This window comes from Alnus glutinosa, chromosome 6 (genome assembly GCF_958979055.1).
Source record: "Alnus glutinosa chromosome 6, dhAlnGlut1.1, whole genome shotgun sequence".
Taxonomy (NCBI): Eukaryota; Viridiplantae; Streptophyta; class Magnoliopsida; order Fagales; family Betulaceae; genus Alnus; species Alnus glutinosa.
This window is the reverse complement of record NC_084891.1, coordinates 27,056,664-27,121,642: the sequence shown is the minus strand read 5'-3', so window position 1 is coordinate 27,121,642 and position 64,979 is coordinate 27,056,664. Positions and strand designations below refer to the sequence as shown.

The 64,979-nt window shown below is 34.7% G+C and overlaps 5 protein-coding genes across 9 annotated transcripts; 3 read left to right on the top strand and 2 right to left on the bottom strand.

Moving 5' to 3' along the window:
- On the bottom strand, positions 1 to 1,145 carry LOC133870461 (uncharacterized). The gene has a single exon (XM_062307591.1). It carries the CDS (start codon positions 1,021 to 1,023, stop codon positions 172 to 174), a length of 852 nt encoding a protein of 283 aa, XP_062163575.1. The 5' UTR covers positions 1,024 to 1,145; the 3' UTR covers positions 1 to 171.
- A 4,013-nt stretch (positions 1,146 to 5,158) lies between these two features.
- On the top strand, positions 5,159 to 6,651 carry LOC133871054 (thioredoxin H1-like). The gene is made up of 3 exons (XM_062308406.1): positions 5,159 to 5,318; positions 5,802 to 5,924; positions 6,291 to 6,651. The coding sequence occupies exons 1-3, from the start codon at positions 5,232 to 5,234 to the stop codon at positions 6,435 to 6,437; spliced, it is 357 nt and encodes a 118-aa protein (XP_062164390.1). The 5' UTR covers positions 5,159 to 5,231; the 3' UTR covers positions 6,438 to 6,651.
- A 2,337-nt stretch (positions 6,652 to 8,988) lies between these two features.
- LOC133871053 (beta-galactosidase 5-like) lies at positions 8,989 to 15,073 on the bottom strand. Its single transcript, XM_062308405.1, has 19 exons — positions 14,688 to 15,073; positions 14,495 to 14,590; positions 14,287 to 14,399; positions 14,078 to 14,144; positions 13,840 to 13,932; positions 13,477 to 13,620; positions 13,181 to 13,269; positions 12,987 to 13,092; positions 12,799 to 12,886; positions 12,276 to 12,394; positions 12,008 to 12,172; positions 11,708 to 11,883; positions 11,198 to 11,307; positions 10,950 to 11,059; positions 10,688 to 10,798; positions 10,462 to 10,575; positions 10,162 to 10,364; positions 9,670 to 10,006; positions 8,989 to 9,581 (listed from the first exon to the last, which is right to left on the bottom strand). The coding sequence occupies exons 1-19, from the start codon at positions 14,856 to 14,858 to the stop codon at positions 9,435 to 9,437; spliced, it is 2,559 nt and encodes an 852-aa protein (XP_062164389.1). The 5' UTR covers positions 14,859 to 15,073; the 3' UTR covers positions 8,989 to 9,434.
- A 13,144-nt stretch (positions 15,074 to 28,217) lies between these two features.
- LOC133871030 (uncharacterized) lies at positions 28,218 to 30,888 on the top strand. The gene is made up of 2 exons (XM_062308370.1): positions 28,218 to 28,540; positions 29,281 to 30,888. The coding sequence occupies exon 2, from the start codon at positions 29,290 to 29,292 to the stop codon at positions 30,637 to 30,639; it is 1,350 nt and encodes a 449-aa protein (XP_062164354.1). The 5' UTR covers positions 28,218 to 28,540; positions 29,281 to 29,289; the 3' UTR covers positions 30,640 to 30,888.
- Positions 30,889 to 38,648: 7,760 nt separating this feature from the next.
- LOC133870436 (jacalin-related lectin 3-like) lies at positions 38,649 to 52,155 on the top strand. Of its 5 annotated transcripts, none has more exons than XM_062307562.1 (7): positions 38,667 to 40,750; positions 44,111 to 44,302; positions 44,987 to 45,454; positions 45,546 to 45,776; positions 45,893 to 46,273; positions 46,365 to 46,586; positions 51,671 to 52,155. In XM_062307562.1, exons 1-7 carry the CDS (start codon positions 38,831 to 38,833, stop codon positions 51,968 to 51,970), a joined length of 3,714 nt encoding a protein of 1,237 aa, XP_062163546.1. In that variant the 5' UTR covers positions 38,667 to 38,830; the 3' UTR covers positions 51,971 to 52,155. The 5 variants fall into 5 exon arrangements, 2 of the variants coding, with proteins under 2 accessions (XP_062163546.1, XP_062163544.1); XM_062307560.1 differs by lacking the exon at positions 38,667 to 40,750 and adding an exon at positions 43,935 to 43,997 and having other exon boundaries at positions 44,090 to 44,302; XR_009900731.1 differs by lacking the exons at positions 44,111 to 44,302; positions 44,987 to 45,454; positions 45,546 to 45,776; ... (1 more) ...; positions 46,365 to 46,586; positions 51,671 to 52,155 and adding exons at positions 41,739 to 41,818; positions 42,239 to 42,442; positions 42,580 to 43,001 and having other exon boundaries at positions 38,649 to 41,583.
- Positions 52,156 to 64,979: the final 12,824 nt, after the last annotated feature.

Below are 64,979 nucleotides of genomic sequence, written 5' to 3'. Positions count from 1 at the left end.
TTACCAAACTTTTAACCAGCATATATAAAACCTTTCAGTATCGGAACTATCTAATAGCTAAACAAAAAATTACAATTCGAATTACACATCAAAATTTACAACTTTCGCTAAAATCCTTAAACACGGTGTACAAAAATAAGCAGTAATCGATCAGTACAGTACCTCCGAGCATCAAGAAGACGGAAACACGTCCTTGACGGCCGAGGCGGCCGTCAAGTAATTGAGCGTGTTCCGCAAGGTCTCCTTCTCCCTCTTCAGCCTCGCCGCCGTGTCCTCCAACTCCAGCAGCGCCTGCTGCTCTCTCGGCGCGCCCTCGAATGTGCTCCCGACGAAGAACGAAAACGGCGTCGGAAAGAGGTTCCGGCGAAGGTCCTGTGCCTCCTTCTCCGGCTTCCCACCGAGCCGGTTCGAGAGCCGAATCACGTCCTTCATGTGCCCCTCCACCTCGCTCGCCAACTCCTCTAGATCCTCTTCCCCGTCGCCGGACGGCCGGTCCTCCAGCCAAGTCACCTCGGCGACCAGGTAGGGCTTGGTCCGCACCAGATTGGTCACTCGGAACCGTTCCTGGCCCTTGCAGATGAGGAAGAACCGGTCGTCGACGAGGCGCTCGTGCTTCACCACCTCCCCGACGCAGCCGACCTCCGCGGTGCCCGAAACGGAGTCGGAGTAGATAACGCCAAACCGGAGATCGGTCTGGAGGAGCGTGTGCATCATCATCCGGTATCGGAGCTCGAAGATCTGGAGCGGGAGGATCGCGCCGGGGAAGAGCACGAGCGGGAGAGGGAAGAGCGGGAGCTCCACCACGTCGTTCGACTTGGGTGGATTCGTGTGGTGCTTCTCAGAGAAAGACGAGGCCGAGCACCGAAGCAGGGAGCTGCGTTTTCTTCGCAAAGAACTGCGTTTCGAAGAGAGCAATACAGGGTTTGGGTTTAAGGGGGACGACGGAATACTGTTAGCGTTTAGAGTGGGCTTGTGAGAGAGCGATGAAGAGGAAGACGAGGGAATGAGGTGAAGAAGCGCCATTTTCTTAATCTCTGTATGTTTAAGAGATAGAGAGGGAGGATTTGTTAATTGCCATTACGCTGCTTCCCTTTGCATTGGGTTTGGAAAATCTAGTGGTTTTGAGAGGGAGAGGGAGAGGGGGTGTGGATAACGTGAAGAGGGGGGGGATATTTGGATGTGGTTTTGGATTTCCCACGTGGGAGAGATTGAGTTGGTGGCACGTGCACTTACTTGCTGCACACGTGGTGGTGCTGGTGCCTCTTGTTTGCTGCATCACTTTCACGTTTCAATCAGGGAGAACGATCTTCGACTCGGGATTATTCGGATCGTTTCGGTTTATACGGAAGAATGGTAATGGAATTTCTGGTCCTCAAAATATTTATAAGGAAAATAATTGCTAAATTGGTTTGTCTGGTTTCGAATTCTGATAGAAGAAATGATTCATTTCTTTTCATTTCCATGGTCCTTCTCCGTCCTTAAAATTTTATTATTCTTTCATCATTCTTTGTTGATGTGGCATCGTCAATTTATCACTGAATTCTTTTTTTTTTTAAATTAAAATTAATCTAAAGATAAATTGACAATATCACGTCAACAGAAAATGATAGGAGAATGACCGGAGAATAATGTATAGCACATCTCATCTCACATATTCACATATTCAACGATGATTTTGAAAAATAAGAGAAGGACCACACTGTCTCTTCTGATAAATAGTTCTTTGGTGCCCTCCTCCCGATGATCTTATCAAAGTCAATTGGGATGCTTCTATTAACATTACAAAAGAGTGGATTGGTATTGGTGTTGTGGCAAGAGATCATTATGAAAATGTCCTTTGAGCAAAGTCCCTCACTAAAATGGTTGTAGCTGCTCTAAAGTTAGCGGAGGCTATGGCAGCTTATGAGGCAATGGTATTTTGTAAAGAAGTGGGATTTTTTGAGATTATGCTGGAAGGGGATGCAAAACAAGTTGTAGATGATGTGAACTCAAGATCCCAAAAATATGACGGGTCTGGACGTTTTGTGGAAGGTATAATCATGGAAATGCAAAGACAACAACGAGTTTCTATCTCTCATGTAAGTAGAGAAGTTAACAATATTGCTCATCTATTAGCAAAAGAGGCCTCTACAAAAGAGATGGACTGTTTTTGGCTTGAAGAATGTCCTACTTTTATTTTGAATGCTGTACTTAGGGAGACTTTGTCTTCCTAGATCCCCCTCTTTTTTTTTGGGTCAATTTGTTTACATTAATGAAGATTGGCTACTTTATTCAAAAAAAAAAAAAAGTAACTAAACGCATTTTTAGGGGAAAAATAAATAAATAAATAAATTTCCTTATAAAAGTTGACATAATTTGTTAATATGTTACATCATCGTCAATCATATATTGTGACATGTGTCAATTATAATAAGAAAAAAAAAATTATTAAAATGTATATATCAAGACAATAATATATTTGGCTTTACCATTTTGCAAGTTTTAAATGCATATTTTGAAACAAAATTGTGTAAAGTGTCATTTTTTAAAACTGTGGTTGAAAAAATGACGATTTAAAAGATACTTAACAACACTATTTTCTTTTTCTTTTTTTTTTTTTTTAAAATGTAAATTTTATCAAAATTTATAAAAATCACATTTTTATTAATTGTGTCTTTTCAAATTCCATGATTTGCTACCACTAAACAAAACTGGCACTTATTAAAATGATTATCGGTATCCAAAGAAATGATTGATATTAACATCAGGAATTCCTAGAGAAATACAATAACCCATTTTAAAAAGAAATCATTCTAAAAACTTCACTAATTATTTTACCATCATAAAACCCACATGTTTGACGGAAAATTAAAAGAGAAATATAATATAATACACATTCATTATATTCTTAGTTTATTGGTATAATGTGACCGTGTCTATTAATTATCGACTTTTTTTTTTTTAATAAGGGTCGATCCAAAGATAACAAACACTATCACATCAACCCATTAAAATAAGGCTGTAGTATATAGCATTACTCAAAAGAAAATCTCAATGAACCGTGTTAATCCAATTTAAAGAAACAATACAATCCTATACAATTTATTGTGGTTTGATTATAGAAATTTTCATGGTATAAGTGGACGGAATACTTCTTGTTAGATTGTCAGAACCTTTGTAAAATTCGGGCAGTGTAAAAGATGAGCTGCGAGAATTATGATTCTTTATAATTATTTGTTCGAATTTGAGAAAAATTGGACAAGTGATTGTGAGAAATCACTTATAGAACCCATCTGATTGGATAAGTGATTGGACAGCTTAATTTTTATTAGGTCAAATAAATTTTATAAGTGGTATCTCACAACCGCATGTTCAAATTCTCTTAAATTCATACAAATAATTATAAAGACTTAAAATCCTGAGGTGCTGGCCTCCTTGTTCGGATAAATTGATAACGAGGAATCCCAATTCTTTATAAGCAAACAAATAGGCACAGTTCAATCAGCAAATTTCGTACATTATTTGTCGATAGACGAAACAGGCCCATAATTTCTCTAAAGGCCCATTCATTTTCTGAATATGTAGAAGCCTTGGTCAGTTCTGGATTCAATGGGTCGCCTATCTTCACACATATTACTACTATTACTTTTAACCTTTTTTTTTTAATAAAAAAAAAAAAAAAAAAAAAAAGAGAAGAAAGAAAAACACATAATTTTGAAAAATACATTTGAAAATGTTGAAAAATAAGACCAACCCATTCCAAAATGATGGCTGATCACGTCTACGCATGCCCATGAAGACTTCTTAACCGCCTGAGACTCGCGAAGACACAATTATTACAAATATCTTTAGCTCGGTACACACCAGCCTCATATATAAAGTATTTCAAGATTGCCATAACTTGAGAACGCACCGAATAATACTTGTACAAAATCATCCCAGAGGTAGATACGCCTCGGGAGACCATGATCGATGAGCATATGGCGAGTTGGTCAAGGGACAAGTGCATAATAGGACTATCGAGTGACCAAGACATAATGTATGCGGGATATTTTATCCCAATATGCTATGAGGAACTCGCAGGGAGAATAGGCCCTAAGATCTCCCGAAGGGTTGCAACGAGGTCCTAATTCCGAATTCTCCTGGATAAGCTCTTATCCTACACGATTTGAGATAAGAGTTCCATTTGCATTCAGATAGAGAGCAATCCAATTTGATTCCTACTTCAAGTCAAGAAGAAATTCCACTCCAAGTTGAATAGGCTTGCTTAGAAATAGGCTCATACCCAAGTATGAAAACAATTCTATTCTATTGTTATTGTTTAGATAAACTGATTTAAGCATCGGAGTGTAACTGACTTAGCTAAAATATTCACCAAATTTTTTTAAAAAAATGTTATTTTGTTTGATTTTATTATTTTTCTAACATACTATGCTAACGTAACATGCTTAATCTACCCTGAATGATTGTCGGTCCATTGTTTCAAAGTTTTCTTTAAAATTTTAATTTGTTTTTAAAATTTATGTGGTGGCCATTATCTATTCACCATTTCACCTTTCCTGGTCTTTATGCTTTATATGTATATATATTTAGAGTCTTGTTACACAGGGGACGGATGACCGTCCCCGATGAGCCTTTTATAATATAATAATAATTTTTTATTAAAAAATAAGTTTTGATGTCACATCAAAATTTACTTTTTAATAAAAAATTATTATTATATTATAAATGAATAACGGGAGACGAATAAGTGTCCCATCAAGCATTTTTCATATATTTATTGTGTTATGAGACTCCCTTGTTTGAGGAGCCACTCCCATAAATATAATAATGTCAATTAAATGTCAATAGGAGTGTACATTTTTCCTATTGTCATAGGAGCTACAAGATTGGGCGGTGGGGATAAGAACACGTTTCTCCCTTACCGTTTCATCCTCTCAAATTGTCGCGTCATCGCCTGCGCCTCGCGCAGCTTTCGACTGCATGCCATTACTTTTACCAGAAAAAAATTGCAACCCAATGACATGCGCACGTGCGTCACACGATCGATACGCGGTAGGCGTTAACGCGGCATTCACATTCATAAAAATGGCACTTTAGCAATTCAGCTTCAAATGGATGACTTTATGGTAAATCTAGAATTAAGGTCAGCTCTATATATATATACGCGGCCTGGGTTACGTTTTATCCATCGGTCAAATATCAAATTGTTTTGAGAATCACAGCTTTGAAAGAAAGGAATCAGAGAAAAAATGGCGGAAGAGGGTCAAGTGATTAGCTGCCACACCGTTGAAGCTTGGAACGAGCATCTCCAGAAGGAAAACGAGTCCAAGAAACTGGTATGTTTAACCACAATTTATTCTCTTTTTATTTTTTGGTGTGTTATTTTCTTTTCATATTCCACCCTCAATTTTATTTTATTTTTTCCTTCTAAATTTTGGATTTTGGGTTTTCAAGGTGTTGGGAGTGACTATTACGTGATTTGAATATAAGGGTCTTGTTGGGTTTGGTTTGGTTATTGGATTGGCTCAAAAAGTTTTGGTCTTTGTTTAGAAAAGCATATGCAGCTCTATTAGGGTTTCAGAGACAAGTGAGAGCCACTGAATTGATTTTTCTTTTTCTCTCTTAATTGTTGCTTCATTACAAATATAATATCTGCTCAAACCAAACAATGTATTTGGTTAATCATGGTTTTGTCTGATTTGCTTTTGTTGTTTCAGCCTTAAATGTTCGGAATCAATGCATTTGTTTTTTGCTTTTGTTCTTTTTATAATCTCTTGAATTTTTTTTTGATTGCATAACAAAGAAAGCTGTTTTGATAGGTGGTGGTGGATTTCACGGCTTCATGGTGTGGACCATGCCGTTTCATTGCCCCAATTCTGGCAGATTTTGCTAAGAGGATGCCCAATGTCACATTCCTGAAGGTTGATGTGGATGAATTGAAGGTAAGCAAATCTTGTCCTAATCTGTCTCAAATCATTAAACCCAATATTTTTTGGGTAAATTTGTTAGAATAATATTTAAGTGATTAATTTCTCAATTTTTTATAGCTTGGGCTTTTGGGTAAGTGATATAACCCTTAACTTCAGTTTACCAAAGTTAATTCAACTTGCTAGGTCCCCCTCATTGAGGGGAGTGTTAGAATAATGATTAATTGATTAAATTCACCAGATGCTATTAGCTTAAGCTTTTTGTATGAGGGGTAATTTATCAAAATTCTACATTATATTAGGATCATCTCATTAAATGGCATGAACTTCCTTTGTAGTTCAACAAAATCCAACCTATGTTTGTGTGATTGTTATCTGCAGTCTGTGGCTGAGGATTGGGCTGTGGAGGCCATGCCAACCTTTGTGTTCCTCAAAGAAGGCAAATTAGTGGACAAGGTTGTGGGTGCAAAGAAAGAGGAGTTGGAGCGGACTATAGCAAAGCATGCCATTGCTTCTGCTTCTGCTTGATTTGTAATGTAGAGGATATATGAACCTCAATACTAATTTGTAGTTTGTTCTTGTTGGGCGAACAAAGTGTGGTTATGGGTCTTGTGGAAGATCCGCAGTATGTGTGCGTAGGCTGCGTAGCTCACATATATGTGCTTGTCTGTTGGGCTACATGTTACTCATTTCCCTTATTGGTTTAAGAGATTTGAAGTAATCTAGGATGCTTTTGGTGCAATGTTCATATCTTAAGCTCTTTTTTTTTTGTCCTCATTCGGTTGGTTGGGCCTTCAAATGAGTAGCTAAATATAAATATAATGGTTGAACACCATAGCTTGCACAGTTGTTATGACAAAGATGTAGGAGTAGAACCATATTTCAGTCTGATCAAGATTTCCAGCAATTTGTTGTTCGAATTGCTAGTAATCCGAGCAGCAAGTGTGAGAATTCTTATAAGGCCTACCTATCCAAACAAATGGGGGGAAAATCCAAAATTTGCTTGGATTCTCTCACATTTGTTGCCCTGGAGATCTCTATCCAGACCTCTTTCGGCCAGCTTTAGGCATAGAAGCTGTGTTCTAATCCTGTCATCTATAAAATCAATCTCAACGCCATTGTATATTTGTATCTCATTTTACCATATAGCTGGCTGGAAAATGTCACCCTTGGAGCAGAGATCTCTTGGGGCCTCAAGCACTGTAAAATGACAGAACATCTTATTTCTCAGAAACTGGAAGTTAATAATGATTGCCCCCACTTCTTTTTTCTCTTTCCATCACAAGTCTTTGTTAAGTGGATAGCTAATATTCTAATGTCATCCAAAAGAGGTGGAAATGAATGAAAAGAAGAAAAGGCTTCGAGGAAGGGATGGCAAGGGCCAGCAAATCGAAAGCTTTCATAACCCTACTGGCACCAATTTTTTTCGTCTCTTTGGGTGTCAGAGGATAAATGTTAAGGAACCTTACTTGATCGGCACAATCACTTTACCAAAATGTTAAGCATCCATTAGTCTGCTTATCTTGCTACCATTTGGCCATAACTTTGTCGAAGCTTTAGGGTAGGACCGTAGGCCTTCATATCCTGGTGCGCCCACCTTCTTTTTCTTCCCCAATCCTTGAAGATGATTAAAAAACACAACTTTCCCCCCCCAAAGGAAGGAGCCTCTCCTTGGAAACCCCACCTCGTCCTTTGTCATCCTCCAAGTTTGTGAGATGCTGGACCACGTAATTCCGTTTTCTTGGGCGGTGGGTAATATATTAGGCCAAAACCTGCCAAGAAAAAAAGTGAAAGATATGGGACAAGAAAGTGACTCCCCTTACCCCATAGGTTTGCACGCTATAAAATGGAACAAGCGCTAGAAATGGCCTGCCACCACTATTTGGCCAAAGGACCACCTTCAAATTTTTCTCTTTCTATCTTTTTTTTTTAATTATTATTTTTATTATTTTTTTATTTTTCTACTCCAAATCCTAACAAGAAAGGTGATATTACAAATTTTTTAAAGTTGGATGCACTAAATTTGGAGTTTTTTTTGCCTTTGAGAGTGATTGCAAAAGTGAAAGAAAGTTCAAGAGAGTTAAATAAAATTTCCCTCATTTTTTTTTAGTTTTTCTAACACTATGACATTTTTGAGAGTTTCGGGGCCAAAAAATAGACTTATATTCCATCCAAACATATGGGTTAAATTGTCATAATTCAATGGTTTGTGAGGTTCGAGTTTCACTTTTTAAATTTTGAAGGCTAAAATGCCAAAATAATGATACTTTGGAGGGGTAAATTGTGTTTCCCCCTTTATTTTATTAGAAAACATACTTCCAATTTCACAAATTGTTAGATCAGGGACCTATTCTAAAATCAATTGTTAGTTCATAGAACTTTTTTATATTTTTCTCATTAATATTTTAACAATATTAGTTTAAGAGAACATGTTAGATGAGAGGTTGTTGTAGAAGCTAACTGTCAAATGAGCAATGAGCAATTTTCCCACTTTGCATTGAAGTAGGGAGGAGCAAATAAAAAGGGAATGTTTTACTAACAAGTAGAAGATAGTGTCGACCAGTTTTTGGATTCTAGCACTGAGAATCTTGTAAAGTAGAATAATATTCATAATCTGATCACGGATTTTAAGGCAATGAAAATGTGTTTGGATGTTGAATATAATTTAGATTCTTTTGAATATGTGTTTGGGTGTTGAATTTGGAAGATTGGAAAAAAGTGTTTTATAATAGTATAAAGTGATTGGAAATGATTGGATTGTATGAAAAGTTGTGTATAATGATTGGTATGGTAAAAAATAATAATAAAAAATATATGATGGGTTTTAAAAAAGTGTTTTATAATAGTATAAAATGATTAGAAATGATTGGATTGTATGAAAAGTTGTGTATAATGATTGGTATGGTAAAAAATAATTAAAAAATATATATAATGGGTTTATTCAAACTATTCAAACTTTATTCAAGTGACCCATGGGTTTTATTCAACTTTGATCCGGGTATGGGTTTTTGAATAAAAACCCGGTTCGAATATTGAATATCACTACGAACCAAACGCACCATTAGTATCACACATTAAGTGAACACGTCAATACGGCAATGACGGTAATTTAGAATGTAGCTTCAGTTCAATCTTTACACAATTATAACTCTACAAGCACCTATTTTCCCATTAAGCAGTGCCACCTGTGCTTAACTAGTTCTTTCTTCAGCCCTTCAGTAATTTTTATATTGAATCATTTTTGGAGCTCAACCCCTTATTGAACCTTCAAGCAAAGAGCACTTGCCATCCACTAGAAATCACTTGCAGAAGCATATTTTCCAGGAAAGGAGAACATTGTAATTGCCTAGATGAGATACCCTTAACTACACGTTCTAAAACTTGACGACGAGCAATCTATTGACGATGCTGAATGTTCTTTCGTTCTTTCTTTTCATCACTTGCTTCACATACAGTTCACACCATGCCATCACATGCAGTTAATGATGATTACATCCGGAAGTTTCTACCTCCTTTTACAGTGTCTCATTTCCTTGAGTTGGTTTGGGTGGTTGTACCCGCTGAAGAACAAGTAGCTTCAACTGATAATCGCTTCAACATGTTAGGACATGGATCCGTCCCAAAGTTAGTGTTTGATATGGTAACCAAGCAGCTCTCCCGCCCAATGCATTTCTGTGAAACATGAAATGTAAAAGAGACGTTAATATAATAGTTTTAACGGATGAAATCCATATTTGCAAGTTTGTAGTTGAGGAAGTGCCTTCTCTACAACTTCAAGAGAGTTTGGTGCATGGCAAGTTCCCTTTTGGAAACTTCCACAAGTTCCGGAAGGAGTTCCGAAACTTGCAAACTCAATAGTTGATATTGACTGCCCTGCTGCACACCGCAGATGAACGTTGGACTGCTGAAGTATATTTGATTCACCATGGCCCTCAACACTGAAGTTCGCAACTGTCGGGTGGTTCTCATATGCATCAGCACAAACACTTTTCACGGATCTCCGCACAAGAGAAATCTTTGATACATCCCCACCAAGTTCCTCAAAAACTACCAACAAATTTCTTGTTGGCGTTAACCAGGACCTTGGAACATGATACCTGAAAGATACATAATGTAAGATAAACAAGTACGATGGAATGTTGATAAACCAAAGCTCAGCTTGCCTTTTGCCTCAATTGCCATCTTTGATGGAATGTCTAAAAATATAATTGCTATGCTAAAATTTGTCTTTTAGAGAGTAACATTATAATACCATCTTTGGGTTGGTTGCCCACAACCAAATTGGCACTTTCCAGGCCTGAATGTCCCAGAGTAGCTACAAGTATTGCAACTGCCCTTTGCATAGGCCATCCAATATCTTCCTATGCTCTGTCCATTGATCCACACTTGACCCTTTCCCATACTCCGCATGTCTAAAGCCAATGGCTCATCTCCTATAGGTGCATTGATATAAGCCTGCAGGTATCAAGCAATTTAGCCTCTAAAGCCTGAACTTGTCTTTGATACTAATATCTGACTTCCTCTATCTTTTGTTTTCTCGAAGTTTCCTTACCTTATACCATGTCAAAGGACGCTGGCTTTGAGTAGCTGCAGATACTCGGATCCAATCAACAGATGAGGCTCCATTAGGAGAGACCAAATTCATCGCCTCTCCTTTTAGGCCAACCTATGTACAGAAGATACTGTGAGAAAAAACTTTTGGGATGTATGACAATGATGAAACATACAGAAATAAGATGATCTTGTGTGAGTGTGTATACATAAGTGCTTTGCCTGACCTGGTAGGACCATTTCTGCCATGATACGTCTTTTATTCCCTTGTCAAGGCCATTGAGCAAAACTGGACCAAGGATTCCCGTCTTCCATGTCTCATAACGGAATCCAACGTTCTTCAACACAAATTTTTAGTAGTCAGTACCTGAATAACTTAATGGCTTATGCTAGAGGACCCATAGCATAGGAGTATGGGCCAGTTACAGTTGCAGTTTCACAAATGACTTAACTGCCAGAGTTGCATTCAGACAAAGTCATGGCACTAACCGGTAATCCCACAGCTATACTGAGTAGTGCAATTCTGTTTGTTCCGGCATGCAGGTTGACTGGTCCAGTAAATGTGAATTGCCGCTGCTCCCTGGTTCCAAAGGCAGACCCTATAATAACAAGTTTATAACTATTATTGGATCTCAGTTTTCTGGTGTGAGACGCAAGAGGTACTAAATTTCACATGATAATCCACAAGCAAATGACAATTTCTACTCAATTACTAAGGAAAGTTAAATTCAACATACCTGAATATTGCCCATTGATGAAGATGTGAACACCATGGCCGGTTGACTGCACACTAAGAGTGGGCTTTTGTCCTCCTCGCAGAAATGATTCCAATGGATTAATGTCAACACTGAAATGACATCCAAACCAGAAAGTCACAAAAACATTTCCAAATATTTTAATACAAAAAAAAAAAAAATTCCAAAATAGATCTATCATGGGTGAGAACACGTCCCCTCCAGATGTATCTCTTTCCAGTGTACAAGTTAATGGAGTTTTTACGTTATTAGTGCAGAAAGATTCAGGAAGCATTTAACATAAAGATGGGTTCTGCAAGCCCCACAATGATTGAGCCATCTTCCATTTCTCCTCTCTCCCCAATCTAACCCTCTATTTCCCAGAAGATTCCTTGCTCATTGCGTTACACTACCAATCTATAGTAATGAAAGTGAACAATTTGAGACCCATTAATCTACTAATTGACAAATTAGGAGATAGCCATTCAAGAATTACACAATCTAGCAGCTCACCTGGTCATGTACCATAGATAGTCAGTAGTATCTCTGGTAACATTTATTTGCTCCAAGAGTCCAACTGTCATTGTTGAACGATCATCCAGAGAAGAAATATCTTCATTGTAGGTCTCCCACGAGAACAATTGGGAATCGGTAGGCAACATTTGCATCTGTGAAGTTTGAATTCCCACCTTTTTGTGGACAGGAGATTTGTATCAGTACTTGGTCCAAAAGAACAATGCATAAACAAGCTACTTGGCCATGAGTTGCTTTTCCTTCTGACATGGATTGGGATGAAACTAGAACAGTACTTACCCTAGCAGTGTTAAATACAACGTTTCTGCAGTCAGGAAGGATGCTAATTGACCAAGGAGGCAGATTGTAGTGCATGTTATTGAATATCACCCTAGCAGCAGATTTTGCGTGGTAGTTTGCAAGGAAAGCTGCACACCGTCCTGGTCCTGAAGAGAATACATGAGCCTGGAAGATGGCCATAATTGAGTAAAGCAATCCCATTGTCAAAATTAGTCTTGATTTGTGTTGTTTAACTAAGAAAACAAGGATCAATAAAGAAAAGGCTAACCTGCTCATAGGTTCCTAATGACGTAACAACAGGATCTGAAGAAACTAAAGAATGTTCACACAGCTTAATAGCTCGATGAAGCTCCTTCAAGTGACCATATTTAGGTTGCCTGATCAGACCTAAACAGTGTGAAGTGGTTAGCTGTGACTAGGAGTTCAAAATATAAACTAATATTGCGAAAATGCTATTCTTTTAGAGACAAAATCAGGATCTATAGTATTGAACTCAAAGCAGGATAAAATCGGGAAGTATTGTCAGAAGGTTTGGCAAGAGGTGGCAATATATTCACCTGGAAGTTTAGAATGAATTTGAGTGCAGAAAACATTTGTGTATTAGGGAGAATATGAAAAGAATTACTCCATTAGGAGCAATTCTAGAACTCCACAAATCACTAACAAAATTCATAGATCGGTGAATCATAACTTAAAGTTTCTGGTTAGGCATGCCTAAATGGTGAATACATTAGAGCATCCCAAAATCTTGAGAATTTTTGTGGCAATGAGTATGAGCTTAGCTTTCTCACCATATTCATCAATTGGAGCATCATAGTCATAACTTGTTGTAACAAACGGACCGCCAGCAGTGCGTCCAAAGTTGGTTCCTCCATGATACTGTCAGAGGTCAAATGCCATAAATTGAAACCTCAAATTCAATGACAGGCAAAGTAAGACCTTTTTGAAACAAATAACTGGATCATGCAAGATAACAAACCATGTAGTAATTAATATATGAGCCACCCTTTTGTATGAAGCGAGCCACTGAAAATGCCAAATCTTGAACTGGTCGCTGATAAAGTGTGCCACCAAATTCTGTGAACCTAATCATTATGGTGGGGAGATAGCCAAATCAGAGGAGTATCGTTCATATAATCATCTTCAAAGGTACTGGTGAAGAGACATACTTACCAGCCACTCCAAGCCTCGGTCCACATGGTAGGCTTGTAAGGCTTGTTGGGAGAGAAACCATCACAGTAAAAACCGTTACATGTGTTTATCTGTTTTCAAGATATGGAGAGACATAACTCATAATTTCCAAATGAAGCTAAAAGAAATCTATTAAGCAAGAACATTAACTGAAAGTTAAAATTCAAGAAAGGGTTCTTATCTTGACACCATTATAATATCTAAAACTAAAGCCAAATTTTAAGTATCATGGAAGACCAAGGTAAGTCTCGTACTTAAAAGAGAATGAGATAACTCACCACAGGGTCTGGAGCATCGTCTTCCTTGCACATCACCCATGGGACTCCGGTATTCAATCCAACAGCCATTTTTGCAGCCCAATTTATGTATGTGTGACCAGCAGCTCCAAATCCTTTACTCTCCGGGCCATATTCATTCTCAATCTAAGCAATCAAGGAAACAAATATAACGTGAATCAGTTCATACAAGAACCATCCACTGTCATGACTTATGAGAGCCAAATCCATTCTTGGCATATAATTTTCTTTCTCAATTTATAAAAAACTCAAAAATTGCTACTGCCTACCACACATACCTCGATCTCCAGCAAAACATAATTACAGGACCATAACTTTACAAGGTCATGCATCAAGGACCAATACCTGAGAAAGGATGATGGGACCGCCTTGTGATGCAAATAGTCTTTCATTCTTCATCATCTGGACAATCTTCTGGGTGAAACCTTGCATAGCCACCTTCGAGACAAAACATTGATAGTGTTAACTATTAAACCAACATCAGCATTATAATTATTACTTCCTACCATTTTTCCCATCAAATTGACAGATCACATAACACCTCAATATTCATGAAACAAAAGGCAAGTAGAGGAAGAAAAACCTTGAAAGGCTCATTGTCTGTTCTGAAGCTGATACCAGGAACATACTTCAACCAAACAGGAAATCCCCTGTCACAGTCAAATCCAACACTCACACAAACTGAATAGAGAGAAAGATTTAAAATTCTCATACCAAGCATTTACTCTGCCATAAAACAGAAGACATGTAGATCTAGCCAAAAAAAAAAAATGTATGGAAGTTAATAGGTACCCGAAGTTCCACTCTGCACAAACATACGGTCCAATGCGGAGATGAGCATAGAGCCCTACTTTCTGCACTGTCTTGATGAACCGCACCAGATCGTACCTCCCCTCAAAATTATACTAAAAACCAGTTTTCAGAAAAAGGCAAAATAAGCTTAGAACTACGAAATAAGTGTAAAAGAGAAGCAAGGAACCAAAATAAAATAGAATAGTACATTGCCACGAGAAGGTTCATGAGCATTCCAAAACACATAGGTGTCAATGACATCCAAGCCTCCATCTTTGGCCTTCTGAATAAGGTCCTCCCACATCTACACCAAAACCCAGTTCACAAAAACACCCAAATGTCACAAATATCCACAAATTAACCACCTTTTTTAGATGAAAGTCAAAGAAAAGATTACATACTTCAGGAGTGCTTCTGGGATAGTGAATGGAGCCGGAGATGAGGATTCTCCTTTGGCCATTGATGATGATAGCCTTCTTATCGTAGGTGACACTGCACTGGATCAGCTCAGAACCAAGAAACAAGGCCGTGAAGAGCAAGATTAGGAGCTTGGAAACCGAGCAAGTTCCCATGTCTTTCTCTCCCCCTCTCTCTCTCCAACAGTGAGGAGGGAAATTCGAAAATGCAGCTCCTTAACGGCGAAATGTTTGTGGGGACTAGAGTTGGAGAGAAGCTCTGAGCTTCTGATCTACTACTATCACTGCTACTCTGCAGACTGCAGCAGAGGCAATCGTTGTACTTCTCTGCTTCCTGCTATTTTAAATTTCATATTGTCAGCTCACAACAAGTACACTTCTGTTATTTTAAACTCTTTTTTTAAAAAAAAAATAAAAATCATTTTATTTTATAATATTAAAAATAAAAAAGAAAGACTATGGCCTCTTGTTGTCGTGAGTTGTCCCATTTTTCCCCAATGGAAATGCTATATATAACATTTCTACCCCACATTTTTAGTGGAGTTCAGCGGTCTCCAGACGTGGCTTTTTCAAGACCTGATTTGTAAATAGGGGCGGAACAAGATACTTTTAATGGTGGGGTACAAAATTTTAAAAAATAAAAATTTGATGGGCAATTTTAAAATATTCGAGAGACATTAACCCCCCCAAAAGCAACACACAGTTACGCCCCTTGTAAACCTCTATTAGACTTGGTTTGACACTTTAGTTCTCGAGAAATGAGTTGGGTCATTTTTATTTTACCCATTCCTGTTTTGTATTTTGTTATTTATCCCGCTGTAATTTTTCTTTTTCCCCCTCTCATATTGATAAAAAAAAATTAAAATTAAAATTAAACTTTAAAAAAACTTCACGTTTTTAAGTTCATAATCTCTTATGTGACATTAAAAATCATCATTAGATTTTGAATAACTTATTATTGAGTTTTAAATTTAATGATAATTTTCATTGCCACCTCATGAAATATATATGCACTTGAAAGCATGAAATTGAGAACTTGCAACAATTCTCTTTTTTAAAGTAACTTATTAAAAACTTAAAATTGAATAATGGAGATTTTGTCCAATACCTAGTGAGGTGCAAATGCAATGCATTTTATTTGGGATTTCATTTCAAATAAGCTGTGCAAATCATGACATCAAATTTTTTTAAAAAAAATAATAAAGAGAGAAGAAAAGAAAAGAAAAGAAAAGAAATAAATAATGGTATCTTGGGGTAACCAAACTACTCATTTTGGGTGATTAAGTCAGCTCTAATGGGTAGTTTTGGGTCGGCCGAATCAATCATTTGGTTACGGGAGTGATTTAGCCAATACTCAATGGTCGGTTTGGAGTAATCAAATCGCACTTAATGTCTATTTAAAGGTAGTCTAACCACTCGGTGGCTAATACACAAAGGGTTAGTTCGACCAGCTCGATAGCTACATTTTTTTCTTTTTTTGTTATTATTTGTTTGTTACGATTCGAATAAAAATGTATTGTACCGAATCTCAATCTAAAATTTGAACTTTACCAAACAAGTCTTAATATTCTAAAAGCTTAGTAGTTGAAGAATTAGGTAATGATTTCAATAATCATATTAAGGGAACAATCTAAAGTCAGAAGCTATTAGGGTCTCTTATATATAAGAAAAGCTTAACCTAATCGGGCACCCACTATGCATATTGTACCCTTTCGCTTTGTTTGCATCTGTGATTCCTCCCATGGCATCAATCATTTCCTCTCGATTTGTAATTCTCACATATGACAAAACATTATCGTGTGTTACCATCGGTGTCCCAATCTAACCCATGGCCGAGGGTCGGTACCATGTGCCATGCCACATGCCTTCCATGATTCCATCCCTTTTTTTAATCCCTTCCTTATTGGATGAATGACTTCTCTCTCCCTCTCTCTCTCTTTTCTTTTTATTTTTTTGAAGGGGGAATTATGGATAAATTATATGTTTGGTTTCGATGATTTAACCTAATTAATTATTAGACTGCTCTAGAATATGTTAATTGCATGTGACAATAATAAAATAATCTAATTTCGAGGGCATGCCTTAATAATAATTACTATAATAGGGGGTGTAGAGTTTACAAGTGAATACAAGCGCAACTATTTATTTTATATCGTGTTCTTAAATGATAGCTCAATCGGCTGAAGACCACGTCTTATAAAACGGAGGTCACTAGTATGAATCACCATCCTCCTTCTTATGTGGACATGTCAAAATATATATATATTATATCATTATCGTCAGCAAGACAGTGCCTAATATAAGTTTGCTCCCGCCTTAAACAGCTTTGAGGTTTTCTAATAACATTGCAACATATACATTATTAAATCTATGAAATTTAATATTTTCATTTCTTTCATTATTTCTTGGTGCAATCGGAGAGTTACATGTCGACAAATCCTAAACTATATTTGCACTAATTGATATGCATAGTATACATTATCTACTCTCAAGTATATATCTTAATTTATTGAGAAATAATACACTTACAACTCTTTTATAACTTATTAACACGTGTCAAGATGTGATTAAAGCCTTAATCCGTCGCTAATATTTTTGTTTAACACCATCTCAACAAATAGTAAATTTTTTTAAAAGATCTAAAAAAATTTTAAATTATTTATCCTTGGCATTATCGTTCTTGAGATCTCCTACAATTCTTGTTCGAAACGCAGTCAAGCTGGCTTGGCAGCAGACCATTGCTCGATTTTTGTGGGGTCTTCGACCGCAGTCCATTGCTTGTAGAGCAAACTTCGGGTCTTTTTCTATTGCTTTATTTGCTTTGCTTCCTTCATTCACACTCTTTTGCTCTCAATGAAGACATAGGGTACCTATGTTGAGTACACCTTACTCCTAAATTGTCCTTGAATACTTGTCAAAACATGTGGGTAGAAATTTGTTTGCCAAGGACTAGCAAGCACCTTTATTTTAGCTGTCATGACAACTTACGGCTCGTTTGTGTGTGTGATTTTTTTTATTGTACTTTATTATTTTTTATTATATTTAAAATTACAAATATTAAAAAAATTTATTTTTTTAAATTATGTTTAGATGGTTTAAAAAATTTGAGACAAGATTGAAAAAAAGTTGAAAAAAACTTGAGTAGACTTTGAATTTAAAAATTTCACCCAAATAATTTTTTCAAAAATAATAATAAAAAATTGTTTACCTAAACATGGCCTTAGGTTGTGCTTTTTGTTGATATTCATCTACAAAATTAGGGTATTGTTTATTTATGTTTTTGGGTATGTCTCTTAATTTGTTTTCTGGAGTTTTTATTTTATTTTTTTAATGATTTGCAAAAATATTATGATGTAAAACAAAAGTGATTTTTTTTTTTTTGTGTTTTGAGTTGTTTGTTAATATTTTTTTATTTTTTTATTTTAACCAACAACTCAAAATATTGACAAAATAAATAAAAAAGAGAGATGATACACCTATTTTTTATTCCTTATTCATATGCTGTCCATCTATATTGCAAATCAACCATTAAATTTATAAAATTCACATTAAAAATACAAAAAAATTAAAATTTTAAAAAAAATTAAAATTAAAATCATGATACACGTTCATTCATTAATCTTTTTCAAGAGCCAATAGAAGTCAAGTCGGTGGCAGCGAAGCATCACTAATTTCGTGTACTTTTTTGTCTGCAGTTTAGGAAAAGGGGGAAGGTGTATTTAGAGGCTTCTGCGAATCTTCGCTTTCCCTTTGTATTTTTGCTGGTCCTTTTTTGCTATTTTGACCTAATCTTGTTGTGGAACCTAGAACGCATTAAAGGTGTAAATGAAAACCAGCTTCTCCTCTCACCAATTTACAAGTATTTTGTCTCATTTCTTATGCATTTTTTACAAAAATTAACCAACCCACAAATTTAATACTGAATTTTTATTTCTTGTATTGAAATGAACAAAAAATAACCAAAATAATGAAATTAAACATTTCTCATCTTCACGGGCCAAAAAAAAGGCAAAAGTAAGGGATTAAGAATCTCTCAAATTATCTGTCCGAATTTAAAAGAATTCGGGTAAGTGATTGTGAGAGATTACTTATGAGACCCACTTGACCGAATAAGCGGTTGGGCAGCCTAATTTTTATTTGGTCAGGTGAATTCTATAATTGGTATCTCACAATCACCTACCTGAATTATGTCAAATTCGGATAAATATATTTTTGAGAGGATCTTAATTCAAAATGGGGTCCCAACTTTTAAGATTCATCCAAAAATAAATAATTGTTCTTGATCAGTAACCGAAATAATTGTTACTAGTTTAAGTTATCGACCAAACTTGGAGGCATTCAATAGTTGAATTAATTCGCCTGCCTCCATAAATTATCATATCTAATGACTTTGGAAGTGCTCAACCATATCATGTGACTTTGTGTACAGATGTTTGAAGATATTTTTATTTTTTGGTTTGTTATCTTTGTTTATTTTATTTATATTTATATAAATTTATAAAATAAATTTTATTTTAAGAAAGAAATAAAATAAAGATTTGTACCTAACATTTATAATATATATAATATGATTATATTTTTATAATATTGACCTTTTAATTATAATATACATAACAATGAGTTCATATAAGAAATATATTATATTATGCTACTAGAAGTGAAGTATGATTCTAATCGATAAAAGGACCATAATTTGGGCAGTACACATTATGGTCCTTTTATTGGGACCCCATAAATGTGGATGAAATGGTGTTGACAGTTTTTCAACTTTTTTTCTTTTCATGGGATCACGATGTAATAGATATAAGGCTCCGTTTGTATCGAACTAAAATATTTTTAGTTGGAAAATATTTTGAGTGAATAAATTTATTAGAAAAATTATTTCAATTAAAAAAATATTTTTGCATTTGATTTGTATGAAAAATCAAAGACGTCAAGCAACCTTTGAAGGCGTATTCTGATGATCTCCAGCAGCGGTAGATAATGAACTAAGAGAGAGAGAGAGAGAGAGAATGAAGGAAGGAAAATGTCAAACTCTAAATATTGATTACAGTTTTAAATAAGAGAATCAATTTTACGAAAATTAAAGAAAGTATTATTGGTCAACTAAAAATGTTTTTGATTTGATCAAAATTTGTAGTCTTACTAAACACCGAAAAATATTTATAAAAAAAAAAAAAAAAAACATTTTATATCGAAACAAACGGAGCCTTGGATAAATTACATCTATCCTAAACTCAATTATTTTATGATTTAAATTTTATTTTGTTTATATAATAATGCATATTTTATCTTGTCATTTAAATTTTTTAAATGAAGTAATAATATATACATTATTAAAGTTTGAACACGTCAAAACAGTTAAATTCAATTAATGACACTTATGACTTATAGAACGTTATATTATATGGGATCCTCCTTACCTCGAAATGGCTTTTACATATTTTTTTTGTTCTTTCTCTTTTGTTAATAATGGTTTCTATAATTTAACATTGAGTATGTAGCTGGCAAGGGGACACCGTTCATGCGCCGTTTGTTTCTCGCTATTTTCAAAGCACAGCACATATGAATTTGGTCCCGCCAGATCTCCGTTCCGTTTACGTCGGTGCCAGCCGTTTCAGGTGTTCGAGATGGAGTTCTCACTTCTCACGTGTAGCTATCATCGCCATTAATTGCAACGCCAGTTCTCAAATATCATTATCACCCACTGGATCACGTGGAATGATACGGTTTTTTGTTATTTGGGTGCTGCTGGGGTGTCGGGAGATAGCGCGTGTCTTGTACGCACCGACTTAGGTAATGATTGACTTTTTTATTGTAAGGACAGTGAGTTTTTTTTCTGTTTGAATTTGTATATTATTGTCTTTTTACAGTGTATCTTTGCAATAGGTTGATATTATATAGGTGACTTTTAACTAGACCAGGCTTCTTATATTTAGTTGTGTTATGCTTTATTGTATTGAGAGGCCAAAATGTATGTTCATGTAATGTTAGTCTGTTGTATTTGATAGCTGCTTTAAGTCAGGTTTTATCCTAACTTAGTGGGTGGAGATTCTTTATCTCTAGTCACTGCATTGGCCTATGGGCAGAGCTTTCGCATTCAGGCGGTGGAATCGCCTTCTGTTTTACTCTTACATTTGTATTGACCTTTGGTCACTTATAATCCCCTTTTTTTGGGGCTTTTTTCCAGTAATGAAGGTAATGTTAAAAAAAAAAAAAAAAAAAAAAAAAGGTCCCTTTAGAATTGTGATTTCGAACATAAAAAAAATACGATTTTAAATCGATTTGCAGAAAATTAATTATTTAAAAAAATTATTATTTGAAAACGTAAAAAAAATTGTTTTTTCAAATTGCAGACAACGAATTTTTTTTACAAAACATAAAATTTTAAAACCTAATCTTTGATTTTAAAAATTATTTTTTTCAAATTATATACTTTCAAATTAATATTTTTAAATCGTACTTTCTAAAATCTCAAACTTAAACCTGTCTTAAAAATAGCCAACTAATAATAATAATAATTTTTTTGTTAGGGTCAGCTGTCAGCCTACTGGTGGTGACTGTACTTATAGAGATGAGATATATCATAAGCAAAAGGATATAACCAATCTCCAATGGGCATGTGGCCCCTTCACTTTTTTTTTTTTTTTTTTTTTTTTTTTTTTTTTTTTTTTTTTTTTTTTTTTTGGTGTTTGGCCTTTGTTTAAACAAATGTACAGTAAAAGTGTAAAAAGAAAAAGAAAAAGAAAAAAAAGACACATTGAAGCAGACGAAACTCGTAATCAATCTGAAAAATATTTGGAGAAAGGGAAGAGATAAACATAAGCTCGGCTGTTGGGGGATAAGGATTCTCTCATTTTTATAATTCATATTATATTTTACATATTTAATGGTAAATATTATGTGATATTATGAACACCGTTAAATATAACAAATTAAAATATTAATTATAAATGGTTATTCTTTGATCAAAGTTACCCGCGATTGCATCCGTAAATAACAACTCCATAATTTTGTCATTCATTTTTGCGTTATTATTTCAAAATGACAAGTTAAATTGTAATTAGAGTTCCTTATAAACGCTTATAGTTATGAATTTCAATATCGCCAAATGATAAATCAATGTAAAACTTAACACTTATAAGTACTTTTATAATTCACTACTCAATATGAACCATTCATTTTTTGAAATTTTTTGTGGTGCAAGTAACGGAGAAGTGTGTAGATGATTGCTTAAAAATAACCCTCCATTTTATAGGTTGAATTAGATTTTGAATGGCTTGTATGATCATGAACAATCACCTTTGAAAATGATTAAAACAAATAGTCACACTACAATTTAGCTTGAAATAATTGGTTGATGGAAATGAGCATTTTACATTTATTCATGATGTAGGGTCTATGAGAGAACCCTTTGTCTCTCAATTATTTGCATTTTCTTTTTCACATAATTCACTATCTTACAATAATTGCAAGTGGCAATAATTTGTCTATGGGGATTAGCCAAAGCAATATTGAATCACGGAGTAGATGTATATTTAATAAATGAAAGGGGAAAAAAAAAAAAATCTATCATTTGGCCATGTTATTGTTTTCTCCTAATATTTTTTCGATTATTTTTATTATAAAAAAAAAAATCAATTAGCCCAAATAAATATCTTTCCACTTTTTTTTGTTAGGTATAATTTATTTTTTTAGGAAAAAATACACATATCTTCCCCAAACTACGACTTAATTGTCAATGTTTTCTCAAACTATCAATTGTGTCAATGTCACTCCTCAAATTATCAAAAAATATCAATGCCCAAAAATGACCCTAAATTTTTTTAAATAAGACAAAAATGTCTTTATAATATTTTTTTTTTTAAAAAAAAAACACTAAACTAAACTAAAAAGAATGAAAAAAAAATTAAAAAGAACAAACGAAAAAATAACTAAAAATTATAAAAACAATTTTCTTTTTTTAAAAAGACAAATGAAAAAAGAATAAGACGAAAAACCAGTTTTATTCTACTTATTTTATAACTTTTTATTATTTTAGATTTTTTAAATAAATTTTTTTTTTTAGTTTTTTCTTTTAAATTATAATAATTTTATGAATTGTATTTTTGTCATAAGCGGGGACATTGCCATTTTTTGATAGTTTAGGAGGAGTATTGGCACTATTAGTTGTTTAGGAGGACATTAACAATGATGTGGTAGTTTGAGAGGGTTATGTGTATTTTTCCCTTTATATTATTAAGTTAAAGGACTTTAACAAATAATTTAAAATATAAAATATTTTTCAAACATATTAACAATAATAAAATTCGAAACTACACGATTTTATCTCATAATATTAATGCGTTAATTCCAATCAATTCTTGCATTTTTTTTTTTTTTTACAATGACTGATTTAAGAGAAATGCTAGATGTACTAAATCTTTTACCAATAAATGAGTATCAAGATGATTAGGGGTGTAAACGAGCTGAGCTACTCGTGAGCTTACTCGAGATCGGCTCGAATAAACTCGACTCGTGCTCGAATCGATTATTAAATGAGCTACTCGTGAACACGAAAATCAAACTCGATTATTAAACGATGCAAACTCGTATAAACTCGACTCGACTCGACTAAAGCTCGCGAACCCGCTCGTATAAAGCTCGACTCGTTTATTAAGGCTCGACTCGTGTAAATATATATATATATATATATATATAACTTATTTTTATAATATAGCATATTAATAAACAATATACTCTATGTAAGCATAAATTAAATAACAAATAAAAATGGTCAGCAAATAGTAATTGGTTATAATTGTCTGGTCATATCAATATGAATATAAAATAGTAAAATTGAATAATATTAATACTTAATTGTTAATTACTTAATCATATGATATAATGACAATTTAGATACTTCATCATATGATTTATATTATATTATTCATGTAATATAATATGACTATATAATCATATAATAATATAACATTTTGACATATAACATGTAATCAATGTTTCACTATATCCAATGTTATAACTTATAAGTATTATTATTAGATACTTATGAATCATTACATTACCATTATCACGTGATCCAAGATCTAAAATTATAAGAATTGTTAGATAATTTAGATCGTATGAGTCATATGATCATACGATAATACTTAGATCATCTGATCATATGATTCATGTGATATTAGTATTATTAGAAGATAGTTAGGAATTATAATAATTATGACTTATAATGGTTATACTTATCATTATTATCAAATATAAATTATAATTCCATAAGTCAAGTGATATGATATGATTCATAATTCACAATTATAAATTATAAAAATATGGTACAAGCTATAAGTTTGAATTATAGCACATAATGTCATATAAGTACACAAATACAATGATCAAGTATTTAGATACTTAGATACTTAGATATACTGATTAAGTATGATGTAAGATTTTAAATATCTAGTAATTATTATTAATACTTAGAGTCTTAGATACAACGATTAGATATATAAATAATTACATACATAAGTATGAATTCACATTAATCATATGATATAATGACACTTTTGAAACTTAATCATATTATTCATATATAATGGCAATATAATTATTATAATTTCAAATTAAGTTATTAGGATTGGTCGGTTGGTCTGATTGGAATTACCAAGGTGTTCATTATAATCACAATTTAGGTTTTATCATCAAAATTTAGATCATATGATATAACGTTATGCATTTATGCTAAATAATCATTAGATATGAATCATATGATTTAATATTTATCATTAGACTTAAAAAAAAAATAAAAAAAAAAATAAAAAAAGAAGAAGAAAAAAAGATTGTATTATTATCATTAGATATATAGGACCATATGAAAGTATAATAATTACCATTATTAATATTTTTATTAACTATTGTTACATTTTTTTTAATAATTAAATACTTATAAATTGACAGAATCGTTATATATAATATACTTATAAGTTATATCACATATTTAATTAATTAAGATCAAATGATAATACTTATTTGTTTGAAATCATATGACAGATTATATGATATTATCATTATATTTATATCTATATTAACTTATTAAGTATGTAATTATTAAGATTATGAATTGTACGTTGTATCATAATTTATGAAGAGTTATATAATTAACATACCATATATACAATTAGACATATATATTATTTGTTTTATATATATACCGATATTTATATATGCTACTCATTATACTTATAAATATAATAAGTACATATAATGATACATATTAAAATGTAATATTTAGTATATTTACAATTGTTATACTTAATTTCAAAAGATAATGTGTGAAAATGTAATTTTGATTATTTATAATACTAAATTATATCATTAATGCATTATAGGTTAATTTTTTTTTTAAAGTAAACATAGTTATTATGAGTGCAAATTTAAAGAAGAGTACAAAAAAATAAAAAATAATAATAAAATATGCCAGACGATATATAGTGAAATAGTAAATTATATAATTTTATTTTATTTGTTGTATTTTATTTTTTTGACTTTTTGCTCCCTCCCATTATCCACCTTTTTGCTGTATACAACTTTTTTCTACTCTCGTAACTAGATGTTTGGCAAGTGACGAAGGTAGTTTCGTGCAATGATGAGCTTCACGCGTGTCAGTGACAAGACTTCACTATGCCCAGTGTTGAGTGTCTCGAAAGCTCAAAATAAGCAAGCGAACTTATTATCCCGAAAATGTCCTTGGGTTGCAGTCAATTAGTTTTTAGAACAGTTCTGGCTTATGCTTTGCAGGACACATTAATTCATTTTTAGGACAGAAGGGCATTTTTGGGATAAGAAGTTGGCTTGTTAATTTCGAGCTTTCGAGACACTCAACGCTGAGCACAGTGAGGTCTTGTCACTGACGCGTGAAGCTAATCACTGCTGCCTGCAGGAAACTCCCTTCGCAAGCATCTCTTCTTCTTCCTGTTTCTTATTCTTGCACCTCTTTTCTAGTTTTCTTCTACCTTATGAAACTCATCACCTCATCGGTAAACACTACATGCCAAACCCAATTTTGTTAAGAAATGGCGTTCTTTCTTAACAAAATTGGTGTCGTTTCTCATTTTCGATCTCATATTTTCCAGGTACGCACACTATGTCTCTTCTCTTTCCGATTCTCTTGTCTTCGATGTCCTTTTCTTTCGATGTCTTATATGTTTATCTCTTCCAATTTGTGTTCTGCTCCAATAAAGCAGAAGATGGAGGACGCTCTCTCTCTCTCTCGCCACGCGTACCGCATTGGACCCGACCTCGTGAGAAAGCTGTTAGTCTCTCTCTTCTATCTTCGCTCAAAACTGGTTTATTCTATTGTTTATTTTTATTTTTATGCTAAAATAAAGAAAATAATAATTGAAATAATTTGATTCAGCGAGCTCGAGTACTCGACTCGAGCTCGAGATCGACCAAAATGATCGAGCTCGAGCTCGAGTTCGATCATGAATTTTACATTGACGAGTCGATCTCGAACATAAGTTTTAGGCTCGTGTCGAGCTCGAGCCCGAGCCCGAGCTTGATGGAAAGTTAAACGAGTCGATCTCGCACAACTGGTACTCGCTCAAGATCGGCTCGAATACACCCCTAAAGATGATGTAAAGCTTATTCATTGGTACCCTTAGTATTTCTTTTTATTAATTATTTTGATTATCTCTAATGAATAAGTTTCACATCATCTTGGTAAAAAAAAATTTGAACCCCTAGCATTTCTCTTAATTTAATGGTTAGTTAAAATTGACACGCCAGCATTGTGTGATAATTGTAAAATAAAAATGTGATTTCTCGCATTACTCTGCTAACAAACGAGTAATGCTACATGTTGTTCTTGTATTATTCTAAAAATGATATGACTTTTAAAATAATTATTAAATTTGTGATAAATCATTATTAAATTTTGATTTAATAATAATTTTAAAATTCACATTATTTTTTAATCAAAAAAAAAAAAAAAACATTCAGAATTACTCTTTAACATACTCAGATAAGCCTTTGATTAGTGATACGAGTGTTGGGATGAGATGGGATTGGAGGTAGTGTGGTAAGAAGCTTGATTCTCGTTGACTTAAAATGGTTGGAATTACTTGATATACGGACCTTGCAATCTTGCAAATGGGCTTTTGCATATGTAGTTTATCCAACAACCTGTGAGAGGTTGGATTTTTGGAGTTTTATTGTAAATATCTAGAAAAAAAACGCCAGTCAGATATGCGCTATCACCTAAAAATGATTAGTCAATTTAGAGTTGATCTATAATAACTTATAAAGCCTAGTTTCACATAGTAATTAAGTAATGTAGGACTTAGCATAGGCAATGTAGGACTTAACACTTATCTATTTCTTATAAACCACTCACTCTGAGACTGAAGTGTTACAAACTTCCCCCCTTAAATTCTTGGCGTCCTCGTCAGGGTCACGTCATACAGTGCTCAAATACCATATGACCTGACGTTACTAAGTGGCTTTGATACCATTTGTAACGACCTAGAGAAAAGCGCTAGCCAGATCTGCGCTATCACCCCAGAATAACTAGTCAATTTGAAGTTTTTCTAAAATCACTTGTAAAGCCCAGTTTCACCTAGTAATTAGACAATGTGGGACTTAGCACTCATCTATCTCTTATAAACCACTTACTCTATGTGAGTTATTTATCTCTTCCTAATATGGGACCGGGGTGTTACATTTATGCTAGTTTGTTTGGATGTAAAACATTCTTGATTTTTTTTTTTTTTTTTTTTTTTTTTTTTTTTTTTTTTAAATTTTTTGGTGTTTGGTGCAACTGAAAATGATGGTTAATCGAAATCAATTTCAGTTTGACCGTAAAAGCCTATTTAATTTTTGGAAAATGATTTACGATTTTTTGGATTTAAACTCTTCATTCTTGCATGCATGTTTGTGGGAATCACTCACCACCGGGCATTGGAGTTTGTTGGTAGTTCGAATCTATCGCTGAAGGTCCCCAAATTTCGCTATCCAATTGCTGAAATCAGGCGACACTGACTGAATTACAGCAACCAATTCCGATGATGGTGGCCGGGACGGAGGAGGAGGAGGGGGGCGGTAGGGGCCATTGGCCCCAATTTCTTGAAGAAAAAAAAAAATCTATAAGAAAAAAATCTAAAATTGACTCATTTGGAATTGTTTCCCTTTTGGTAAGCTTTGGGCTTTAGCCTGTCTAATAATCTCTAATCCACAAGGCTCATTTTAATAATGAATGAGATATGAATTGTCCGTTAGTTACGAGGCTGTTGGGCTCTGTCTACCGTCCTTTCAAAGGAACATTTAAATTCTGGACCCACATTTCCATTTGATTGCCTCAGCCCAGAGACGACTAGCCCAATGAAAATGCTCAAACGCAGCAAACACATAGTTAGAATTTGGGCTTGGCTTCCCTTCACCAGGTTGTATAGCCCATAAGCCCACAACCACTAAAATTCCAGCTCATTATGAGTGAGCCTTGCTCATGGATAGGTTAATGAGAGTTTAGTGAGGCTTGCTCGATTCACTCTCAGCCGTCAGCCCCTCAAGGTCTCAGTGAGGCTTTGCTTGAAAGGCTGCCTGCCGCTCCCCTCTCCCCCTCTCTTCCCTATCTCATTTCCAAGTTCCAACCCTACGTTTCTTTCACTCCAGCCGTCCAGCCTCCAGCGCCGCTCGACCCGACGACAGACGGACCAGTCGACTGTCCACTGACTCAACTCTCCTTCCCATTTCCAACGCCGGTGGTCCGAGAAGTTACCTTGCACAGTCTTCATTCCTCTCTCTCTGTCTCTCACTATTCGCCAAAGATTTTACAGACCAATCTCTCTGTGAGTAAATGCAAATTCAAACTCGTTGTATATATATGGCACTCATTTGCTGCACGCTTTTGATTCTGTTCCTTTTTTCTTAACAAGTTCTATTTACTCGAGGTTTGAATCACTTTATCTAGGGTTTCATATATACATGCACGCGAATCTCTGTGTGTATGTAAATTCTTCTGTTTCTGAAATCGGTCTGCAGCTTTTACTGAAATTCGTGAAATTGCATGTGTTATAGAATTTGGGTTTTCGTTTCTCTAGGGTGTTTTTTTTCGTAGTATAAATTTTGTAGGTAAGCGACTTTTTAGGGTTTAAATATGATTGACATTTGATTTTAAGAATTCGTTTGGTTACCTAGAAAATGGAGGAAATTAAAAGAATAAAATGGGATTTGAGAATTTTGGATGTTTCGTTGCTTTAGTTCCTTGCTTTCGGGAAAATGGGAAAAATGAGTAAGAAACCGACTCAAGGTTATCCTTTTGAAAAGAAAGTGTAAAATGGATCTCACATTGTAGTTTAACTAATCATTTATTCTACTAACGTTTATTAAATATGGGAAGGAAGATGAAATTCCATATTAAGGCCGTGATATTGTATATTTTTAGCTTTAAGAATGTTGGTCTCACGTAAAATTGTTTCATACTGGGCATAGTTTTAGCTTTAAGAATGTTCTTGTCACTGTCATGCATAGTTTTTGCTTGTATTGAAGAGGACAACCGCTGAAAACTTGCCTTGTTCAATTCTTGCAGTTTCTCAATATGATTGTGGCTGAAACCGAGACCATTCATCCCCAAGACCATTCATCCATCGCAATGTCCAACCCAAACCCACCTCCAACAGCCTCCAGGGTCAGCACCAAGACCATTCACAAAGCCGTGAAGGCACTCCTGAAGTGGAGAAACTCCAAGTCGGAGACCGAAAAGCCCCAGCTACTAGAACACGAGGAATACTTCTACCTCATACTCACCCTCAAGAAAATCCCTTCCCAGTCTCGTGTGAATCCACACAAGATCCTACTCCCGCACGCCCTCCACCCCCCCAACCTCTCCCAAGAGCTCTGCCTCATCGTTGACGATCGCCCCCACTCCAATCTCAACAAAGCCTCCGCCAAATCCAAGATCGAATCCGACCAAATAGCCATCTCCAAGGTCCTCAAGTTGTCCAAGCTCAAATCAGACTATCGCCCATTTGAGGCCAAGAGGAAGCTGTGTGATTCATACGACATGTTCTTCACAGACAAGCGGATTGTGCCGCTCTTACCTGGGTTGTTGGGGAAGCACTTTTTTAAGAAGAAGAAGATTCCAGTGCCGGTGGACTTGAGGCACAAGAATTGGAAGGAGCAGATTGAGAAGGCCTACTCTTCAGCCCTGTTGTTCTTGAAGACAGGGACTTGTAGTGTGGTGAAGGTGGCGAGGGTGAGTATGGAGGAGGAGGAGATTGTGGAGAATGTGGTGGCTGTGATCAATGGGATTGCGGAGATTGTGCCCCGGAAGTGGGTGGGCGTGAGATCGTTGCATCTGAAGCTGCTGGAGTCATTGGCATTGCCACTGTACCAGGCGGTGCCGGATGTGAGGTTGAGGATTGAGGGAGTGAAGGAGGAGGAAGAGAAGGGAGAGGGTGAAAAGGTTGGTGAGGATGAGGGGAAGAAGGGTAAGAGAGTGGGGAAGAAGAGAGGGAGGATTCATGAAGTGAGGTACATGGACGGGATTGTAGGTGAGGTGTTTAATGAAGATGAAATGGGCACCGATGAGATTGAAGGCGGGGATGTTGGTGAAGGTGAGGATCGTGAGAATGGTAAAATGGGTAGTGGTGAATTGGGGAGTAAGAAGAGGAAAAAGGGAGATAAGGCTGAAGACAGGATTTCTGGGGAGTCAAAACGCGTAAAGAAGCCGGGTAAGTTGAAGAATAAAGATGGTCTAACATATAAGAGAGATGGGTTGCTGGTTGCGAAGGGAAAGATGGAAGATAATATTAAGAAAAGAAAGGTCGGGTTGCCTGTTGAAGATGGGGAATCTGGTGGAAAGAAGGAGAAGAAGAGTGGGCTGTTGAAGTTGAAGAATGGAGAAACAAAGGTGAAGGCTAAGAAAAGCAAGAAAGCAGTGGAATAATTTTTATTTGAAAGACCAAAGAAGTTGGAGATGGTAATTTGTCCTCTAGAAGATTTTGTTTTGAGTGTCGGTTGCTGGCCGCATCGGCCCGGTAACTTTTGTATAGTATTCTGTCTTATGTTCTTTTTCTTAGACTAAGAAAATTCTGCTACTTGACATTACTAACCACTTTCTTTGGTAATTTGATTATTTAGAAAAATTTTGAGTGGTTGTTTTAATATTTAAGTTATTATATTTGCCTTTCTTTAATACTAGAACTTTTATTTTTCTCTTGAATGCGTTGTCCTTATTGTTTTGTCAAAATGGGGGAAGAATTCTTTTCATGCTTATCTACGTAAAAATTATTTGTATGCAACTGAACAAAAGATAACTTATGGCGACCTTTACGATGTAACTATGGAAGTTAATGCTTGAACAAAGAGACCACTAGCTAGGGTTTCTTTAGGATGAACTTGTGATGATTTGTCTAATCAATGCAAGAAAAGATATTTTTGGTTTGATTAGTTTGATCATGGTATAGCTTGTTTCAATCTCTCTGATTGCCTAAATTTATTAGGTCTAGTGAATTTGAGGACATTGTGCAATTGAAGAAGCTATTATGATGTTGGTGTTAAAAAGTTTGCGGTTCGGTTCTTGCACATGAATAGACAATGTAGTCTAAGGCCATATTGTACCTAGCTAACGTTTACTGAGGGTCTTGATTCTCAAGATTGTGGATCTGAGTATGTTTACAAGTGTTTATAAGAGCAATTTTAGTGGCCTTATCAAAATAGTTATTTTGGTGAGTCAATTTGATGAAAATATGAAAAAATCACTCTCAGTAGCCTCACCACTTTAACCAAAAAGGTTTGGTGAGGAAAAATACTCATAAATTTTAATGAGTAATATTCATTCACCAACTCTCTCACTAATTTTGTTTCTCCTTTCTCTCTCACATGATCAACATACTTTTTTCTTTTTTCTTTTTTTTTTTTTTCCAATTTTCTTCTCCCATCTCTCTCACACGATGATGTCCTTGTTTCATGGACATAGTGGTTTCTTTGTCCCTGACATAAACTTTGTAGTTCTTTCATTTATCTTTTCTTTTCTTTCTTTCTTGAATTTGGTTAAGAAGCAAATAAAAACTTCTATGAATTTCTTAACAATGATCTAATCTTAAGATGAAGGTGTATGGTAGCTTGTTGTATAAAAAGATTAAATATAAAAAGAATAAAGAAATCTGAAAAAAAAAAAAATTTATTTAAATGGAATAGTGATAGTAAATAGTTAAAATGATGAGGCTGCAAGGAGAATTTTTAAAAAGTGGCTCACCAGAATAAATAAAAGTGATTTTTAGTTACTTTGGTGAGTAAAATTTGATGAGGCTACTAGGAATGCTATTAAGTGATGCTTTTTTCTTTCATTTTATTGGTTTCATGAAATTTTCCTTCCTCATATCGTGCAAGCGATCAATATTTTGAGAGATTAGTGATGAAGAGAACCACAAGAACAAGGCTTGACAAGTAATGGTATAGGCCGTTTGGAAAGCTAAAATAAAATAAAAACAACTTCCACTATGTCCCTCTCATCAATGATCTCTCGCAAGAATGCTATCATATCCTTCTTCATTTTTTATTGCTTTAATTTCGAAGAAGCCTGGGGCTTTGGATCTTAAAGATTTTCGGCCTATTAGTCTCGTAAGTTGTGTTTACAAGATCATTGCAAAAGTTATTGCGAATAGACTGTGGAGAAGGTTATCTCGAAACCTCAAAATGCTTTTGTAAAAGGTAAGCAAATTATTGATTCAATTCTTATAGCAAATGAGTGCTTGGATAGTCGTATCAAATCTGGTGAACCATAGTTACTTTGCAAGCTGGATGTTGAGAAGGCATATGATCATGTTAATTGAGATTTTTTATTGAGATGTAGTTTTGCGGAGAAATGGTGTTCTTGGATTGCGCATTGCATCTCCTCAGTGCGTTTCTCTGTCTTGGTGAATAGCACCCTACCTGGTTTCTTTAGTAGCTCTCGTGGGCTAAGACAGTATGATCCTCTATCTCCCCTTTTGTTTGTCTTTGTGGTGGAGGCCCTAAGTAAGTTTTTCATTGCTACTGTTCATAGAAGTTTCCTATGATGCTTCTCTGTGAGTTTTGAAAGCTTTGAGGTGGTTAACATTTCTCATTTGTTGTTCACGGACGATACATTCGTTTTTTGCAGGACTAATCTTGACCATCTTCGCCATCTACGTGTGTTGGTCTTGTGCTTTGAAGCTGTCTCAGGTTTAAAGATTAATTTGGCTAAGTCTGTTTTGGTTCCTGTGGATTGTGTGGATAATGTGGACGGTTTGGCTGGCATATTGGATTATGGGGTTTCCTCTTTACCCTTAAAGTACCTCGGTTTTCTGTTGGGGGCCTCTTTTTAAGGCCAAGTTCATATGGGATGGTGTTGTTGGAAAGATTGAGAGGCGGTTGGCTAGCTAGAAGCGGATGTATTTGTCCAAGGGTGGTAGGGTTACCCTTATAAAGAGCACTCTTTCAAATCTTCCTACGTACTTCTTATCTCTTTTTCTCATTCCTGCTAGTGTGACTAATCATATAGAAAAGCTTAATCGAGATTTCTTATGGTGGGGGATTAGGTGAAGAGTTTAAATATCACTTGGTTAGTTGATCCAAAGTTTGCTCCCCTATCTCTGAAGGTGGCTTGGGCATTCGGAATTCGAGGATCTTCAACAAAGATCTTTTAGAGAAGTGGTTGTGGCGTTATGTGCGTAAGAGAGAGGCTTAGTAGAAATCTATTGTGGATGCAAAGTACGGTATTGCATGGGCCGGGTGGTGTTCCTTAGATCTCCCTGAGTGGGGCTTTGGAAGAACATAAGGAAGGGGTGGAGTTTGTTTTTGTAGTTATACCAGACTTAATTTTGGAAAATGGGTCTACGATAAGATTTTTGGATGATGTGTGGTGTGGAGAGATGCCTCTCAAGGAAGCTTTTTGTATGGTATAGCTTGTGACAAGGATGTGCTCGTTGCAGCTCACTTGGTTTCGAAGAGTGGAGTGGGATGTTAGCTTTATTCGAGCGGCCACAACTGAGAGGTGGATGTCTTGGTTTCCTTATTCACGTTGTTGTATTCTGTTAGAGTAGAAAGTGAAGAGGAATACCAACTTTGGTGGTTTCCTTCTCACTAAGAGAACTTTGATGTTAGATCTTTTTAAAAGGTCATTGCATGCAAAGATATAGTTCATTTCCCCTTAAAAAAGTATTTAGCGGACCAAAATTTCCTTGAAAGTGGCTTTTTTCGCTTGGTCGGTGGCGCTAGAGAAGATCCTTACTGTGTGTAATATTAGAAAGATGCATGCCATTGTGATTGATAAATGTTGTATGTGCAAAACGAACAGAGAGTCTGTAGATCATCTTCTTTTTTCATTGTGAGGCTGCATGCGCTCTATGAAATGTTATCTTTAGTTGCTTTAGTCTGTCTTGGGTTATGCCTCTTCGGGTGGTAAATTTATTTGCTTGCTTGTGGATGGGTGGTCGCTCTCGGAGTGCTATTGTGTGAAAGATGGTTCCTTCTTGCCTGTTGTAGAGGGAACAAAATGATAGACATTTTGACGACAAATAAATGACGATTGAGGAGCTCAATACTTTTTTCTTTTTTTCTTTGTTCTCTTGTACTGGTGCGTTCCTAGCTTCATTAGTGATTAGCTTTAATGATTTTTATTTTTTTCTTCTCCTTCTTGGACGCTTCTCTTGTATACTCCTTATGTACTTGACTGCGCTTTGCGTTTTTTGATGATATTATTCTTATTCATCAAAAAATTTATGAGGAAGGAAAATTTCGTGAAACCAATAAAATGAAAATGTGAAAAGTATACGTATTATTCTCAAACTACGTATTATTCTCAAACTACCACTCAATTATCAATGACCTCCCCATCCCCCCCCCCCCCCAAAAAAAAAAACTACTATTTATGTCAATATACCTCATCAAACTACTAAAAAATGTCAATGTCCCTCCCCCCAAATACACCAACAAAAAGACAAAAATGACCATAATTTTTTTTTTCTTCAATAAGACAAAAATGTCCTTATAAATTCAAAAAAAAAAAACTAAAACTAAAAATACTAAAAAAAATAAATAAAGAAAAAACTAAAAAAAAATTTGAAAAAAAACTTAAAAAAAAAAAATTTTAAAAAAAATTCAACAAATGAAAAAAAGAAGAGGAAAAACCATTTTTTATTTTTGTATAACTTTTCTTTTAAATTATAATAATTTTATGAATGGTATTTTTGTTATTAAGGGGGACATTGACATTTTTTGGTAGTTTAATGGGATACTGACACAATTGGTAATTTAGGGGGGACATTGACAATGAGATAGTAGTTTGAAGGGATTATGTGTACTTTTTTCTTTATTTTAATTAGTTAGGTATAATTTTAAAAAATCAATTGCGGCGTCATGCACTTCTATACATATTAATTGGCCCAAATAAATATCTTCCCACTTTTTTGTTAGGTATAATTTGATGGGGGACATAATTTTCCTACAAACCAGTTTGTAAGAAATTTCATACAATCCACATATAAAAGTGATATGTGTTTTTTAAACATGTGAAAAGCACATGTGTTTTTATTAATGCTATTAAAAAAGCATGTGAGAAGCACATGCTATTAAAATAATATGTGATTCTCACTTGCCAAGAGACACATGTCAATCTTATATGTGGGTTGTATGAAATTTCCTACAAACCGATTTGTAAGAAATTTTGTCTTTTGATGGGAGAAAGACTATATTTCAAGTGAATCTGCCTTTACTATTTTTCTTATTTGAGCAAATTATATATATATATATATATATATATATATATATATATATATATATATATATATATATATATATATATATATATATATATATATGAGTAGAGAATAGGATGACAAAAATTCAAAGGTCCATATTAAAATCTGAAAACGACAACGATAATTATTGATCAAAGAATCTTTTATTTATTGAGAAATGATACTTACACTCTTGGGGTATAACAATGGTACACCAATAACAACAACAATGGTCCTTATAAATATCATATGTGACACGTGGTCATGTGGCAACTGAGACATGTGTCGCCATTTTAAGGTGGGTAATGTAGAGGTTCGTTAAAAAAATTGACAGAGGACTGACAGAAGTACTAACTAGTAATATCCATTAAAGACAGGTACTACCTGGACGATTTTTGAAACCGAGGCGGCGATTTGATTTAGGGTCTAACCACAGATACCTCTAAGCTATTTAACCTTAAAATATATTTTAAAATCAACAAAATTTTCCTCCAAACGAAGCTGAAATATTTATATTTGTAAAATCAAATTTTTGGATGGCCCAACTAGTTGACAGACTAAGTACAAGACAAGAAAATAACCATTAGAGTGGTGTTGGCTAGGGCCGGTGTAGAGCCTCCGATAATTAAGGAAGTAGAGCATTCATAGAGAGAATATAATCGAAAGAGTTTTTAGGGAAAAAAACACTCTTATCTCGTTTGGAGATGATGACCTTCATTTAGACTCCTTATTTAACCACTACCTTGTGGGTTTTTGATTGCGGAGGCTCTAGGCTTTTTAACGGCTTTTAAACTTTTCTAATGAGTAGGCTTTTGTCCTATGTTAATCGGGCTCGATGCTTATTTATGATATTGTTACTATTAAATTGACATATGTTTAAAATATATGTCATTCTCACATATATTTTTAGCAGAATATGTGATTTTTATTTTTTGCATGTATTTCTAAAAATTTATATGTGAATACGCATGTGAATTTATTATATTGAATTAAATAATTTTTTTAACAAAATGAATTTCCTTCCCACACATCAGGGTTGAAGCCCAGATAAAAAATGGGATCGTACAATGTAAATCGGCGGACGGGTCAGCACTTCTTAATTCATGCCTGGCCCATTTAGCTCCGCACTTGGGAATTTTCGTACGTCCAAATTCGGGAGAAGCAATCATTAATAGCAAAGATGCATGCCTAACAGTCATAGAATAATATGCTTTTTTTTTTTTTTTGTTTTGGTGGGGGGGGGGGGGGGGGGGGGGGGGGGGTGTTTTAAAAAAAAATTTCAAATTTGGAAAATAAGAAAGGGAGACAAACTAGCTCTTAATTTTTAAAGAAACGAGGAAAAGAGAGTTTTTGAAAATTATTTCAAACACTATTTTACAACCAAGTGTGTCTGAGAGTTGGCACATCTAAAGACCTTTGAAGTGGTCCAAACACTGAAGTGGTTGAGTTGCTGTCGACAATCTTCAATAACAAGGACACTCGGCCGGTCCGAGAAAATGTGGTATTTGTTGATGGCTAAGATGCAGAGAATGTAGACTGATATGGAGCTGAAGAAAGCATTTTGTTCTTGGCTTGCAATCTATACTTCAATATTAAAGAGAAAAAAGAAAGAAATGAAGACTAAGTTGATCGCACGTCAAATCATTTGATTTATGATATTTGTAGAGAAAATGAAGGTCAAATACAAAATGTCTCATTAATAGGGTTAGTAAAGGGGTCGCTCTGATGCTTAAGTTAAACCTTATATTGAAGAAGGAAAATAACTCAAGAAAAAATAGAAGAAAGTGAGTGTTTGTTTAGAATTGAACATACCTCTCTAGTAATCAATTTCCCTTATCTTTTTTGGGGTGTTTTCATGCACGTTATTGATTAGTGGAGGGGGTTTTCATCCACAGCCCTCGCTCCATTAAACAAACATTCTTTAGCATCCAATAATTAAGGGATGTCAGTAGTCAAGACATGCAATGGTTAGAATATTGTTGGCATAACCTCTTTTTAATGCTTGTGCGCCCGTTCTTTTTGGTCAGGTTGAGTACGACTAACTTATAAGGCTTTACCGAGAATGGGCCTGCTTGGGCTGGCTAATGGCTTGAAAAGCCATACTTTCTTGGAGGCTTATTATATGTTACACCAAGAAAACACAAATACTCTTGGATTTTGAATCTCTTTCTACCGAAGTTTCTCAAAACCCCTGGCTTAGACTTTGAATAACCATATTTTCCAAATTTGATTGCACATGGCAAGCTGTAGGGTTTTCTAAAACCCTATGAATGCTCTAAGAAGTAGCATGTTACTATGGTGATACATAGCATTTCTCAAAAAATAAGTCCAATTATAGTTAGGCAAGAATATCGAGTTATGTGTGGAGATAATTTAGGCCAAATCAGGATGTGAAAGGTTACTTATTGGCAAGATGATGATGATTTTTATTTATTTATTTATTGGTTTTAAGGCACTCCAGTCTCCAGATAGTGATAACAAAATTTGTAAGACCCTCTGTATATGAATACATATCCTTTTATATTCTTGGGAGGTGCATAGACAGTATAGTACCATGTAAATATGTTGATATATATATATATATATATATATATATATATATATATATATATATATAGTATTTAGTACTATCTAATGGTTAGATGTGGAGATATTTTAGTGTCGTCTTTCTGAATTTTGGATATGTTGAGGCTATTGGAAATAATAGTGGTTATAGTTGCCTTATAATTCGACGGAAATAATTATGAAAATGCTATAATTATAGATGTTATGCTGCTCGTTTAAGGTTGACAGTCACGACTTATCAAATGTTACTTTGTAAAGCTTGGTGATCTAAGTGTCGAATTGGTAAGATAGTTTTTGTATTTGATAAAAATACAAGTCAAGTTCAAAATTAATAAAATAAGTTGATGCTTATAATATTTCTTGAAAATTTCTAAAAGGTTTACCTAAATTAATTTATGGAATAAGATAAAGGGACATTAAAAAGAAAAAGGAAAAATTTATATTATTCGAGTAAAGTTAATGGAAATGAAAATTTAAAATTCAGTGGATTTTGTTTTTTTTTTTTGGGATGAATATATCTAAAAATAATTAGATTAACTATAATCAAAGAATTAATCACAAAGACAAAGATAGTAACAATTTTAAGTCGTTCAACCCACTATTCCACGAAACGACAACCAAAAGCTGTAACTGGATTTCGGATAACGCCCACAGCATCGGTGGGTGGACCCTGAAAACTGTTGCAGCATGGCTCTCAATTCCCAGCCCCATTTTCTTCGTCTTCGATCTATCTCTGTACGTTACCCTCCAAAAAGAAATTTCGAATAGAGAAGAGAGAGAGAGAGATTGTTCAACAATTGGTTTGGTTGAGCAATGGAGAACCTAATCATACCCTGCAACTCTAGCCCTCCCATGCCAATCCCATCCAAGCTAGGAAACCAATCCAAGTTCCCACCCAGACCCACTATCACTTTCGCCGAAACAACACGCCCAAAGCTCACGGACGCTTATGTGAATTACCTCCGCAAAAGTGGGCGCCTCAGCGAGGCCGTAACTGCTCTTGAGTCCATTGCTCAACGCGGGTCCAAGGTAGAGCCCAAGACCTATCTTAATCTGTTACAGTCTTGCATTGATGCGAATTCTATTCAACTGGGTCGGAAGCTTCATGAATGTATTGATTTGGTTAACGAGGAAAACCCGTTTGTGGAGACTAAGATTGTGAGCATGTATGCGAAATGCGGGTGTTTGGAAGATGCGCGTAAGATGTTTGGTGAAATGAGTGAGAGAAACTTGTACGCTTGGTCGGCGATGATTGGTGCGTGCTCGAGAGAGCGCAGATGGAGGGAGGTTGCGGACCTTTTTTATTTTATGATGCAAGATGGGGTTTTGCCTGATAGTTTTTTGTTCCCAAAGATCTTGCAGGCGTGTGCAAATTGTGGGGATTTTGAGGCTGGGAAGTTGATACATTCGTTGGTGGTTCGACTTGGGATGAGCTGTTCTATTCGTGTTAACAATTCGATTTTGGCTGTGTATGCAAAGAGTGGGAAAATGAGTTCAGCGAGGAACTTTTTCGAGAACATGCATGAGAGGGATAGGGTGACTTGGAATGCAATGATATCTGGGTATTGCCAGAAGGGTGAGAATGAGGAAGCTCATAGATTGTTTGATGCAATGCGTGAAGAAGGGGTTGAAGCGGGTTTGGTGACTTGGAACATATTGATTGCAAGTTATAACCAGTTAGGTCACTGTGATGTTGCGATGGAATTGATGAAGAAGATGGAGAGTTTTGGAATAACTCCTGATGTCTTTACTTGGACTTCTATGATTTCAGGGTTTGCTCAAAACAACAGGAGAAGTCAGGCATTGGATTTGTTCAAGGATATGCTTAGGGAAGGGGTTGAACCAAATGGGGTTACAATTACAAGTGCAATTTCAGCATGTGCATCTTTGAAATCACTAGAGAAGGGGATGGAAATCCATTCTGTTGCTGTTAAGATGGGTTTCATCAATGATGTATTGGTTAGGAATTCACTCGTTGACATGTATTCCAAGTGTGGAAAATTAGAAGCAGCGCGGCGAGTCTTTGATATGATCTTAGAGAAAGATGTATACACTTGGAACTCAATGATTGGAGGATATTGCCAAGGTGGCTACTATGGTAAAGCCCATCTTCTCTTTATGAAAATGCAGGAATCTGGCGTACCACCTAATGTTATCACGTGGAATGTAATGATCTCGGGATATATACAGAATGGAGATGAGGATCAAGCCATGGATCTTTTCCAGAGAATGGAAAAAGATGGGAAAATTAAGCGGAATACGGCTTCATGGAACTCTCTTATTGCTGGTTACCTGCAAATTGGGCAAAAGAACAAGGCATTAGGAATATTTAGACAAATGCAGTCTTCCTGTGTTATTCCAAATTCAGTTACAATGTTGAGTGTCTTACCTGCGTGTGCAAATTTAGTTTCAGGGAAGAAGGTAAAAGAGATCCACGGTTGTGTAGTCCGTAGAAGCTTAGAGACTGAACTTTCTATCGCAAATTCTCTTATTGACACTTATGCGAAGTCGGGGAATATAGTATATTCAAGAACCATATTCGATGGAATTTCGTCCAAAGATGTCATCACTTGGAACTCATTGATTGGTGCATATGTTTTACATGGTTATGTAGATGCTGTACTTGATCTCTTTGATCAGATGAAGAAGTTTGGATTCAGACCAAATAGAGGTACGTTTGTAAACATTATATTTGCTTACAGTCTTGCTGGAATGGTGGATGAGGGGGAGAAAGCTTTTTCTAGCATCACTGAAGAGTATCGAATAATACGAACTTTAGAACATTATTCAGCTATGGTGGATCTATATGGCCGTGCAGGTAGGCTTGCAGATGCAATAGAGTTTATTGAAGATATGCCCATTGACCCTGACTCCTCTACTTGGTCTGCCCTACTAACTGCCTGTAGGATTCATGGTAATATTGGCTTGGCAGTCCGTGCGGGGGAAAGTTTGCTTGACTTAGAACCGGGGAATATTCTGATTCACCAGTTAATTTTTCAGGCACATGCTTTGTGTGGAAAGTTAGAGGATGCTTCAAAAATGAGAAAGCTTGAAAAGGAGAATGCATCAAGAAAATCTCTTGGGATATGCTGGATTGAAGTTAAAAACACAGTCCATACGTTTCTTACAGGTGATCAGTCCTCGGATGTGGAATCTTCTTGGATACAAAGAATAAAGGGGAAGGTCGAGGGACCTGATACCCAATATGGGCTTTGCATCGAGGAGGAAGAGAGAGAAGAGATTAGTGGAGTTCATAGTGAAAAACTCGCATTGGCTTTTGCTCTTATAGGCTCTCCTGCATCTAAAGTTATAAGGATGGTAAAAAACCTGAGAATGTGTGATGATTGCCATAGGACAGCCAAATATATCACTATGACGTTTGGATGTGAAATATATTTGAACGACTCCAAGTGCCTCCACTATTTTAAGAATGGGCATTGTTCTTGTAAGGATTATTGGTAGGGTAGGAATAAAAAAATGTGGAATTTGGTCATCGGATCACTTTCAAAAACACAAAGGCTAGGGTTCAAGATTACTTCAAGCTGTCATGGATCTCGTTATGGCTTGTAAGTGAAAAAATTTACTTAAATTTGAATTCCTTGGCTACTTACATTTCTTTTGACATGTATCAAACAACTTCACTTGAATATTCAGATGTTATTTCCTTCTGCATTTCATGAAACTATAGCTGATTAGTAGGCTGGTATGTTGGGCAGGATAGAGATTCCAATGTGTTCACAATTCAGGCAGTTTCTGACAAGGAGATTTGTGTCTATACCGGCCAAGTCCATTTGTTGACAGGTATGGTGTATCTTCTTGGACAGCAATTTGTACAGATTGTAATGGACTTTGCACTGATAGAGGGATTATCTAATGTCCTATCAAGAAGTTCTTGTTTCATGAATGGCCAGTTCTCTCTCTCTCTCTCTCCATGGTATGGATTCTTTTTGCTAGTCACACCACAGGAATTATTTGATGCTCTTTAGGAACAAAGTATATCGTGTGGACGTGAGTCTTCTTTCCTCTTCACTCACAGTGCATTTTGCCATCAGATTAAATAGATAATGTTGAGGTCTCCTTTCTCAATTCAGTGTCACTTGATTCTACTTCTCTCTTAATACTCATTTATTCTGTAGCTTGAAATCATAAAGCATTTGGTCAAACAACCACTTTCACTATATTTTCTTGTCCTTTCTCACAAAACTTACTACCTTTTCGCAGGTCGATCCATACCATTTGATAAGGGAAGCTGTTTTGAAAATTTTTGTTCTCTTTTTTACGTTTGATATTCTTAAATTGGGAAGTCTGGTAAGAACAGCTTGGCAGTTCAACCAGAGTAATTAGCCACATAGTGTCCCCCATGGCAGAGCTTCTTGTGTGCAATACGCTTTTGTCGTAAAGCCTTGACCGCATCATTATGAACAGGTATATAGTTTGAGAAGTAATTCTTCTTACATTGTTCTGCAGTAATTTCTCGTAAGTAGGATAATGCTTTCTTTAATAAGTGATAATTGATACTCACTTTGTTATCGTCTGAAAGTTACTTTTATTTTTATCCCCAGGGTAGCTTGACGCCTTCATTGGCTATATTGATCAACAAATTACCTAGGGCCTACGGTCATAAAGCGGATCATTTCACACCACAAAGAAGGGCTGATGGGAAATGAACAGGGGAAAAATCCCTTCTCATTAGGCAAATACTGTGGCGTGGTTGTCTGATTTGCTGGAAGATATGGTTTTAGTTTTAGAGAGCCCCCGTGTTTTTAGAAGTAAGTTTTTTGAATTCCTTGACTGGGTAATATCTAGAGGTTCTTAATACATAATTAGGCAAGCATGCAACAATCAAGCCAACATTATGACGAACTTAAGCCAAATCTAAATTTGTTATTGTGAGGTCTAGAGGGGTGTGATGTATTCTGGAAAGTATTGCTTCATGAACCTAAAGCTTGGCTGGGACTGAATTTGTATTAATTGCCATTATGCAGTTGCTGAAGTGTTTTTTTTTTTTTTTTTTTTTTTTGTAACAATTCGAGCTCATTTTATCCTCTTTTTATTCTTTCAATATGAACAAAGCCATGTCTCTGCCACTGTTTAAATGCCTACTCCAAAATATATGCATAAAAAAGAAAAAGAAAAAAATTGCTTATGACGTCCTTGAAGTATGACATTTTATCAAATCACCCGCTAATGTTCAAATTTTATGGATTTACTTCCTAACGTTTCAATCGTTATCAAATAGATCATTCCAAGTTCCATCTATCTTCACTTAAATTTCTAATAATATTGTCACATCATACCAAATTAGTAGACGACACGTGTCACATTTAATAAAAAATTTCAAAAAGAAAATTATAAAAAGAAGAAATTGAAATTAAAGTTATAATAGTATTAACAATAATAAAGTTGAAAAGCTCTATTTGATGGGCGGGAATCCTATCTGGAAATATGAATGAACAAGTTCTTGGAACGATGCTCGTTGCTTGAACTTGGCGCAACATCGAGCAAAAACCATTCAGCTGCACCGGCCACTAGGAAGGCTGGAAGCAGCGAGATTCAGCTTTCAAGTGCGCAACACCATCGGCCGGAATTGACGTCTGATTTGCCTCCAATTTCACAAAACGTTCCAGTTATTGGAAGCCAGAATAAAAGGCTTACCTGCTAGCTGGCCCCTTTCTTGAATTCCTGCATCTTTTAATTGACTAATTCTACGATGAAAACATAAACAAACAAAGATTGAGAATAACAATGGTTCACAATCACAGCAAAAAGACGATGCTCCTTTTTCTTCTGGGGATTCAATGGCGTATCTGATTCTCTGCTAGCTATTCAATATTTTCCCTCCGTAGTGGAAATAATATTTTATACTTCTCCACACGCAAGCAAATCCTTTTGGCTCTCATAAATTCCTCCCCCATGTTGCTTACAACTCAGTGCGCACCGCCCTCACTGTACTTGCTCTCTCAATCTATACTGAAAAATGGTATGTAATGATCATGCTTTTATGGTATATTGTTTCTGTTTTGAGTTCAGGAAAGTTGGCTAATCGGTTGGGATTGGATGTTGTTGCAACAGAGCTCGGAGGCTTCCACGAAGAAACCCATATCAGTTGGGCCGTGGGGAGCTCAGCAAGGGTTGCGTTGGGACGACGGAGTTTACTCAACAGTGAGGCAATTGGTAATAACTCACGGAGCAGGCATCGACTCCATCCAGATTGAGTACGACAAGAAAGGGACCTCGATTTGGTCTGACAAGCATGGTGGAAATGGAGGCGACAAAACAGACAAGGTTAATAATCATAGTGCCCTTGTTTTAATCACTTTCCTGCCCTTTAACAATATTGAATTTATCATAGGTTTGATTATGATCATTTTACCATTTAATTAATACTTTAATGTTCTCCCTCACGTCTTAGTTCAAACTATCATTCAACAAGTAAGATTCAACATGTAGAGTATTTAACCGAAATGGAAGGTAAAATGTTGAGTTATGGTTCGAATTCAAGACATTTATTATGATATGTACGATGTTAAATTATCATTTATCTCATAAGCTTAAGTTAACGTTTAGTTAATAATTGATCACATGTGATTGAGTTTATTATGTAACAATATCTCATTTGTGATTAATATTTTATTTTGTTTCTTTTTCTTTTTCTTATCTACTAATCTACCATTCAAAATCTTAATTTGACATTAGAGGAATTACTACCGAAACAAACGAGCGTTTGTTTGGGAAAACTTTTTGGAGCCCCTTTTTTTGCTTTTTGATTGAAAAAGTGTTTAAATGTGACATAAAGATGAAAATAAATTTGAGTGTTTTGTGAGTATTTTGTATCTAGAGTTGTTTGTTAATACTTATTTCTTTCTTTTTTTCTTTTTTGTGCTAAAAGGCAAAAAAAAAAAAAAAAAAAAAAAAAAAAAAAAAAAATAATTTTTGTCCAACTGGTTCACAAGGATTTACACTTTGCAGGTCAAGCTTGATTACCCGGATGAGTTCTTAACTTCAATACATGGACACTATGGTAGCTTAAACGAATGGGGGCCGGTCTTTGTTCGATCACTGACTTTTGAGAGCAACATGAGAACATATGGACCATTTGGTTTTGAACAAGGGACATGTTTCTCATTCCCAATGACTGGGGGAAAGATTGTTGGGTTCCATGGCAAGTGTCGTTGGTATCTTGATGCAATTGGAGTTTATTTGAAACCGATTGAGAAAGAGAATCCGTCCAAAGCTTTGTCTAATCATTCGCAAAAGTATGTTGCTGCTAATGGGACTGAGAAGGTTGGCTACTCTGTAATACAAGGGACTATAGGTGAAAGCTTCGATATAGTTCTTGCCGTAAGACAAAAGGATGATCTCGGCAACCCCCTACAGAGAAAAGTTTCTAGGGAAATTTCTATTCCAGAAACCAGCGATTTGGGAACTAAGGAAAAGGTGAGCCATCTCTATTACATTTCTTTTTTCTCGCTGTAATTTATATGTTCCACACAAGAAGAACTTAGATTATAATTAAGGTTCATTTCAGATGCCTAGTATTGAGAAGGTGCCCTCGAAAGTTGATGGCGCGGTAACATATGGGCCGTGGGGTGGTTCTGGCGGGAGTGTGTTTGATGATGGAATGTATACAGGCATTAAACAGATTAATATGTCGCGCAATATTGTTGGAATTGTATGGATAAGAGTTCTGTATGATTGCAATGGGGATGGCATGTGGGGAAGCAAATATGGGGGCACTGGAGGATATAAGAATGAAAAGGTGAATTAATCGAGCTCTTTAATTTCATATAGAAGTTTAGTTATATCTTTGGTACCTATTATATATCATTGGACATCAAAATTCACTAGCATCGATCTTTTGTGCATTTTCTGCAGATAGTCTTTGATTATCCATCTGAAATCTTGACTCATATAGTAGGCTCCTATGGCCCTCTAATGTACATGGGGCCTAATGTTATCAAGTCACTCACTTTCTACACCAATAAAGGGAAGTATGGACCATATGGAGAAGAACAAGGATCCAGCTTCACCACCAGATTGAAGGAAGGAAAGATTGTCGGAATCCATGGGAGGAAGGGTTTATTCGTAGATGCTCTAGGGGTACATGTTATAGAAGGGAAAGTAACTCCTGTGGCTGTGGCTGTGGATCATTCTCCTTCCAATGCCGTCATTCCTTACGAACCCCCTATTTCTGAGGTAGATAATCCGCAGTGGTCAAACAAACTTGTATTAACAAATAAAGGACCATTTGAAGAGGTAATAAATATGTAACCATTTTCTGCATTCTAGCAAGGAAAAACATTGTATGAAGGGTTTTATTTACCAAAAGATTTCAACTTTTTTCCAGGTTGCCTTTGGTGTGATAAAAGAACCAGCTCCATGTGGACCAGGTCCATGGGGAGGAGACGGAGGGAGACCATGGGATGATGGAGTTTTTTCTGGGATCAAACAGATTTATGTCACAAGAGTTGCAGAAGCCATTTGCTCTATCCAGATTGAGTATGACAGAAATGGACAAGCTGTTTGGTCCATTAAGCATGGGGGTAATGGAGGAACCGACACACATCGGGTACTTCTAATTATCAAATACCATTTCAAAATATCCGTTGATTATCAATAAAGTTTTCCTCCAAACTGAGTTAATATATTTATTTTTTCTCTAAACCAGTCTACTAAACTGACACGTGATTCTAACGTATTTTGCAGTTTACGTTCAGTTGAAGTAGTTACATGTGCTGGCTGAAATATTAACCCACGTGTTTGTATAGATGATTGATGAGCTGTATAGATGAGCTGTTATTCTGTTATTCTTTTTCATACAGTATATAAACACATTATGTATCTTCTGATTCAATTAAAATGAGAATACAACCCAACTTTCTCATATCTCTCTCTCTCTCTCTCTCTCAACTCTGCTTTCACTCTGTTTTCCGCATACTTTCTGTTTGTGAAATGGTATCAGAGCAATAAATCGTTGCTTTCTGATTTCTTCTATTCTCACTATTTCTCTCATGGATTCCATGACGTCTCAATCTGCAAATTCAATTGTAGATGTATCAAGTCCTTTCTACTTGCATCATGGCGATAGCCCTAGTTTCAATCTGGTCTCTCAACAACTAGTTGGAGACAATTATAATACCTGGAGCAGATCGATGAAGATGGCCTTAATTGCGAAGAACAAGATCCATTTCATTGATGGAACCTTGCCCAAACCGGATGCTTCATCTGATCAAAGTCTGTCATGGTATAGATGCAACAATATGATCCTTTCATGGATTCTTAGCTCAGTTTCGAAAGAAATAGCAGCGAGTATTATCTACATTGATTCTGCTGAAGATATGTGGAATGATCTCAAAGATCGATTCTCTCAAAAGAATGGACCGAGGATCTTCCAACTTCAACAGACGATTTCTGCCTTATCTCAAGAAAACCTCTCTGTGAGTAATTACTTCACTGTTCTTAAAGGACTTTGGGATGAACTCATCAATTACCAACCTCTTCCTCCATGTTCATGTGGTTCTGTGAAGATTCTTACTGATTATCGTGAACATGAGTATATTTCTCGTTTTTTGATGGGTTTAAATGAAAGTTTTTCACATATTCGTGGTCAAATCTTGTTACTTGACCCTATGCCTCCTATAAACAAAGTTTTTTCTCTAGTCCTTCAAGAGGAACGACAGAGGCAGATTGTTCCACTTGTTAGTTCATTGAATCATAATACTGCTGCGATGATGATCACTACACCTCAAAATCAGTCATCTGGATCTAAAACCAATTTTATCCGAAAGGATAGGCCGAAGTGCACTCACTGTGGAGTTCTCGGTCACACAATCGACAAGTGTTACAGAATTCATGGTTTTCCACCGGGTTTTAAGTTTAACAAAGGAAAAAATGTTCCTTCTGCTAATCAAGTTTCCGAAGCTGGTGTTCCTCATCTGCTGTTCACTTATGAGCAGTATGAGAAGCTGATTTCCTTGATCAACCCGAAGTCTGGAGAAGATATCCCTTCGGTTCACACTGTTGCATCTCAGGATCCTCTGTTCGCCGACATGGCAGGTAGAAAAATAACTCATTTTGATTCCATGAGCTTAGATAGTAAACATTCTGTTTTCTCTACTTCATCATCTGTCAACTATGTTTCACATATCAAATCCACAAATCTTTGGATCATTGACACAGGAGCAACCGATCATATGGTTTGCTCTATCTCCTGTTTTACTTCTATTACTTCCACTGTTACCAAATCTGTTAGATTACCTAATGGAAATTTTGCCTCAGTCACACATATTGGTACAGTTCGAATTACTGAACATCTCATCTTAACAGATGTTCTTTGTGTTCCTTCATTTTCTTTTAATTTGATTTCTGCAAGCAAAATACTCAAAATTCTACATTGTTGCATAATTTTCTTGGCTGATTTTTGCTTCATCCAGCATCTGTCAAGTTGGAGGACGATTGGCATGGGTAGAGAAAGAGGCGGATTGTTCTTGTTGATACCTAATCCGAAGCCTTCTCCACCTATTGCTGTTCCAGTTTCTACCAGCATAGGTGCTGCTCAAGTTTCTACTAGCAATTCCAATAATCTTTGGCATTTTCGATTAGGTCATCTTTCTGATTCTAGGATTAAACTTTTGCAACATATAATTCCTGATTGTAATGTTGTTTCAAATAAATGTTGTTCAGTTTGCCCTTTAGCTAAACAACATCGTTTGCCTTTTCATGTTAGCACTTCAATTTCAAAACAATCCTTTGATTTGATTCACTGTGATATATGGGGTCCATTTTCTGTTAAGTCTACCAATGGATCTCAATTTTTTCTTACTATTGTGGATGACTATACTCGTTTTACATGGGTATACTTAATGCATAGTAAATCTCAAACCAGAATCATCATTCAGAATTTTTTTCAGCTTATTCTTACTCAGTTCAATGTTAAAATCAAATGTGTTAGATCTGATAATGGTCCAGAATTTAACATGGTTGATTTTTATTCTTCTCATGGAGTCATTCATCAACTTAGTTGTGTTGAGTCTCCACAACAAAATGCCATAGTTGAGCGTAAGCATCAACATCTCCTTAATGTGGCTAGAGCTCTTCGGTTTCAAGCCAATCTTTCATATCATTTTTGGGGTGAGTGTGTCCTTACTGCCACTTACCTTATCAATCGGATTCCTACACCCTTTCTTTCAAATAAATCTCCTTATGAAACCCTTTATTCAGTTTTACCTCCTTACAATCATCTTCGTGTTTTTGGTTGTCTTTGCTATGCTTCTACTATAACTAGAAATCGATCCAAGTTTGATCCTCGAGCTAGAGCTTGTATTTTCTTAGGCTATCCCTATGGCATCAAAGGATACAAATTATATGATCTTAACACTAAGTCTATATTTGTATCTCGTGATGTCATTTTTCATGAAAATACTTTTCCTATGTCTTGTTCATCATCATCTCTGCCACATAATGAGTCCAATGATAACATTGTTTTGCCTCTTTCCCATCCTAATGATATTGAATCTTTTCAAACACCACAATCTATTTCTCATAATTCTACTTCCTCTCCAATTGTATCATCTCTTTCAAATATTCCTAGTGTTTCTCTACCTCATGTACCTAATATTCCTCCTCGAAGAACCACTCGTATTAGGCACCAACCCGGTTATCTCCAAGAGTATCATTGTCAACTTGCTGCCTCTTCTCTCCCATCATCTTCTGTTCCATTGACAGCTGGTTCTTCAGGTATTCCTTATGATCTCTCCACTGTTTTGTCTTATGATAAGCTTTCTTCAACTCATAAACACTTTAGTTTGGCTGTCTCTGCTCATGTTGAACCAAAATTTTTTCACCAAGCTGTCAAAGATCCTCTTTGGAGGGATGCCATGCAAGCTGAAATCTCAGCTCTTGAACAGAATAATACTTGGGTTCTTACTGATTTACCTTCTGATAAACACACCATTGGTTGTAAATGGGTGTTCAAAATCAAACATAGGGCTGATGGTTCTATCGAGAGATACAAGGCCCGTCTTGTAGCCAAGGGTTACACTCAATCCGAAGGGGTCGATTACTATGAAACGTTTTCACCCGTTGCCAAACTCACTACTGTGAGATGTTTGTTGGCTATTGCTGCTGTTAAAGGGTGGCATCTTCATCAACTTGATGTCAATAATGCCTTCCTCCATGGGGATTTGGATGAGGAAGTGTACATGAGCTTGCCTCCTGGTTATTCAAGCAAGGGGGGGTCTCAAGTTTGTCTTTTGAAAAAGTCTTTATATGGCTTAAAACAGGCCTCTAGACAGTGGTTTTCCAAGTTCTCCACTGCCTTGCTCAGTCACGGTTTCATTCAATCACGTTCTGATTATTCTCTTTTTACAAGAAGTGTCGGTTCTTCTTATATTGCATTGTTGGTGTATGTAGATGATATTGTTTTAGCAAGTAATGATTCGAATGCTATATCAGACATCACTAATCTTCTCAATGCTCAGTTCAAATTAAAAGACCTTGGTATACTTAAATTTTTCCTTGGGCTGGAAATTGCAAGGACTTCTCTTGGTATATCAGTTTGTCAACGGAAATATGCCTTAGAAATTCTTGAAGATTCAGGTCTTTTAGCTTCAAAACCAGTGAAGTTTCCAATGGATCCAAATGCCAAATTCTCTCGTCTTGATGGCCCTTTACTTTCGGATCCTACCACCTATAGAAGACTAGTTGGACGTCTTCTTTATCTTACTATTACAAGGCCAGATTTATCTTATTGTGTTCAAACTTTAAGTCAGTTTATGAGTGCACCCTGTCAATCTCATATGAATGCTGCATATAGAGTTCTCAGATATCTCAAATCCAACCCCAGCCAGGGTTTGTTTTTCCCTTCTACTTCTGATTTGAGATTGAAATCCTTTTGTGACTCGGATTGGGCTGCTTGTCCAGACACTCGTCGATCCGTAACTGGTTTTTGTATCTTTCTTGGTGACTCTCTCATTTCATGGAAATCAAAGAAGCAGCACACAGTGTCTAGATCTTCAGCTGAGGCAGAATATCGATCCATGGCATCTACTTGTTGTGAATTAATGTGGCTCACTTCATTGCTTCAAGATTTCCAAGTCCCGCATTCTCAAGCAGCGTTGCTCTTTTGTGACAGTCAAGCTGCTCTCCATATTGCTGCAAACCCTGTATATCATGAACGAACAAAACACATTGAACTTGATTGCCATCTTGTAAGAGAACAGATTCAAAAGGGCTTAGTTCACACTTTACATGTTAGTTCCAGAAATCAGCTAGCCGACATTTTTACCAAAGCTTTATGTTTGTCTTCATTCTCTGCTCTTTTATCCAAGATGAATCTTCTTAACATATATGCTTCATCTTGAGGGGGGGTTTTGCAGTTTACGTTCAGTTGAAGTAGTTACATGTGCTGGCTGAAATATTAACCCACGTGTTTGTATAGATGATTGATGAGCTGTATAGATGAGCTGTTATTCTGTTATTCTTTTTCATACAGTATATAAACACATTATGTATCTTCTGATTCAATTAAAATGAGAATACAACCCAACTTTCTCATATATCTCTCTCTCTCTCTCTCTCTCAACTCTGCTTTCACTCTGTTTTCCGCATACTTTCTGTTTGTGAAAATATACAAACCTATAAACTATTATGCAGGTAAAACTGGAGTACCCGCATGAAGTACTCATCTGCATATCTGGGTATTATGGTCCAATCACCAGTGATCAGCAGCCTAAAGTTATAAGGTCACTGACATTTTATACCAGTCGAGGTAAGTATGGTCCGTTTGGCGAGGAAATAGGAACATTTTTCACGTCAACCACGACAGAAGGCAAGGTGGTCGGTTTACATGGGAGGAGTAGCTGCTACTTGGATGCCATTGGAGTCCATATGCAACACTGGCTGGGAAGTCAACAACGGCCTTCAAAGCCATCTATCTTTAAAAGGTTCACTTGATCAAAAGGATTCAGACCCTCAACACCGCTTCTCTTCAAAATGTTCAGTTGGTCGATGCATGTTTTAATCCAAAATAAAATGATTTACCGTCATTCATAAACCATAGAATAACTTTGTATGTACTCCAAGCTCAATAAATTATGTATTGCCTCTAATTATAATATCTGCTTGATTTATTTGAGACAGTTTCAGTTTTTTCATCAATTTTGATTTAAGGTGGTAACCTTAAATATAAAATTGAGAACAAAGTTTTCTATTAAACTGTGTTCGAAGAATCTGTCATCTTAGCATGCGATTAAAAAAATGCAAGTGAGAATCATGTGCTTTATAAAAAAAAGTAATGATATATGTCACAATTTTTTTTTTTTTTTACAATACAAATGTGTCAATTCCAACCATTCCTTAGATTTTTTTTTTTTTAAAAAAATAATTAATTTAAGAGTTAGTTGAAACTGTCACGTTAGTATTGTGAGATAAAAATTGTGGTTTCTAGTATTGTTCTTATTAAAAATGTACGTGAAAATAAATTACATACTTTAAGGACGCATCAATTTAATAACTGAATCGGAGGAATTTTCTAACTAAAAATGCAATTCAATGGACTAAAACTAGTAAAGAATTTTCTTTTTCTCCTAATCGGCTCCAAGGGTTTTCCTAGTGTGGGCCTTCCATGTGACCTATTGGTAGGGGAGAGAGAGAGAGAGAGAGATTATTTCTTATTGGACCATGATCGGGCTTGTTGGCACCCTATGGGCTATGGCTATTGGAAGTGGGCGGGCAAGCCCAAGTCTGTTTGGGAAAAATAGAACCCGATTGGGATGGTGTTGGCATGAAGAATAAAAGTTGACGTCCAATTGCCTTTTCTCTTTTGTAATTTGTCCTTTCCCCCAGTTTCCCTAAATGGAGTTTTTTTCTAGTAGAGTCAAGTAAAAGTGTTGTCGGACTGTTAGCCAATGGTAGAGTAATTATTATAACTAGGAGTACAGAAAAAAGAAAAAGAAAAAGAAAAAATGCTTTTATTTATTTATTTTAAATTTTATCGAAAACAAAGATTATTCAATCATTCTGAAAAATATTTTAACAAAATAATAATAATAATAATAATAATTATGATAAAGATGCTCTATCATAATCGATTTTTTTGGAGCTTTCGATGCCAAATTGATTAGTAGCTGATAGCACGCGAGCATTGTGAAAGAGAGAGGTTGGATTATCATCAAATTGGTGTTAGATAAAATTAATAATATAATCTTTTTAAAAGTAATAATATTATTCCATCTGAAGGACCCTCCGGTTAGAGGGTATGGTTCATGCCAAATCAATCGGCTATACATGCAATTGCATGCCTTTTTCTTAATTTACTGCCAGATAATTAAGTAATTTTCGTTTTAGGTCAAAGTTGAAATTTGCCGAATGATCCTAAACAACTACCTAAAGGAGGGTGAATTGAAGAATCACACACAATATTACCATAATAAACTAAAGCATTAAATAAATTAAACACATGAAACATATCCACTATAGAGAATGAATTACAATAAATTATACTTAACAAGCAAAACTATAATTGCACCCCAACAAACGAGGCGTTTGTCTCTACCGCAATAACTCCAAAATTCTAAGCAATCGTCTATCAGGCTTCCTCTCGTATCTTGAAACTTTGGTGGTCGAAAGTTTGTTATTGTGATTGTGTGGTTTGAACAAATATCAATGAGAAGCGTAAGAGTGACTACATAAATTGTAAAAAGGTATAAAAATAACACAAAAATAATAGCTTCAGGGTCTGTAAAATATTGTGCAATATGAGCTATGAAGTTTATATAGACCCTGGGGAAATATAGTCTTTTAGTGCAAGTTGAATTTTTAGGAAGGCGGTGTTCAGACGGATAAATGTCTCATTTGAGCGGACTTGGTGTTTCAAGGATAACTAGCTGACGGCGTTTGGACGTAGTCCGACTGCTGGTCTGATCGAGCAATTATGCCGGTCACAATTCTTCCCCGCGTTTGAACAATGTCCGACCATGAGTTTCGACCGCGCAACATTGTGACATCATATTAGCTTATGTTATTCTGCCAATAACCAACCACCACTTAGATCATGCTATTATGGAATTCTCAAATTTCTTCACTGAAAATTAGACCGGTATATAAGTTGTGCTTTTTAGAAAAAGTGAAAGAGTTGTTAATGCTTTTTTATTTAATTATTTAAATAAAAACAATAACTTTATATTATTTAATTAATATTTTATCAATAATTAATTTTCATTTGACTTAGTTAGCTATAAAATAGCTTTTAGGTGACTCAAAATGTGAACTCTTTTTTTTAAAAAAAAATAATAATTATTAAGGATAATATTATATATCACATTAATATCTCACTATACTGACATGATGTTTTGAATTGACAATGCCACATTATTATAGTAAAATAAAAAAAAAATAAAAAAAGTTGTATGGTATATAACATTGAAAAATGATTTTTGTATAACCGTTGACATAATTTTTGTTCAACTTTACCTAGGTAATAGTTTATTTTTATTTTTTTTAAAAAAAATGACCTAATATTTTTCTCAACAATAATTTCATCGTTTTTTGAAAAAAGTTAAAATAATAATGATAAGAAAACTGTTATGTACGTAATTAAAATTATATGGGAGTTGTGTCTACAATTATAGAACAATCCTTTCTATATAAAATTACTCTTATTTTAATAAATAAGCTTTTGAAATTGCCAAATCATTAGGAAGGGAATTGGCAACAAGATAATTTGGTAGACCCAAGAGAATAAATGGAGTAGGTGTAAGATTCCTTTGTCATAAATGGTGAGATGATGACATGGAGAAATGAGGATGGCACATCATTTGTATGTACGTGATATATTATTTGATAGATTCCGTGGCCTACCATTTGCACATCTAGACGACGAATTCCATTTTATTTACACTTCCTTTGGGCTTTGGATGGCCACGTTATACACACATCCCATTTAAGTGATATCACCTAAGACTTTCTATGTCACCGTCTTCGCAAAAAACAAGTGGCCTTTATTTAAAGGAGTACTAATCGAAGCTTCAATTCCAAAATGCCAATAATAAATTGAAATAATTATGATGTCAAAGTAGTACCTACTCGCTAGAAACTAATTTCTAATGATAGAAACTAAAACATTAAATAAATTAAACACGTTCCATTTTAGTGATATCACCTACGACTTTCTACGTCACCGTTTTCACAGAAAACAAGTGGCATTTGTTTAAAGGAGTACTAATTGAAGCTTCAAATCCAAAATGTCAATAATAAATTTGAATAATTATAATGCCAAAGTACCTTCTACTCGCTAGAAACTAATGTCTAATGATCGGAATGGTCGGGTCTTGACAATGAAAAATTGCAGGGTCCCCTCAAATCCAATTAAGTTATAATTTAATTTCGTTGCACCGACTCAAGACGACTAACACACCACCATCACCGCTTCTAATTTCAACCGATCTTGTTGATTTCTCATAAAAGGCATCTAACATGGGTGAAAGTCTTCCCCTTTGCGTCTTGTCAGGCGAGAAGAGATATCATGTCTATTGACAAACAAAACTTGGAAGGAACAATCAGCTTATTCTTTCCTGAATTTCTTCATTTTGAATCCTCTACGGCTCTATATCTTACCAAAAATAGTAAGTAGGTCACTGTTGGATACGACTTAGCTAGGCACCCATTGGAGATCAAGTTAGGCAGGTCTATCTACTCTCTTTTCTCACCAATGTTAGAGTAACTATGCAGGGGTGCTCACTTGTACCATTATCGAAGGGATTATATAATATTTAAAAATGTTCATATAACAACAAAAATAATCAATACGAGTTTTTCAACTCCATGATCTGAGGTTAAGAATTATAGATATTATAGTTTTGTTTTTTTTTTTTCCAAGTCCAAACCTAATGCTACGAAATTTTGAACGACCAGTTGGACAACGAATACCTACAAAATAAGAGAAGACTACTGAAATGACGCCAGTTGGAGGCACGTGGAGCCTCCATTAGTCATATAACGATTTTAGAAAGAGTCTCAATAGAGAGTATTTTGAGTTATGGTCATATATATAGATGACTTATTAATTTGTTTTTAGAAATTTGTGACTTTTTTTTATGTAAGGCTTTTTGGAGGTAGTGCATGATGAGTGTTGTCTGATTATTTAGGTTTAAAGAATGTGATTACAATCAAACCAAAATGGTAATTAAATAGGAAAATAAATCAAACTAAAATTTTTAAAAAAAAAGAAAAAGAAAAAGAAGAGAATCCTATATTCTAACAACCAATAATGATTATTATGATTATGACAACAATAGGGATATATGAGCTGTTAAAATTAAGAAAAGCAAGGGAAGCAATTTTTTATTTTTATTTTGGTCACATTCTATGAGCTATCCTAATATCCTATCTCCTTTTTCCAAAGCCTGTCCCTTAAGCCACGTAGAGGGTGTCTAGTAGATTTATGATTATTTTTTTTCGATGAACAGTAGATTTATGATTTATCATATCATACCTTAGAAATTAAACTGGCCGGAGAAAATAAGAATCTAATCTGTGGAATAATTGGTGTCAGGTGAAAAGAGGATGATTCTCCCTTATATACTATTAACAAAAATATCTTCGTGTTTGCTTCTTAACCACCTTTGTCTACAAACTAACACTTGTTTAATTAGGTCCCCCCGTTGCCTTACGTTTTCCACTAAATTTGAGAGAGAGAGAGAGAGAGAGAGAGAGAGAGAGTTGTGAAACATGGGTTTCAACTCAGAAAGAAAGACAAGATGAACGAATGACACAAGGAAAGATGAACTTTTATATTTATTTTCAATTTTGTTTCCTTACATTCACATAAAAAGACATAAAGTCTGAAACTTTTGGAAAGAATCGCTTTTTTCAGTCTTTTTTTTTTCTTTTCCTTTTTCAATACAAAATGATAGATTAACCTTCAAATCCACCATGCACTCATCATGAAATGGTTAAACTTCTAGGTTAATCTATAAAATATTAAAAAGAAAGAAAGTAAGTGGAATGGAATGAATATTTCTTTGTAATATCTATTCTTTTATTTGGTAATGACCTACTCTTTCAAATAGCTATTTAATGGGAATAACTATTTCTTTACAAAGAGAAATAGCTATTCCTCTCATTTTTTAGAGGATTAGCTATTTCTAAGAGAATAGACAACATTTTTTTTAAAAAAAAAAATCATAATTTTCTTTAATTTTTCCAAACTAAATTTTAAAAAATAAAAAATAAAAAGCAAAGAATTTAGATCAGCTCCGTAGGCGGACGCCCACCCACAGATTTAAGGTCCAATATTTTTTTTATTTGAGTATTTTTGAAAAATAATAAATTATGTAGGTTTTTTTTTAGTAATTATGGGTTAATTTCAATTGTGGTATATGTGTTGTCACAAAATTAAATAATTTGAAAAATTATTCAATTCCACTATTTCTTATTCTCAGTAATAATTATTCATTTTCTTAATAAAATATCTATTTTACGAACCAAACGGGACCGTGTTAACGTGACATGACCATCAACCCTAATTAGAGCAGTCTTATTAAAAAAAATAAATAAATAATAAGGACAGAAAGAATACTATTACATCAGCCTAATATTATACCTCCATTACATGGGACTGATGCGTGACAGGGTGTCAGTATATATCCACCAAATGTTAAATCAGCCTAGTTAATTTTAATTTTTTTTTCTTCCCCCCGTTTGTTCTCCTGTTTATCCATGGAGCATGGTCATTGACTCATTTACATGGATCAGTCATTGATCCCCCACTCCACGTCACAGAAGTTTGGGAAACGTCATGCTAATCCATCCATAGCACATCACATGCTCTTGCTCCTAACCTATCTCACTCATATGGGTAATGGGTTTCTATTCTATTAATTGCTATCAAATAATTGAATAATGCTGTCATTTATGTTGTTATATCTGCATCAAGGAAAGAATTGGAACGAGATCGGAATCTCTCCTTTTTATTTTTTATTTTTATAATTGCAGGCAATTCAAGAAATTAATTTGGATCCTCATCCTCGAACATAAATTATATTGCTTTGAATTTATATATGTTACATTATTCATACATAAACAATAATAATAATAAAATAATTTATGTCTGTCTGTAGTACATGAGTGGATAAGGGCGAAGTCACCTTGAAAAAGAAAATATTTTTTGAGGGTTAATCATATGATGGTTTCGACAAAAATGAAAGATGAGTTATTCAACCCCCTCCCAAAAAAAATAAATAAATTATTCTACTAGTAAAAACTAGATTACGTAGTAGAATGAAAAATGAATTTCTAATAGATTAATTGCTAGTTTATTTTGAGAAGATTTCACTACAGAAATGATAATAAATTAATTTTATTCCATGAAAAATCGTCATCGAGCACAATTTGAAGGAGATACAAAGTTTTTTTTTTTTTTTACATGTTTATAGCAAACTAGAACACTTTTGTACTCAGAAGAAAATTTATTTTTAAAGATAATTTTGTAGAAATAAACTTTTGTATACAATACTTGACTTAGTATGAAGTTAAATTTAAAATTTGTCTACTTTTATTTTTCACGCTTGGTAAATATAGAGGAACTATATATATATATATATATAAAAAAGTTCAGATCCATCAAAAAATTCCTGACTCCGGCCTTGCGGGTGGGATTGCGGAATTGGTCATGGTCATGGTCATACTTAAAACAAAAATTCATAAATTATTGCCCACTTGTTTGGAATTTGGAAACCCATAATATTACCGGTATAAACTACAATATTCTCGGGCCACCCCGAGTTTAATCTTATTGAATTGGATAGTGGATACGGATTAAAAAAAATTAAAAAAAATGTAGATTTGGATTTTCAAAGTCTATGTGAAAGCACTTAAGATTTGGATACGTCATACTCCTAGCTATTACCTAAAAAATAAATTAAAAAAATAGCATGTTGGGGACAGTACTTGGATTCTTGTCATTCAAATCCGCTGGTAATTATTACTCATATAGAATAATATTAGTTGGATAGGAATAAGTATATACTTTTTTCTTTTTTTCTTTTTAAAGATACATGAGAAAACAGATTACAACATGAAATAAAAATACACAAAAAGGACTAGACAACCTAAAAATAAAATTAAGAACGAAATTATGCGGGAGTAATGCTTGTGAAGATGTTGACCCATTGGCTCAAAGCACGGATGCCACAAAGCCGAGATCACCATTAAAGATGATTTGAAAAGTGAATTAAGTCACAAGGACCCAAATACCATAACAGGATATGGTAGCCCTTTGATTAGTATTTGTTAAAATAAAAAAGAATGAAAAGATTACTAAATCTTGTCACGTCAGGATGATAGGATAAATGTATGGTGTATAGCATCACTCACTACTAATTGATAAAAGAAACTAATCTCTTAAAGTGTGTTGTTGGGATATTACAAGTTTTACAACAATTCTAATCACAAATAATAAAGAGTATTTTAAATTTTTTTACAAATTAATGTGACAGTCTATAATTAGTAAGATGAGTAAATAAAATTTTTGACTTGTTAATTTAATTAGTTAGTAACTAATTTGTCAACCATATGCTTAATTACTTAACTAATTATGAATTGTTACGTCAGTGTATACGAATAATTTGTATAGAATAGATCTCCCCCGTTAAGAGTTCTTTAGTTAATTTTTTAACATTCATGCCACGTAATACTCAATTAAGGCCCCGTTTAATAACCCCCTCCTCTTATTTTTACCTTTTCCAAAAAATATCAACTCAAAATATTCTTAACATTTTTTACTTTTATATCGCATCAATAATTTTTTATTATTATTTAAATAAAAAAATCCACTATAATCCAAATTTTTTCTATTTTTTCTATTTTTTATCACACCAATAACTTTTTACTTATATTCAAAAATATAATTCTCCCACGAAGAAAAGGTGAGGTGAATTTGGCCTAAATCTTGCCATGTGTCATAAAAGCACAATCATCATGTCTACTCATCTTCTGAACACGTTGGCTTGCCATGTAGTGTCAAATCCACGTGATGGGCCATCATTAGTGTACTTCCATGCACTAAGTTTGGGTTACATAATATATTTTTCTCTTGTTTTGGTCGGGCATTTGAATGAAAAGGCAAAGAAGGAAAAAAATAAAATAAAAAGAAGAGATATAGATTGACATTAGTGAATAATAACAATACTATCGAAAGAAATGAAAGTATCATCAATACCAATAACCATTAATTATGTCGGCATTATGGATTTAAACTAATTAGGAGGACGTCATATGCAGCTCTACTTGATATGATATGACTCCATTCTTGTTCTTGAAGTATTAAAGCATTTCTATTGAACTTTTTATTTTTTTAGCTAAATTTTAATTAAAAAATTTACCTTTCTTAGTTTAATTAGCAACTTTACAAAAGCAACGCACGATAAATTCTTTAAATCTTATTCTATTATATTTAAATATAATTTTTATTCCAGTTTTATGAGAAAGATCAAGAGAAAATGAATATAAAAATATGTGAAAAATGAGATAGAGAGGGAAATTATTTATCTAAATATGGAATACAAATTTGACAATTCTTATAATAAAGAATGAAAATATAGCTTGATAAATGATGATTTTTATGAATTTTAGTCAAAATTTGGCTAACAACCATTTTTTGAGAACTCAATAAAAATGCTCTTACAACTCAATATAAAAGTAATAATTGTTTTTATGTTTTTAAAAGTGTTTTGTGTGTTTGGGTTGTTTATTAATAATTATTTTATTTTTTATTTTTAAAAAAGTAAAAGACAAAAAATTCAAATTTTAATAAACGAAACCATGGCTAAGGTGGGATGGGTTGAGGTCTCCAATTTAAAAAACAATTAATCAAGTATGAATTAAATTTAGCACCTTACTTAAATATATATATATATATATATATATATTTCAAAAAAAGCAGCAATTTTCAACGTATGTAAATTCCTGCAAGCTAATGGGTCATATCATAAAGGTAGCCTTTTGTTTTCTTTAAAAAAAAAAAAAACATTAATAAACAATTAAAAATACAAAATTTTCAAAATTACTTTCACATTTATATTATATCACAATTAAAAAGTAAAAAAAAAAACACCATCTAAAAACTTTTACCAAAAGCTTTCTTTGAATCCTTACATGGGGAATTTTGTGCAAAAATCATTTGGCTTGATTTCACTATTTCTTTTTTTTTTTGTCCTTCATTTCTTTTTTTAAAATATAAAATCCTATTAAAATCCCGCCTATTGTCCTTATACTTGTGCACCCAGATGAATCCACATAATTTGATGTTGTTATGATGTTATCGATGGGGACAAACCGTTGTCATCACTAACCTTCCATTTAAATTATTTGTCGCATTTATGAGGGACACAAAGGACCGAACGTTAAACACGCTTTTTTTTTTTATCACATTATTGTAATAGTTTCAATTAATTCTTAATTTCTTTTTAAACAAGTACCGATCCAAAGATTATTATTTTTTCAATATTAAGAATGATTGAATTTGAAGCGCACATCTTGTGTAGACTTGTCTAATTAATCTGAATTTATATTTATAATTTCAAACTATTTTTTATGTAAAAATATTTGCATTAAAAAGCTACTACAAACTTGTGAACCTTAATGGATATGGAACAGATCTAGAGAAAGACTTGTAACAATAAAAAGCCTTCGTTTCCTCAAAAAAAAAAAAAAGAAAAAAAAGAAAAAAAAAGAAGAAGTCTTTGTCGTCAGCTTTGTCAACGTAGAAAAGCTGATATTTATAACCAATAATGGCCAACGAATCTCGTTGAAGAAATTGGTTTTGAATGAAGAACGTCCCGTACAATTCGTCACCGTTTCATACCTAATTGTCGTGTCACACAAGCCTTTTGTTTTCTCTCCAAACCCCGCATTCACATCAGTAATCAAATAGGATTCTTTGATTCATTTCACATTTAACAATATTTAATAATATATTTACTACATGACAACACATATCCTTAAATTTATAAATTTAATATTGACCATTAAATGAATCAGACAATCTTCTCCCCATGTTTCCTCACTACAATTTGGCCTTCCAAACGAACTCAGCATAATCCGATCCGCAAGTGTTTGGTCACTGAGAAAAGATTGATTGAAGAGTGAGGAAAAGTTATACTAGTGGATCCCACGATAATCTTCTCGATTCTCTTCCAATTAATTCCCTTTAATTTCGCAAGAAACAAAATGCTAGACCCCATGGGAAGAAGAAGAAAGGTCCCTTCATTTTCCTTGCTCTCCGGGCCGCTTCTCCTTCTCAACCAAATAAAGGGCATCTCTTGATCACCCAAAAAAGCGAATCTCTCACTTTTCTTTCGCCCCATTTTTTTTTTCCTTCTTTATCTCGTATTAAAATATTAATTAACCACTAAATTTAGTATTTTTTTTTTATTTAAGTTATTTGAAATAATTAATATTAGAATAGTAATTATAAGTTCGAATTTTAATTCCATACTTCATCTTATATTTTAATTAAGTGATTAAATTTAATTTGAAACAATTGATCATTTAACACTTTCAACCAAACATAATCTCGCTACGTACTTATATTTGATTAGAAGAAAAGATAGGACAAAAAGAGGAGGGTAAGCATTTTTCTCCACCAATTCATTAATTTGATTGGACTAAAAGTCACGAAGATAAAATATTATTTCTCCATTTCTCATTTATTTATTTTTTAAATCAACGATTTGTAGGCTCCAAATAAGATGGAGAAATAGCAGGTGGCAAGATATGAATGGATGTAAGTGAGAAGAAAAAAAGAATAAATTTTAATATTCATCATTATTTTTTGGGTGAGTGCGTATATTTGATTATTTTTGGACCCACAAAACATGATCATTTGATTCATTTTTCTTTGTTTCCTATATAGAAACCAACAAAAACGAACAAAGGAAATGGGAAACTGTTATCCCTTTCCTTCCTCCTCGATCTCTCCATTTCTTTTCCGTTAACCATATTCGACAGTCACCGGCCAGCATCACCATCTTCAACAACCATCTACCATCACCGATAGCGGTGTATAAGCGGTTACAATTATAGTGTTTTTTTTTTTTAAAAAAAAAAAAGGGTTATAATTATAGTTATTGCCTCTTAATTGCAACTATTGCAACCACCTTATACAGTTATAACTTTTAACTAATTGCGGTTGCAATTGCTAATTGTTAATCGTTAACTGTCTATCAAGTATTGGGCCTTTTGAGCATTTTCAAGTGTTTTGAGCTTTATTTGAGCATATTCTTAAAACATATTTTAGACTATTTAATTTGAGCGTATTTTAGTGTTTTAGAAGATAATTTTTGGCTTTGCCTCCTCGCTTTTCTCCATCTCTTTTTAACTAGTGCTTACCATCGCTGGCTACGCTTTGGCTAACGATCGATCTACTGGTTATGCATGCATGTTAGTGGCTATATGGTATGGTACAAAGAGGACATATATATATATATACTGGATAAAGGACATACTGGGGGTGAAGTAGTGCTGAACGTGATTGTTGCTGTGTTAATTGGTTCCATGCGATGGACTGTAGGGGTAGGCAAAACCCGCACAACTTGCCCATACCTGTCCTGATTAGGTCAATTTTTTGTTAAAATTTGCATGAACGGGTCGAATTTGGGTATTTCTATTCAGGGCGGGTTGCAAGTTTATAATTTTTTAAATCCCAGATACTTGTCCTGCCTTGCACCACACTGCACTGCAATACCCTCCTAAAAGATAATAAAAAAAAAAAAAAAAAAAAAAAAAAAAAAAAAAAATCCTAACCCCCTGCCCCTCACTTCTTTTTCTTTCTTTCTAGCTTCTTCCCTTGTTTCGCTTAGCCCTACCGCACTAAACCTAGAAGAACTAAAAAAATCCTAATCTCTCTATGATGCACTGCTCTTCGTTTTCTTCACCCTCCCTTCCCTGGTTCTACACTGGTTTAGCCCACCCCATCAATCTCCAAAGCCGACAACCTTGTACGACTCAGATCTCTTCCGTCTCTCTGCCCTCGCAACCATGGTCAAATCAATCTCTCTCCCATATTAATCGTTTTATTTTTCTTCCTGATTCGCCTACTCTCTCTCTCTCTCTCTCTCCCCTTCAGTCCCTCCCTCCCTCTCTGGTTTTATTTCTGCAGACTTTCAAGCACAGGAATGGTGGACACAACAAGCAATCAAGCACGGCCATGGCCACATCAAGTTCATCCACTACTACAAGTCTCCAATTGTGGCAAATGCTGCTCTAAAGCCAAGTTATTTATTTGAATTTGTAGATATTTTGGTATAGTTAAGTCTGATCCACAAAACCTGCCCCCCCACGGGTAGGATTTTTTGCACTCGCAAGGGCCAAAATGGCAGAAATCCACCCTCCTCGTGCCCAGCCCTAATCGACTACATTTATTATTTTTGGTCAAAAAAAAAAAAAGATTTGTTGAGATATTAATAATTGTATTTCAAAAAATTAGTTGAAATCTCATTCCATTCTAATTAGGAATTTCGGTCGAATTTCAATTTTATATATTCAACTTAATTTGAACAAATGAAATATTTTGTAAGAATTGAGATACATATCTGTAATCCAATCACAAAGGGTCGAGTTGTGCTTGTGCCTGAAACTGATAACCCTTTCTATATAAGCAGCTAGCTCCAGCTTCACTCCTTTTAAAAGAAGGTTCTCTACTTTTGAGGTGAGATCACATCTAGGCCAATTACAATAAAGATCACGTATCCTCCATCCTCTCTTACCTTTAGATACGGTAAAAAGTGAAAATAATATTCCAAAAACTTTCACGAAGGTTCCTTCACTCCATCACCGTCGACTTGTTTACAGGGTCAGGTTAAAATCTACAACACCCCAAAACTTGGCGCCGGGCACCCACTTGGCAACTGGCATCACGCGCGTAACACAAAAACTAATTATAAAATTTACTATAATTTCGTTCTCA

Excerpts from the sequence above, each read along its gene's own strand:
- LOC133870461 (XM_062307591.1), bottom strand. The coding sequence starts at position 1,023 with ATGGCGCTTCTTCACCTCATTCCCTCGTCTTCCTCTTCATCGCTCTCT.
- LOC133871054 (XM_062308406.1), top strand. The coding sequence starts at position 5,232 with ATGGCGGAAGAGGGTCAAGTGATTAGCTGCCACACCGTTGAAGCTTGG. Across the intron at positions 5,319-5,801 it reads AAAACGAGTCCAAGAAACTG|GTGGTGGTGGATTTCACGGC; the intron begins GTATGTTTAACC and ends CTGTTTTGATAG. Across the intron at positions 5,925-6,290 it reads TTGATGTGGATGAATTGAAG|TCTGTGGCTGAGGATTGGGC; the intron begins GTAAGCAAATCT and ends TGTTATCTGCAG.
- LOC133871053 (XM_062308405.1), bottom strand. The coding sequence starts at position 14,858 with ATGGGAACTTGCTCGGTTTCCAAGCTCCTAATCTTGCTCTTCACGGCC. Across the intron at positions 14,145-14,286 it reads TGTGCAGAGTGGAACTTCGG|GGGATTTCCTGTTTGGTTGA; the intron begins GTACCTATTAAC and ends TGACTGTGACAG. Across the intron at positions 11,060-11,197 it reads CATCAATGGGCAATATTCAG|GGTCTGCCTTTGGAACCAGG; the intron begins GTATGTTGAATT and ends TTGTTATTATAG.
- LOC133871030 (XM_062308370.1), top strand. The coding sequence starts at position 29,290 with ATGATTGTGGCTGAAACCGAGACCATTCATCCCCAAGACCATTCATCC.
- LOC133870436 (XM_062307562.1), top strand. The coding sequence starts at position 38,831 with ATGGAGAACCTAATCATACCCTGCAACTCTAGCCCTCCCATGCCAATC. Across the intron at positions 44,303-44,986 it reads GAGGCGACAAAACAGACAAG|GTCAAGCTTGATTACCCGGA; the intron begins GTTAATAATCAT and ends TACACTTTGCAG. Across the intron at positions 46,274-46,364 it reads ATAAAGGACCATTTGAAGAG|GTTGCCTTTGGTGTGATAAA; the intron begins GTAATAAATATG and ends ACTTTTTTCCAG.